Consider the following 72089-nt stretch of genomic DNA (forward strand, 5'->3'; position numbering starts at 1 on the left):
GTTTTTATAGTTTAATGTTCGTGACGCCACCTGTGGTATGCGGCTATATGGAGTCGCTGCTGCGGTGCAGATCCCCTGGAGCTGATGGTGACGCAGCAGAGTTGGTTCAGCTCTCCACAGGTAGAGCTTAGCTCCAGGGCAGCGCTGTGATGGTTAATAATGAGGTAGATGTTGCTGTGCAGTGTAGTGCAGGGGATGGCGCCGATAATAATGCTAGGACACAGTGGGGGAGCAGTCTTCAAGGTTTACTCACAGTTGTTGAACTCCAGGTTACCAGGACTAGAGTAACCTCTCATGTCGTTCACCAAGGAAGGAGTTCAGCCATCTCTCAAGTAACTCAGGAGTACTTAAACGGGACCCCGTTCTATGTGCCTTCCTCGGTCGTCTTCCTGCGCTGGCTCACACCCTCCTGCCCTGAGCCTCACAATCAGTGTCCCAAGCCGGTAGCCTTGGATCTTGTCGGGTGACCTGCAGTCCCCTGGACCCTCTGTGGCCACCTTTTCGGCGATGTAATTGTGGTGGTTGGCAGCTGTACCCTGAAAGTAAAACAGCCTCCGGTTTCTAGCTGAGCCTTGTAGTTCTCCACTAGTTTAGGGGCCGGCAATCTCGCCCTGCCCTCTGAAGTGGAGTGTAATGTATGTAAGTGGTTGGGTCCCGGGCAGTACTCCATCCTTACCTGAGAGTGAGATACCACACCTCTGGGTGAGATGCAGTACCTCTGTGGCGACTGAACCTTCAGGGGCGCCACATATACTTGGGACAAGCAACCGGCAGCCACCGATCCAATTGTAGAGGTACAGCCAAAGCAGGAGAGCAAGAAGAGCGATGGAGGCAGCTTACTTGGAAATGGTCAAGATGTGCTGCAACCTATGAATCTCCTGTTCGGCATATTTTCAAAAGTTGTCAGGTTCAGTTATGGAATGAGCCATTTCTTAATTATTTGACCTCCAGAATTCAAATCTGACAAAATTTTTTAGTTGTCTGTAGTAGGATGAAGTAGGTGCTGGTAAAAAATCCGCGCTCCTCCGTAGTGAAGAAATATGACGAGAGATTGTATAATTAAACAATCTTGTAGTTTATTGTTAAAAGCTACGATTACTACGCGTTTCGTGGACGTCCAGTCCACTTCCTCAGGTACATAGCTATCCTACTACAGACTACCTACAAGATCCCTAGGGATTCTGTGCTGTCTGCAGCCCTTCGTCACTAATTCTTACATGAGTTGTGCATTTCACAACTCATTAAGGTGAGCACATTTTCTTTTTACCCACTTGGTTGTTGTTGGATAACAGCGCTATTGCGCCCCTATCTTTCTACTTATTTAAAATTTTTTAGTTGGCTCTTGTTTCCATAATATCAAAGAGTTTTTCTTTTACTTATACAGTACATATAATTAATGCATAAAGGTTTCAGTACTTTGAAACATTATTACTTTTGCAAATATAAAGATGTAGAATATTTTTATTCCAATTTTCTGATATATACAGTATTTAAAGGAAATTTAGCAACAATTCAAACAGCTAAAACCTGTCTAAACACTATTGCGAATTATAAACAGTTACAGACATTGCACTACAAAATTTGGTTCTCATTCAGTCAACTTTTTTTTGCTTGTCTCTTGTACTTGAGACACAGGTACTTTAGATGCAGTGACACAGAAACACAGAGTAGCCAGTACAAGGTTAATAAACAGGGGGGATTTATTGTAACAGGGTCAATCTCCATGCAGGGAGTAACAGGGGAAATATGGAGACAACAAGGGGAGTAGCAGGTAACAGACTATAACCGACAATCCACAGTTTGGCTGGATGTAGCAGGGTCGACACGGTTGTAATTGGCAGTTTTACACTTAGCTGACTCTTGTTCCCCACAAGGCAGTTGCCGGCTGATGCCGGTGTTGTTTTCTTCTGGCTTCCCCGCCTAAACAATGCTCCGTCCGCTGAGCCCCTGGTCCATAACACTGCACCTCACTTGCTCGGCTCCACATCTTCTGGCGGCAGCGGGCGGTCTCCGGTTTGACCCCCTGAGCCCCTAGTCCATAACACTGCACCTCACTTGCTCGGCTCCATGGACCCTGCGTCTCTTCTCCGGCTAGTGGGGCTTGATCCCAACTGACAACTCTCCGCTTTCCCGCGCAAAACTCCTTTTTCTCCCTCTTCCTAGACATTTCTCCAGCTCCCCGGTCACCTGAGCTCTGGCTCTGGACACGCCCCCAGCTTCCCGGTCACCTGACTCCTGTGCTCCCAGTCTGTCTTCCCCCTGCAACCAGAGGCACGGCCCCGGCAGTTCCGGATCCCTTGTTCTGAAAGTACTTACACCCCGGTCTTCCCCCTTACACTCCCGCTCTCCTTTAACTCGCCATTCCACGGGCGAGAGTTCCTTCACCAAACGTTCACATTCTTGGACTTCCTGGACGATACGTTGCCATATAAACTGATCTTGTTCGTAACGGTGAGGAGGCACTCCTGCTGCAGTCCTTTCTGACCGGCTTAACTCAGTTTGACCAATGGGGGGATGCAGGGACACTTGGATTCCCAATCTCCGCCTGCCCGGTGGCTTCGACCGATGATGTTCCCTCGCCGCCTGCACTGGGGACTGCAGGTAATCGAGTGCTGGGGCTCGGAGGTAGAATCAACAATTCTTCTTCATCCACATCGTGGCTTGGGGCAACTGTGACAGGACCCTCTCTAGAAGCAGGTGATCCTTCTTCATCTTTGTCATCTTTAGACAGACAGGGCCGCAGCATACTACGATGAACCACTCTGGTAGGGGCTCCTTCAGCCCCCTCGGGTTGAACTTCATACACAGGTCCTTCAGCGCCAACCCTGCGCTTCACTCTGTGCAGAGTACGTTCTCACCGCCTACTCAATTTGCCTCGGGGCTGCCTGTCGCGAACCAACACCCGCTCCCCGGGCCTCAGAGCTGTCCCTCAAAGAAGCAATGTCTCATGATGTTTGAGCTCCCGAAACTTTTGTTGTACCAACTGTCGGAGGATCTGCAGTCGATGCCGGTGTTCCCGGACCCAGGAGGACATCCCCATCCGTGGGTAGTCCTCCTCGGGGTCCAGCTCTAACTCAGTAATCTCTCACCCCTTTCGCCCAAACAGTAATGTATAAGGAGTGAACCCCGTCGTACTATTCACTCGGTTGTTGTAGACCCACACCAGCTCGGACACAAACTCAGGCCATCATACCTTCCGATCTTCCTCCAACGTGCGGAGCATTTGGATCAGTGTCCGATTAAAGCGTTCACAGGCCCCATTTCCTTGAGGGTGGGAAGAAGTAGTCCATGACTTCTCAATCCTGGCGCCTTGGTCAAAATGGATCCTCTTTGGGCAGCCATACACCCAAATAAAGTCTCGGCAGATGGCCTGCGCAGCTGATTCAGCGGTCTGGTCTCTAGTTGGGGTCACCACCGCAAACTTTGAAGTGGTCCGTCATCACCAGGCAATGTTCATACCTGAGATGCGCCGATCCAATAGTCAAATAGTCGATCATCAGAACCTCCAAGGGGGCAGAAGTCACAATGGTTTGTATGGGGACCCGCTGCTCCGGGGGCTTAACCAGCTCACAGCTCTGATATATTCGACAAGTGTCTTCTATTGTTGTTCGCAGTCTGGGGTGATACACCAGCCTCTGCAACCACTGAAATGTCTTCTCTGGTCCGAAGTGAGCCCCTCGTTCATGAGCCTCCTTAGCCACTACTCCGACCAACTTCTCTGGGATCGCAACTTGCCAAGTGATCCCAAACTCTCGCGGTAGCTGTACCCGTCGGTACAGCAGTCCGTCTCGCAAAAAAAGTCTCTCCCATTGTCCCAGCATTTTCAGAGCCCCCGGGGACAGGGTACTCCTCTCCTTTCGACTGGGAACCTGTCTCAAAGCCACCCATTGACGTAATTGGGCAACTTCTTTGTCAGTCTGTTGAAGTCTGACCCAGTCATCTCTTGGCTGCCCTAGCACTTTTTCTTCCGACCACTCTCCGATCTGTCTCTGCGCCGCGACTAGCGGTCCCACGAAACTTCGGAAGCTAGGGACTTCATCCGCCTCCAAATCTTCATCACGGTCATGATCAGGCCGTTCATATGTCACTCTGGAGAGGGCGTCGGCGTGAGTATTCTCTGCCTTAGACTGGTTGGCGATCTTATACCGGTACTTGGCCATGTGGGTCACCCATCACTGCTCCAGAGCCCCCAATTTTGCATTCTCCAGGTGAGCCAGCAGGTTGTTATCTGTTCTCACCAGTACTTCGGACCCGGACAAATAGTCTGCGAACTTTTCGGTCATTGCCCAAACCAGAGCCAGCAACTCTAATTTGAAAGAGCCATAACTATCTGGGTTCCTTTCAGAGTCGTGAAGGGAGCGACTGGCGTATGCAATCACCCGCTCTTTCTCCTCCTGTACTTGGGATAACACGGCTCCCAGACCATGTAGGCTCCCATCAGTGTGGAGTATGAATGGTTGGGAGAAATCCGCATAAGCAAGTATTGGGGCCTTGGTCAGGGCCATTTTTAGGGCACGGAAGGCCTCTTCCTGGCTGCTTCCCCACCGAATCACCTGATTCTTGGAGCCCGCCGGCACTCCCTTAAGTAGCTCCAGCAATGGGTTGGCTATGCGGGTGAAGTTCTTCATGAATCTTCGGTAGTACCTGGCAAGTCCCAGGAAGGCCCGAACGTCCTTCACTGTCTTCAGGGTAGGCCACTCCTGTTCGGCGGCCACCTTTTCCCCGGTGGGCCTGACTCCTTCACCGGACACAGTATGACCGAGATATTCGATCTGTTTGCGGAACAAGTGGCACTTCTGGGGCTTCACCTTTAGGCCATGACTCTGTAGGTGACTCAGTACTTGCTCCAGTTGCTGGAGGTGCTCCTCGAAGGTGGCGGCATAGACAATTATGTCGTCAAGATAAATCAGAGTCGCCTCGAAGTTCAAATTGCCCAGGCACCTCTCCATCAGATGCTGGAACGTCCCGAGGGCGTTAGTCAGGCCGAAGGGCATCCGATTGAACTCGAACAGTCCGATGGGTAATATGAACGCCGTCTTTGCACGGTCATGTTCGGCCACAGGCACTTGCCAAAACCCACTGGCTAGATCCAAGGAGGAGAAGTATCTTGCCTTCCCTAAGGCTGACAGGGACTCTTCAATTCGGGGTAGTGGGTAAGAGTCTCGTACTGTACAGGCATTCAGTCACCTATAGTCCACCCAGAACCGCAGGTTCCCATCTTTCTTCCTGACCAGGACAATCTGGGCTGCCCACGGACTCTGACTCTCCCGTATCACACCATTCTGTAACATATGGGCTAGCATTTCCTTAACCTCTTTATACATCTGGGGAGGTATCTGCCGGTATCTCTCCCGCACTGGGGCAGTGCTCCCCGTGGGAATCTCGTGGGAAATTGCTTCGGTGCAACAAAAATCATCCTCATGGCGATCAAAAACTTCCTGGTACTGCTCCAGTACCTCCTCAACCTGTTGCGCCTGCCAAAGTGAAAGTCCCGTCAATTCAGCCCGCATTTGTTCTAGGATTCTTCATCCCCCATTCGCACTAGCCCGGTAGGGTTCCGGCGGCACTGTGACCGCCAGAGTCCAGGGGTCTCCTCGTACAGCGGACAGCTGTACCACATCAGGTCGCACCAACTTCTCTGGCATTCCCAGAATCTGGGCTATTTCCGCCCTGGGAGGGAGTGTGAGATCACCTTCGCCCAGATTAACGCACCACACTATAACATTGCCACCCTGGACGGTGGCCAGTGTCCGAGCCACCAGGAGTCCGGGGGGTACTTTGTCCATCGATATTGGTTCTATCTGAACTTTGACCCCCTCAAGAGGTGTGCAGGCCCGTGCGGGTAACGTCCTTTTTATAATAATAAGTGCTGCGCTATTTTTAGATTGACACCTTTTGTGTTTTATTATTTTTTATATGTTACTTATATTCTTTTCTTTAATAATCCACTTGATTTAGGTGCGCTGTGTTATGGCGATATGGAGGTCCTAAACGGCTTGAAAGAGTCTGATATATGTATAAACTTGACAGAAGATACGAATTATTGAACATATCTCATACAACTTTGAACAGTCAACCTAGATGACAAGAATTACGTCACAAATATTATCTTTATAGTACCTGTATAAATAAGAATGTCTTTCAGATATTAATCCCTTTGTTCCCTTAAATAGTGAATTATTATATAGTTATGGGATATTGTATAACCACTATATAGGAGGATAAAGTCGTGAGTTGTTCAATGATTGTCTTATGTACTTTGATGGGTCATTAATCTATTGTGATTGTTTGTACTTTGACTTTTTTGAAACTTTACAAATTGTCATGTATTAGTCCTATAGTAGGGGGTCTCCTATTACAATATATTTCTGTATGTGGTCCTTATGATTTATAAGTCTTATACCCTTTTATAGTCCCTCAGTATTCCATCACCCCTAGATTTATATGTAGGAGATACTGCCCATAATGGACAGCCTTTTTCCTAATCCTTAGAGGAGACTTTAATAGGGCCCCCCTCTACAATATTTTTCATGAGGCTCATTATTATTGCCCTATTGCTGATGGAGGCTCAGCACCTTGGGACACAGTGAGTTGGCCACTCCGTGTGCCAGCACTGTGCAGAACCTCCCACAGCTTGCTGCCTGTTCATTCAGACCTTCTGTCATGCCTCCTGCACCTTGACATGCCTCTCACCGCATGTCTTTGCCCCTCCCGGCGGCGTCTCGGACGGGCTGCGTTGCCGTGGTTACATGGGAGGTGTTCCTCCCTGGCCACATGTCATACGTGGGCGTCCGCGTCATCGCCGGGGGTGGGACTTTACTGCGTACCTAATTCTGGCCGGCACACTCTGATTGTTCCCGTCCTGGCGGCATCTCGGACGGGCCGCGTTGCCGTGGTTTCATGGGAGGTGCTCTTGTTCCTTCCTGGCCACGTGTCATACATGGGCGTCCGCGTCATCGCAGGGGGTGGGACTTCATTACGTACCTCATTCTGATTGGTACACTTTGGTACATAAGGTGTCCCCTTTCCTCATGATAGCCACGCCTCCTGACGAAGCCACTTCCAGGCGAAACGCGCGTCGAGGCTGCCTTGCACTCCCAGCATTCTCTCCCACGCTGCCTTGGACTTTACTGACATGACCCAAGGTAATGGAAGCTCCATGTCTGTTTCTCTGACTCACTGACATGTATATCTTATTGCGCAATTATCATGATTACAGTCTATTTGACAGCGTATAACCATTCTGATACCTACCTGCATGTATTTTATATACAGGATTATTGGTTTTATGCTATACATGTTCTCAGCTTCCCCTAGAGGATTTGTAACCATTATTATCTGATATGGTCAGTATTAGGATTTATCATCCACTGGCAGCATACTGAGGGTATGTGCACACGATGCAGAAATGCTCAGGATTTTTTCCTGAGCGTTTCTGCATCTCTCTGGCAGGAAAAAACGCATGGGGATTGTACATGCGGTTTCCTGCCAGGGACATGCGGAAATGAAGCGGTCTTCACTTTCATTTCCGCATGCGGGTTGACAAGAGCTTCCCAAGCGATTTTAGCATCACTTGGAAAGTGCTTGTCAACTTCACACTATATAAATCCATGCAGCCGGCATGGATTTATATAGTGTGTGATGTCAAAAATTAAAAAATAAATCTATACTTTACCCTCTGATGGCCCCCGGTGTCCTGCTTCATCGGTCCCGGCTGCCGGCAGTGAAGACTGTAGGACCTTCCGACGTCAGCGTCACGTGACCCGTCACATGACTCTGACGTCAGCGAAGGTCCTTCATTCAACCGCGAAGTGCGCGGGAAGCCGGCAGGACGCAGCGCGGGCCGTCAGAAGGTGAGAATATATATATTTTTTATTTTATTCTTTTTTTTTTAATGGTACCTGGGTCTGGATGAGAGTCCTCTCATCCACACCCGGGTACCATCCGCACATTAGACCGCATGAAAAGCGCATCAACATATACAGTGATGCGGATTCCATGCGGTCTAATGCAAGTCAATGGCGGCAAAAGAGCAGCGTTTCCGCAAAATTAATGGACATGCTGCGGATTTTTGACCGCAGCGTTTACGCTGCGGAAAAATCCGCATCATGGGCACAGCACATGCGGATTTCCATTGGGGAACATTGCTGCCCTTCTACCATGCGTTTTTCATGCGTTTCCGCGGCGTTTACGCAACTGCAAAAACGCCGCGGAAACGCATGAAAAACGCATCGTGTGAACTCAGCCTCACACCAGTTATGTATTGAATGCTATCCTGGGGTGCTAGTCTCTCTGTTATATTACTCATCTTATTACATTACTCTTTAGCCGTCTTCTCTCCCCCTCCCCTGCTGTCCTCACTTTGTACTTTATTATTTATATATATATTGATTGTAATTTTTATGATATTTATATTTTTTCCAATAAAGAATATTTTCTCTATTTTCCCTTATATGTGTCTGTTTGGAGAATATTTATCAATAGATTTTATTATCACCTATTTCGGAGGGAAAGGTTTCTCCTCTCTCCCATTGCAACTTCTTTCTCCAGAATAGATCTTTTTGGTTTTGCCGTGTGGGTAACGTGACTACAGTTTGTCCTGGTGGTAAGGTGAGCGCCGTAGCTGCTGGTACTATTATTTTCCCCAGGACCTTCCCTTCACTCGACGTCTCCTGAGCCTGAGCGGCTCGGATTAATTGTTGAAAAACCCTCCTTTGGGGGATTCGTGGGTCCCACCGGTCTAGAGGAATCTCCTTCGGCTAACTAATCAGGATTTGCCCGATCTCTTTCAGCACATTCATTCCGAGGGTTACCGGGGGTCCACTTCCGGTTCCCCCTGCGACCAAGACAACCCCTTTTTTTCCCGCATCTTTTCCACACACTCGGATCTTCATCCATACCACCCCTGCGACCGTGATGGGTAATTGATTAGCTGCTGTGAGTCTAATTACTGGTCCCCATTCAGGCCGCGCTATCTCCGGAAATCGCTGTTGAAAGTAGGCTTCTGTCATCGTAGTCACCTGGGATCCTGTGTCAATCAGGCAGTGAACAGCCCGACCGCTTATTTCGGCCCAGACAGTCGGGCTGGTGGAAACTAGGTCCTTTGGACTTCCTCTTTCTCTTTCCCCTTCCTTAGGCTCCGGGCTGTGTCCCCCAAACAGTTTAGTTTAACGGCTGCCGCGACAGGGGTCGCCCTCGGCTAGCACAGCCCCTGGCGTAATGTCCTGCGCCTCCACACTTCCAGCAGGTAGTGTCTCTGTCTGTGTAGGGCTGCGTCACTTCTCTACGGAACTCTCCTGCAGGGCGGGGCCTGAATTAAATTCTTTCCCTAACTGGGGCAATCGATCCGAGTATCTCTGGTGTCGGTGCAGGGCTCTTCTTGAGACTGGACCATTCACCCCCCATCTCCTGTATATCCTTTCGCATCTCTCGAGCCCATTCCGGTTCAGCTGCAGGCGGGGTGGGTACCTCATTACTCTGGACCATCCCTGCCAGGGCCGTCACCCCCATCTCCTGCTCTCTCACACGTCTACAAAAGTCATACGTGGGTTAGCGCGCAGGCGCTCCCGCAAGGCCTGCTTCAGCTGCACATCCCTGAGGCCTGCCACAAATTGGTCCCTTAAGATCACGTCAGGGGGACCCATTCCCAAATTCCCCATGTCGTCTTTTCTAGTGATATAGGCATGCACCCTCTGTAATGCATTAACATACTGCATCACAGTCTCCCCCTCCTGCTGCACTTGGTATCCTCAGCTCTCCTACATTGGTGGGATCCCCATGCTTCTCCTCCAATATCCGCACCACTTTTTCTACAGTATCCCGGTCATGAGGAGGGCGGTACATCACGAAGTGCCGGGCCTCTCCGTCCAGGGCCAGTAGGGCTATTTCGGCTTGCATAGCTGGGGTCATCGGATGCATACATAACATACTCCTAACTCTCTCAACCCAGTTCCACAGCATCATATTGTCCCCGGTGAACTTTGGGAGATTGCTGAGCATGGCCCTCCAGCAGCAAGCTAGATCTAGGGGCTCCCAGGATGGATTTATCTGCAGTGTGTGTGTCTAAAGACTGCATCCTGCCGACTACGCCAAATGTGACACAGGTACTTTAGATGCAGTGACACAGAAACACAGAGTAGCCAGTACAGGGTTAATAAACGGGGGATTTATTGCAACAGGGTCAATCTCCACGCAGGGAGTAACAGGGGAAATATGGGGACAACAAGGGGAGTAGCAGGTAACAGACTATAACCGACAATCCACAGTTTGGCTGGATGTAGCAGGGTCGACACGGTTGTAATTGGCAGTTTTACACTTAGCTGACTCTTGTTCCCCACAAGGCAGTTGCCGGCTGATGCCAGTGTTGTTTTCTTCTGGCTTCCCCGCCTAAACAATGCTCCGTCTTCTGGCGGCAGCGGGCGGTCTCCGGTTTGACCCGCTGAGCCCCTAGTCCATAACACTGCACCTCACTTGCTCGGCTCCACGTCTTCTGGTGGCAGCGGGCGGTCTCCGGTTTGACCCACTGAGCCCCAAGTCCATAACACTGCACCTCACTTGCTCGGCTCCACAGACCCTGCGTCTCTGCTCCCTCTAGTGGGGCTTGACCCCAACTGACAACTCCCTGCTTTCCCGCGCAAAACTCCTTTTTCTCCCTCTTCCTAGACACGCCCCCAGCTCCCTGGTCACCTGACCCCTGAGCTCTGGATCTGGACACGCCCCCAGCTCTCCGGTCACCTGACTCCTGTGCTCTCAGTCTGTCTTCCCCCTGCAACCAGAGGCACGGCCTCGGCAGTTCCGGATCCCCTGTTCTGAAAGTACTTACACCCCGGTCTTCCCCCTTACATACTCCTGCATCGGATCATCTCTTACAATTGTCCAACAGTAATCTGCAAGCATTGATGGATTCCATTTTCCTTGATATCTTTTTTCCATAGCCGTATTATCTTGGTGAAATTTCTCTCTGTGCTCGTCGCTCACTGCTCCGCAGTTTCGTGGAAAAAGGTCTAGATGTGAATGCAAGAAATGAATCTTTAAGGACACATTACGACCAAGTCTCTTATGTGTTTTGAGGAGATTTGCCACCAACTCTAGATAGTTATCTGCTCTTGAGTTTCCCATAAATTAGTTACCACTAATGCGAATGCTACCAGCTTATTCCTTGCCCTGCAACAAACGGAGAAACTCCTCTTGATCTTGAAGAAGCTTACGAATCTGAGGTCCAATAAAGACTCCTTACTTTATCTTTGCTTCACTCAATCTTAGAAATTTAGCAATGAGATACTTGAATGCGTTTGCATTTTTATCCATTGCCTTTACAAAGTTCTTCTTTAGGCCCAATTTAATATGCAGTAGTGGTAACTATCTTATGTGGATCAACAAGTGCTGGTTGCAGGACATTTTTACTCCCTGGCTGAATTGAATGTCGGAGAGGCTAGTCTCTTTTATTGTAGTGATATTCTCTTGCACGACTATCCCACTCACACAGAAAGCAGCAGTACATTGTGTATCCACCCTGGAGGAAAAAAAAAGGGCAACTACCTTTAAGTCACCACAAGGTGACTTAATAGCCTCATTAGATGGAACAAAATGGGCCCATTCGTGCATCTGGCTACCATGTGATGTAGTGGGCTTATATCCCTCTATCCCCCGCGATTTAGCGTTGACGGCCCTATCCTACCATCTTCATTCTCACAGTAATTATACCAAAAAGATTAAAGAATTTCTTTTGATGGCAGTGAAGTTCTTACTGCACCACAACTACTTCTCCTTTAATGGGGTGTTCTACCTCCAGAAGCAAGGAGCTTCAATGGGAGCAGGCTTCTCTCCATCTATCACATACATTTTTATGGCATGGTGGGAAGAATGCTATATTTTCACTAATATCACTCCATATCCCTCCCATATTAGGCGGTTTGGTCGCTACATCGACGACATCCTCCTGATATGGGATGGCACTAGGGATACAGCTACCCAATTTGTAGAATATTTAAACAATAATCCCATGAATCTTAAATTTATGTTTAACGTAGGACCAACACGAATTAATTTTTTTTATTGTTTTTAACTTTTACGGAAGATGGCATAATTATTTCTCATTATAGAAAAAATACAGCTACCATTTCAACACTATTAGACACGTCCTGCCATGCAAAACAGACCATTAAAAATATACCTGTTGATGAGTTAATTTAAACAAAAAGGAACACTAGTTCCAGCACACAATATATCCAAGAAGCCCGTAAAGTCACTCAGAGACTGCAATCTAGAAAATATCCTCAATGGATGCTTAGGTGGGCAAATAATATAGTAGACGGAATGGACAGAAACTGTATGATAAAAGAGAAATTGGAACAAATGTTACTGCCGCTAATTTCATCACTTTTGTATCTAATTATAGCCCACAACTTTCTGCAGTTACAAATAAAATTTAAAAATATGTCCCCATGATTTCTCAAGATTCACACTTCAAATCAGCCCTATCAGATTTGTGGGGAGAAAAGCACCCATGTTGGGTAGCCTACTTTCTCCAAACGTACTGTATATCTTAACAATGACTCTGTCACCAATAGAACGTTGTTGCATAACACAGGATTTTACAGATGAGGTCACACGGTCTGTAAGTGTTGTAGATTTAATACTCCCACCTTCACATCTTTGGCAACTAATAAAACATAAAACATTTGTAACTTTATCAATTGCAATTCAACATACATTGTATATTTAATAACTTGCGATTGCTGTTGGATCCAGTATGTGGGTTGCACCACAGGTCCGCTTACGGTGCGTGTGAGGCACATTTATTGGATGCAGAGAATAAACTTCTTTCCAAATGTTCAGCAATATCCAGACAGTTCACTGAAAAACATGGGGGGATACTGGTTCTTTTACGGTTACTGGCGTGTTTCTTTCTTTTTTCACACTTTTTATGAGATTTTTTATTTAGGTTCTCCGTATTATATATTTGTTTTATTCAATTTTACGTAATCACATGGGATTGGACCAAAGTGATCATGTGAATAGACCGGATAGGGTATATAATGCGTTATGGTCATTCCCACAGACAGGCAATGATTAAAGATGTAAATCTGAAACACAATTGCTGTTAACTATATTCTGGTTTGGTTGATGACCTATGGTGATGTTTTTATATATTTTTCATAAATAAACTTACAAGATTTTAACCCTATCCTGACACTGGAACATCTTCCTTTTTAATTCCCACCTGATTGGTTTCCATCTATCTCCACCCTTCTCTGGCTCTATGAAGCCAGAGCTGTCAATCGAAGAAAAGGGGGAGTTGGATATAAAGCGAAAACAAGCAGGAGAGGTCAGTTCTCCTGACAAGGGCATTTCAGTAAATACTTGAAATCCCCATAAAATGACAATTCGTAAGCATATTTGTTACACCCCTGCATTGTGCTGTTCCACTATTATTCTTCCTGGAAATATATGAATACTTGTAATTACCATTCCCTTTGTCAATATCCCGTGCCCCTGCACACAATGTGTAATTAGTGTCTACAGTAGCGACTCCCCCTTTTGACAAAACACCACAATGCAGAGTTCAAAGAAAATTTGTGCCGTATTTATTTCATGAGAAATATAAGTATGAATCAAAACAGACCTGTCAGGAGCCACCGGGTCTTTTCATAACTGGAATCACACATGCAGGTTTATTTTGGAATAAAAGACAAAAGTACAAACCCTACTTTCATATTTCTTTTTTCCTGGCTCCAAACAGCTCCAACAAAACTGCATAATTTGTTCCAAGCTTTAATAATAACTTTTTTAGATTTCATATTAACAGGTTAATTACTTGACTCCCAGTTGATTATTGGCTGAAGAGGAATCTAAGAAAAATAGAACACATGGACTCAATAGCATTAAAGAAAACCAGTATGTACAATCAAGAGGATGATGACAAGTGATCAACCTGACACAAATTGTGTTAAGATCGTGCAAATGTGCAGAATGTCCCCAATAGCATCTAAATGAAGGAGTGTACGATGTCACAGTAAAGGCACTTAACTCTGAACAAGGAGGTTAAAAAAACCAAATGAAGTAAGCTAATAAAAGACTTGGATATCAGAATATAAACTCTTGGTTACAGCAGATTGGATATGGTGAACTGCAGCGTCACGTAAGCCAGCTTCATCTGACATCTGCCGGTGTAAGGACATCAGGACACGCTCCACACTGGAAGAAATCAGTGACAAGCGTTAGACTAGTCATCATACATCACAAACGTGAGAGATAACTGTTTGGGAAGTAACTTTTAATGTGTATTCGTTAAAATGTCATTGCCATAACAAGAAATAAAAATATGTATCAACCCAAGGACTTGAGTCACAAATTTACGGACTCACTATCCCAATAACCAAATAACCTAAAGTACTCACTCATAAATACACAAATCTAAGTTACTAAGTGAACCCATTAAATGTCCTCCCTCGTCGAGAGTGAAACTTTGGAGGTGACAAAATAAATGCAAGAATACAAGGGAAAGACCTAAACTTGATAGTCTGGCTCCAATGTGCATTAAATTTACTGTTCCTCCTAACCTTCAATATAATATTAGGAGGATTTCTTTAAATATTATCTTGCCACCTTTAATCGATTCATAAACTTCCCAATGTTGGTCTAGATCTCAATTGCATGTAACACTAATCAAGGGTACACAAAACGTAACCTACGCTCACTGGTCGCTTGCCGATACCTACGTAGAGAGTAGTGGGGACCGTATGCTCGCGGATCCCTGACGAAATCCTGACAGAGTGAAGGCAACGGTGAGATATTGCGTGATCTCTCTGGTGTCGTCTGTGTGGAATACCTGACATGTATGTATGTATGTATGTATGTATGTATGTATGTATGTATGTATATATATACACACACTGTGTTCCAAATTATTATGCAAATAATATTTTCTCAGATTTTCCCAAATTACCTATATGAATTGCAGTCATTGTAATTTTCCAGTCAAATAACTATTAGAGTACAATGCCCCGTCTCATGCTGCACATAACACATCTGCATCTCTGGCTGCTGTGGGCATAAAAGGGGACACACTTATGGTGTGGCACCCATGCTCCCCTGACCTCAACCCCATTGAGAACCTCTGGAGCATCATCAAAAGGAGTGTCTATGATGGCGGGAGGCAGTTCACATCTAAGCAACAGCTCTGGGAGGGTATTCTGTCCTCATGCAAAACAATTGAAGCAGAAACCATCAAAAACCTGACAAATTCAATGGACGAGAGAGTTCAGAAGCTCCTTTCCAACAAGGGGTCCTATGTGCAAATGTAACATCACCTAGAATAAAGTTTTGAGTTGAAAACTGTTTGATTTCAGTTTGTAATAACCTGCTAATGCTTAGAATTTCAAAAATGACCATTTTTTTGTTCTTTATTAAAATGAAAAGGTTGAAAACTCTGCTGTGCATAATAATTTGGAACATGCATTTTGAGTGCAGTTTGAGTTTTTTATTTTTTTAAAAATATACTGCTATCATAGGCAGTTTGTACAAAAACCTTTCAATTGTACTCTAATAGTTATTTGACTGGAAAATTACACTGACTGCAATTCATATAGGTAATTTGGGAAAATCTGAGAAAATATTATTTGCATAATAATTTGGAACACAGTGTATATAATACAGACCAAAAGTTTGGACACACCTTCTCATTTAAAGATTTTTCTGTAATTTCATGACTTTGAAAATTGTACATTCACACTGAAGGCATCATAACTATGAATTATGGTGCATTATACATTATGGATGACTATGGGCTGTGCATTATACTTTATGAATGACTTTGGAGGTGTATTAAACTTTATGGATGACTATGTGGTGCATTATACTTTATAGATGACTATGGGGTGCATTATTACAAAAAAGCGTGAAACAACTGAAAATATGTCTTATATTCTAGGTTCTTCAAAGTAGCCACCTTTTGCTTTGATGACTGCTTTGCACACTCTTGGCATTCTCTTGATGAGCTTCAACAGGTAGTCTCCGGAAATGGTCTCCAACAATCTTAAAGGAGTTCCCAGAGATGCTTAGCACTTGTTGGCCCTTTTGCCTTCAATCTGCGGTCCAGCTCACCCCAAACCATCTGTGGAGGCCAGGTCATCTGGTGTAGCACCCCATCACTCTACTTCTTGGTCAAATAGCCCTTACACAGCCTGGAGGTGTGTTTGGGGTCATTGTCCTGTTGAAAAATAAATGATGGTCCAACTAAACGCAAACCGGATGGAATAGCATGCTGCTGCAAGATGCTGTGGTAGCCATGCTGGTTCAGTATGCCTTCAATTTTGAATAAATCCCCAACAGTGTCACCAGCAAAGCACCCCCACACCATCACACCTCCTCCTCCATGCTTCACAGTGGGAACCAGACATGTAGAGTCCATCCGTTCACCTTTTCTGCGTCGCACAAAGACACGGTGGTTGGAACCAAAGATCTCAAATTTGGACTCATCAGACCAAAGCACAGATTTCCACTGGTCTAATGTCCATTCCTTGTGTTCTTTAGCCCAAACAAGTCTCTTTTGCTTGTTGCCTGTCCTTAGCAGTGGTTTCCTAGCAGCTATTTTACCATGAAGGCCTGCTGCACAAAGTCTCCTCTTAACAGTTGTTGTAGAGATGTGTCTGCTGCTAGAACTCTGTGTGGCATTGACCTGGTCTCTAATCTGAGCTGCTGTTAACCTGCGATTTCTGAGGCTGGTGACTCGGATAAACTTATTCTCAGAAGCAGAGGTGACTCTTGGTCTTCCTTTCCTGGGGCGGTCCTCATATGAGCCAGTTTCTTTGTAGCGCTTGATGGTTTTTGCAACTGCACTTGGAGACACTTTCAAAGTTTGCCCAATTTTTCGGACTGACTGACCTTCATTTCTTGCCATAATACATGCCATCTTGCTTTTTTCTTGCCATAATACAAATTCTAACAGTCTATGACAGGGCACAGCAGTGAAGTAAAAACCATTTCCGGTGACTACTTCTTGAAGCTCATCAAGAGAATGCCAAGAGTGTGCAAAGCAGTCATCAAAGCAAAAGGTGGCTACTTTGAAGAACCTAGGATATAAGACATATTTTCAGTTGTTTCACACTTTTTTGTAATAATGCACCCCATAGTCATCTATAAAGTATAATGCACCACATAGTCATCCATAAAGTTTAATACACCTCCAAAGTCATTCATAAAGTATAATGCACAGCCCATAGTCATCCATAATGTATAATGCACCTCATAGTCATCCATAAAGTATAATGCACAGCCCATAGTCATCCATAAAGTATAATGCACAGCCCATAGTCATCTATAAAGTATAATGCACCCCCATAGTCATCCATAAAGTATAATTCACCCCGTAGTCATCCATAAAGTATAATCCACCCCATTGTCATCCATAAAGTAAAATGCACCTCATTGTCATTCATAAAGTATAATGCACCCCATAGTCATCCATAAAGTATAATGCACCGTCAAAGTCATCCATAAAGTATAATGCACCCCATAGTCATCCATAAAGTATAATGCACCCCCAAAGTCATCCATAAAGTATAATGCACCCCCATAGTCATCCATAAAATATAATGCTCCCCGAAAGTCATCCATAAAGTATAATGCACCCCCAAAGTCATCCATAAAGTATAATGCACCCTCAAAGTCATCCATAAAGTATAATGCACCCCCAAAGTCATCCATAAACTATAATGCACCCATAGTCATCCATAAAGTATAATGCACCCTCAAAATCATCCATAAAGTATAATGTACCCCTTAGTCATCCAAAGTCATCCATAAAGTATAGTGCACCCCATAGTCATCCATAAAGTATAATACACCCCCAAAATCATTCATAAAGTATAATGCACCCCCAAAGTCATCCATAAAGTATAATGCACTCCCAAAGTCATCCATAAAGTATAATGCACCCCCATAGTCATCCATAAAGTATAATGCACCCTCAAAGTCATCCATAAAGTATAATTTACCCCTTAGTCATCCATAAAGTATAATGCACCCTCATAGTCACCCATAAAGTATAATGCACCCTCATAGTCATCCATAAAGTATAATGCACCCCCAAAGTCAACCATAAAGTATAGTGCATACTCTAAGTTATCCATAAAGAATAATGCACCCCATAGTCATCCATAAACTATAATGCATCCCATAGCCAGTCATGTACTATAATGCACACCCATAGTCATCCATGTTCTAGTATGCCCACTGATTTAAAATAAATAAATACTTCCCTTCGCTTCCGGGCTGCACAGCGTCCTCTTGCGTGCGATGGGAGGATATGACATCACTGCCATGCACCCCGTCATGTGCACGCCGACGTCAGCTCCTGATCTCTGATTGGTCGACAGCGTGTATTGTCGTGCACATACCAGATGGGTCTGTGCGCCACAATATACTTTAACTGGATGTGCGTCTGAGGACGGTCGTTACGCCCCTGCCCAGTGGCATAGATACGGGAAAGTTTGTTCACCCTCACCCACTCCATTAATATTGTGTACCTGGAAAACCCCTATAAGTGATCTATAACTGTACAAACTCATATTGCATTTATTAGATTGGTGTTTTATGGTCAGAAAATTGATCCACCACAAAATGTATTATCCCAGCACTTCACAATGTCCCAAACACAAACTTGTTTGATAAATAATCAACAGGTCATATTTATCCATCTCTCTAGATCTATCTATATCACACAGTCATGGCCAATATTTTAAGGCTGACACAACTTTTTGTTTTCCAAGTTTGCTGCTTCACTGTTCTCAAATCTTATAGTTGGATGTTTCTCTGGCTACTGAAGTACAAATATCAGCATTTCATAAGCTTTTACACTTTTATTGACAAATACAGCAAATTTATGTAAAGTTGTCACTTATTTTTCAAGACTTCTGCAATTTTCCACATCAGTTGTATATCTGGCGTGCTTGCAACTTTTCCCAGGAGCAATGTGGTGATGAACAATGCCTTTTGCCAGCCTAATGGAAACCATGCCACAAGGCAAAAGTGATAACTAAGTGAACAAAACATTGACATTTTGAGTTCATGGCAGGAAAATTTCCCAGATCTCAATCCCATTGAGAACCTGTAGTCAATCCTCAAAAGGAGGGTGGACAAATATAAACTCAGAAAATATGATAAACTCCAAACACTGATCAGACAAGAATGGGTTGCCATTAGTCAGGATTTGGTCTAGAAGCTGATATCCAGCCAACAATGAAGCAGCCAACTTTGTTAAAACCAAAATGTGTGTCAGTCTCAAAACTTTTGTCCACGAGATTATAAAATATATAATGGAAAAATAATAATGCTAAATTTATTTTATTAATATTTTTTCTATTTGATCTGAGATTGCATTGACGCGCCCCCTGGGCCATGTTGTGTAGCGTTGCGCACGCGGGGAATACCCGGAGCCGGATCCGATAGGGGTAGTAGTCCTTGTGGCGGTGACCCGGTCCGTGCCCAGGGTGTCAAACTAAGTGGCGTTATTGATATGATGGTATTAGTGTCCGACTACGCCACCCGTTGAATGCGGCTATGAAGCCGCCGCTGCAGGGCAGTCCGCTGAGGCCGGGGGTACGGATGTGCAGCGTGGATGGTATAACCCCCAACGGGAGGGGTATAGCCTCAGGGCAGCTGATGAAGCAGGAAAAGATGATAGTGGTAGTGGTGTGAAGGCATTTATAAGGCAAGAAATCCCACTTATTAAACCTGACAGGGCACACCTGTGAAGTGAAAACCATTTCCAGTGACTACCTGTTGAAGCTCATCAAGAGAATGCCAAGAGTGTGCAAAGCAGTCATCAAAGCAAAAGGTGGCTACTTTGAAGAACCTAGAATATAAGACATATTTTCAGTTGTTTCACACTTTTTTGTTAAGTATATAATTCCACATGTGTTAATTCATAGTTTTGATGCCTTCAGTGTGAATGTACAATTTTCATAGTCATGAAAATACAGAAAAATCTTCAAATGAGAAGGTGTGTCCAAACTTTTGGTCTGTACTGTATGTGTGTGTATATGCACACACACACAGTCTGTATGCGACACGAGATTTATGCATTATGTTTGACTTTCTATGTATTCTATGTTTAATGCAATTTCAGATGCCTGATATCCAGACATTTAGCATAATACAGACAAAGCATGATATACCATATCATGGATAGTGCTCAAAGTTGCACAATCGGCAACATGCAATGCTGCAGAGGCAATGTCCCTCTTTGTCAAGTGTGCCTACCTTAACAGCACACAAATACTTATACTAGGTCTTCTTAACATATAAGATATAGTATATCATCATGCAGTACATTCAATAACAGAGCATATACTATTAATCTAATCTTACAAAAATATTTAAAATTGCAATTTTTCATTTATCCCATTTGGAGCCAGAAAATTGATGTCATGCACTAGAGCCAACGCTTCACAGCAGAAAAGAAATTACACACTAAACAGATCTTGGCAACCTTCTACTGTCTAGAGTTTTATTCTCTTGCCTCTGTTACTACAAAGGCATAAAAAAAAGGAAAAAATTTCCTGCAAAACCCATCTTGAAAATTGTGAATGGGAAAATCCATAATTCAAAAATCTCCGACCTTCCACATCAATGTGATCAGCTGAATCGCAGCTTGAGGAAGTGTCAAGTAATTGGTTTCAAGAAAGGAAGAAGGGTAATTTGGAGCGACGGGATGCAAGTTTCTTTCCAGAGAAGGGGCTCGAGTGGACACGTCGCAATCCATTGACAGATAGTAAAGAAAAACATTTTTTTTTTTTTAACAAAAGACAGACAAAAATAGATGTTTGCCGGAAACCAGTTCTCTGCATGAATTATCTGACAAGCCTTTGCTTTGAATGATGCAGGATAAATAATGTGTTTGTTCAGAACTAGGTCTGTGAACACTGCCGCGGAGATACTTCCAGTGTCACGAAGCCACTACCCTCTTCATAGCGCAATCAACCGACTGAAATAATACTGATCTAAAGCGGACGTCAGGGAAATTAACCCCTCTGTGCCAGACTCCCTGCCATACGCTTTACAGTAAATTGGATAAGATGACAACATTGGACATCACCAGGCTACAAAAAAAAAAAAAAAGCTGGTGTCCTGCTGCTTGTACCCATGTGACAGATCTATATAGCAGGAGAGGGGGCAACGTATTTTTTAGCAGATACCGGGGATGCTCACCTCATTGACCTGAGCTTGTGTCTGCTGGAGGCGTCTGTTACTGCTCGCAGCATCGCCGGGCGCTGCAGAGGACGACCTGAGAGGACCAGAGGAAGGATTAGACAGGCAACTGTTTAGGATTAGCTCTCAGAAATCAATGTTATTCCAGCAATGAACAAACATCTGATTAGATCTACACAGAAGTAACATCTAATGAATGTTCTACCTGAGAACGGGGCTTTGCAGCCTGGTCTTGAATGGAGAGGACGTGCTCATTATTGGGGTTTGCTCCATTCATTTTCTATGGGACGACCGGAGAAAGTTGAGCGCTGTGCTCTATTTTCAGCAGTCCCATAGAAAATTAATGTAGCGGAGGCTGAGCATGTGCACTTCCACACCAGCGTTCTCTGGGGTTGGACCAGCAGTGATCAGCACATTGTCCTCTATTCTATGGATAAAGGAAATGTTTTTTTCCTTTTACTAACCCATTAATGCATCAAGTGAGCCACTGCTATGCATATCTGGCATCCACTTACCTGGTAATGTGTATGTACAAGTCTGCAAATATTTGTTTTTTTATCATTCCGTATTAATGAGATAAAAAAAATAAAATGTCATTTTGTGCATGCAGTGGGCAAGTATATCTATAAGCTTCCATGGTATCAGCTTGCAAACCCTGTGCACATAGTCAGACTGGGATGTTTGGCTCTATGCACTGTGTTCTTTTCTTTGTAGGCTTCATTCCATTTAATCGGTAAACAGTAGAATGATGTGATTTACCAAAAAGCTCTATCTTGGTCTCATCTGTCCACGAGATGCTTTCCCAGAAGTATTTTGGATTACTCATGTACACTTTGGCAAACTGCAGTCTAGCTTTATCATGTTTCTGTGTCAGCAGTGGGGTCCCCCTGGGTCTCCTGCCATCGCGTATCTGTCACGCTGTCTCTGTATACTGGAGGTAGGGGGCCTAAGCTGACCCTAAGCTGGGGCCCTGACTAATCCCTCAACCTGGAGGTACTGTTAAAGGTACAGAGGTCCAGGCCGCCAGCGTAACCCCTACCTCCTGAGGATCCCTGCACCTAAGTAATCTAGTCCTGAGAAGGACCCCGATCACAACAAAAGGGGACAAGTAATAATATGCCCACACACAGTACTTAGACGAACGAGACAGTACAAGGGAAAAACCAAAACCACCTTGCATACAAAAACTACACAACTACAACAGAGGGAACACCAACGGGAAAGGAGATAAATGATAAAGCGAGGAAGGGAAAAAACTCTCCGAATACACTTATCTCTGAAACTCCAAATACCACGATCCGCTCTGTTAGTCTGCATGAAATGCTTTCACCGACACTTCCCTAACAGACCGGCAGGCATTTGAAGGAGTCTCACTACAGCAGCATTGATTGCAGCTGGGCGAGGCTGGACCTCGTCTAGCACAGAGAGAGAGAGAATTAACTCCCTCACTGCCGAAAAACACAAAGCACCAAAAAGTCAGCTGCGAGAAGTCAGGCTGTGTAATCGTGACGATCTTCGTGGCGACACACCCGTGACAGTACCCCCCCTTCTACGAGGGGCCTCCGGACCCTCAGGGCCAGGTTTATCCGGGTGAGTCGTGTGGAAGGCCCGAACTAATCGGTCTGCGTTAATATCCGACGCAGGAACCCACATCCTCTCCTCAGGACCATACCCTTTCCAATGAACCAGGTACTGAAGGGACCGGCGATTAAAGCGTGAATCGATGACCCTCGATACCTGGAACTCCAAGTTACCCTTGACCACCACTGGAGGGGGAGGTAAAGGTGACGGTACCACCGGCGCCACATACCTCTTAAGCAACGATCTGTGGAACACGTTGTGAATTTTAAACGTAGGGGGGAGGTCAAGACGGAATGCCACCGGATTAATAATAGAACTGATTCTGTACGGCCCGATGAACCTGGGACCCAGTTTCCAGGAGGGAACCTTAAGTTTTATATTCCTGGTAGACAACCATACCCGATCGTTCACACTTAGGTCCGGACCAGACACTCTCCTCCTATCAGCCATACGTTTGTATAGGTTCCCCATAGTATTCAGATTCTTCAGCACCCCTCTCCATACTGAAGCGAGTGATGAGGAAAATCGTTCCTCCTCAGGAACCCCCGAAGAGCCCCCCCTACTGAAAGTACAAAACTGGGGGTGAAAACCATATGCCCCAAAAAACGGGGACTTACCAGTGGACTCGCTCCGCCTATTATTAAGAGCAAACTCTGCCAGAGGTAAGAAAGAAGCCCAGTCCTCCTGGTTCTCTGACACAAAACACCGGAGATATGTCTCCAAGCTCTGGTTCATACGTTCCGTCTGACCATTGGTCTGAGGATGAAAAGCCGATGAGAACGACAAATGCATACCCCGCCGTGCACAAAACGCCTTCCAGAACTTGGACACAAACTGAGACCCCCGATCAGACACCACCTCGGAGGGTACCCCGTGAAGCCTCACAATCTCCCCAATGAACACCTGCGCAAGAGTTTTAGCATTAGGGAGAGCCGGAAGAGCGATAAAATGTGCCATCTTGCTGAACCTGTCCACTACAACGAGTATGACCGTTTTACCCGAAGACGGAGGGAGGTCCGTAATAAAGTCCATAGACAGATGAGTCCAAGGACGCTCCAGGATCTTCAAAGGTAAGAGGGCCCCAGACGGACGGGTATGTGAGGTCTTAGAGCGCGCACAAACCCCACAGGACGCGACAAAAGTTACCACCTCCTTATGTAAGTTAGGCCACCAAAACCGACGCGAGAGGAGATCCACAGTTGCTCTACTCCCCGGGTGTCCTGCAAAAACTGAGTTATGGTGTGCCTCGATCACCTTTTGTCGCAACTGATCTGGAACAAACAGTCTCCCCGGAGGTCCAACAGGGGCGTCCCCCTGAGCCTCCAATACCTCCTCCTCCAGCTCAGAGCATACTGCCGAAACCACCACCCCCTCCTGAAGGATAGGAATCGGGTCGTCCGTATTCCTGGCCCCAGGGAAACTACGAGATAAGGCATCCGCCTTTACATTTTTTGACCCAGGACGATATGTAACGACAAAATTAAACCTGGTAAAAAACAATGACCACCTAGCTTGTCTGGGATTCAGACGTTTCGCGGACTCCAGATATAGCAGGTTCTTGTGATCGGTGATGACGGTGACCGGATGGACTGCCCCCTCCAAAAAATGGCGCCACTCCTCAAAAGCTAACTTAATGGCCAAGAGTTCCCTATTGCCGACATCGTAATTCCTCTCAGCGGACGACAATTTTTTAGAGAAAAAGGCGCACGGATGCCACTTACCAGGGGACGAACCTTGTGACAATACTGCTCCCACCCCTACCTCGGAAGCGTCTACCTCTACAATGAATGGCTGTGACGCATCCGATTGAATGAGTATGGGTGCCGAGGCAAAACATTTTTTCAAAGAGGAGAATGCTTGACAAGCCTTGTCAGACCACCTAGAAAAATCCGTCCCCTTTTTAGTCATGTCTGTGAGAGGCTTAACCATGGACGAGAAATTACGAATGAACTTCCGGTAATAATTAGCAAACCCCAGGAAACGTTGTAGTGCCTTAAGATTCTCTGGCCGATCCCACTCAAGAACTGCCCGCACTTTCCCAGGGTCCATACGAAAACCGGACGCTGAAACCAGGAAGCCTAAAAACTGGAGTTCCTGTACGGCGAACACACACTTTTCCCATTTGGCATACAGTTTATTATCCCACAAGATCTGTAACACCTGCCTAACGTGCTCCTGATGAGACACCAGATCCGGCGAGTAAATTAAGATATCATCCAGATATATGACAACAAACTGTCCCACCAGGCGGCGAAAAATGTCATTAACAAAGTGTTGGAACACCGCCGGGGCATTAGTCAGACCGAATGGCATGACAAGGTTCTCATAATGCCCCTCCGGAGTGTTAAACGCCGTCTTCCACTCATCCCCCTCCTTCATCCTAATCAGATTGTACGCCTCCCTGAGATCCAACTTAGAGAACCATTTGGCGCCCACGATCTGATTAAAGAGATCGGGAATAAGTGGGAGCGGATACGGATCTCGGACCGTAATCCGATTAAGTTCACGGAAATCCAGGCAAGGGCGTAGGCCTCCATCTTTCTTCTTAACAAAGAAGAACCCTGCAGCCACCAGTGAAGATGAAGGTCTAATATGCCCTTTAGCCAGACTTTCTGAAATATAATCCTTCATGGCCTGCCTCTCAGGACCAGAAAGGTTATACAACCTAGCTTTAGGTAACTTGGCCTCAGGGAGCAGTTTTACAGAACAGTCATACTCGCGATGAGGAGGTAGTTCCTGACACCCTTTCTCCGAGAATACATCCTCAAAGTCCGCCAGAAATGGAGGTAAGACCCAAGGAGTAACCGCACCGATGACCGTGTTCATGCAGTTTTTATTACAGAATTTACTCCATTGGCTTATCTCTCTGGTTTGCCAATTAATAACCGGGTTATGCTTAGTTAACCAAGGAAGGCCCAACACTATAGGAGTGGGAAGACCCTCCAACACGTAGCAAGACAACAGTTCTTTATGTATCGCCCCCACTTGAAGTTTTACGTCATGCACAGCTTGCAAAAAACTTCCCTGACCGAGAGGCCTGGCATCGATCGAGAATATGGGGATGGGTTTAGCCAACTCACTCAATCTCATACCTTGAACCCGGGCAAACCGAGCATCAACCAGATTAGCCCCGGCCCCACTATCCAGAAGAACAGATATCCTCTCAGTTCTCGTACCCACCACCACCTCCGCCGGTACAAGAAACTGAGACGAACCTAGGGACGAAATACCTACTCCCAGATTGCCGTCCACCACACAACCTGGGATCAACAGTTTTCCGACGACTCTTCACTCTGCAAGGGACGGGATGGACACCCCCCAATAAAATGTCCCTTTCTCCCGCAGAAGAAACACCTTCCTGTCTCATGGCGCACCACCGGTCCCCTCCCCCGAAATGATGTCCCTCCTAATTGCATAGGCTCCTCTGGACTGACCAGGGGAACCACCATATGAGGGGACCTTGTAGGAGGTGGAGTCATCACAGGGGGTAGAGTTATCCCGCACCTCTCCCGAAGCCGTCTGTCAACGTGAATAGCAAGGGCCATAGCGGCTTCCAGTGACGCGGGAGAGTCATACTGTGCCAACACATCCTGTAATTTTTCAGATAAACCTTGACAAAACTGGCTCCTAAGAGCCGGGTCATTCCACTGGGTGTCCGTGGCCCACCTACGGAACTCCGAACAGAATTCCTCCGCCGGACGATCTCCCTGCTGGATCCTACGTAACTTAGACTCAGCAAGGGAGATCCGATCTGGGTCATCATATACGAGTCCCAGAGCAGCGAAAAACCTATCCACTGACTGGAGAGCCGGGGAGCCCGGGGGAAGAGAGAACGCCCAAGATTGTGGGTCCCCTTGTAGGAGTGAGATGACAATTCCCACCCTTTGTTCTTCACTCTCCGATGACCGAGGCCGCAGCCGAAAGTACAACTTGCATGCCTCCCGGAAAACAAAAAACTTGTCCAGCCCCCCAGTGAACCTGTCAGGGAGAGCTACTTTAGGTTCTGGTCCGGCTTGCTCCTGCGGATACAAAACCTTGGACCTAACGTCCGCCAGCTCCATGGACAAACTCTGCAACTGCCGAGCTAGACCGGCTACTGGATCCATGGTAGCTGGAGAAAAACTAAGTGGTCGGTGAAAATGTCACGCTGTCTCTGTATACTGGAGGTAGGGGGCCTAAGCTGACCCTAAGCTGGGGCCCTGACTAATCCCTCAACCTGGAGGTACTGTTAAAGGTACAGAGGTCCAGGCCGCCAGCGTAACCCCTACCTCCTGAGGATCCCTGCACCTAAGTAATCTAGTCCTGAGAAGGACCCCGATCACAACAAAAGGGGACAAGTAATAATATGCCCACACACAGTACTTAGACGAACGAGACAGTACAAGGGAAAAACCAAAACCACCTTGCATACAAAAACTACACAACTACAACAGAGGGAACACCAACGGGAAAGGAGATAAATGATAAAGCGAGGAAGGGAAAAAACTCTCCGAATACACTTATCTCTGAAACTCCAAATACCACGATCCGCTCTGTTAGTCTGCATGAAATGCTTTCACCGACACTTCCCTAACAGACCGGCAGGCATTTGAAGGAGTCTCACTACAGCAGCATTGATTGCAGCTGGGCGAGGCTGGACCTCGTCTAGCACAGAGAGAGAGAGAATTAACTCCCTCACTGCCGAAAAACACAAAGCACCAAGAAGTCAGCTGCGAGAAGTCAGGCTGTGTAATCGTGACGATCTTCGTGGCGACACACCCGTGACAGTATCATGGAGATATTAAGAAAAATATTAACAATTCTTTCTCCCCCTGAAGTCCCTCTCACCCCTCCTAACTACCATTTGTCACCAGAGAAGAGCTGACAATCTAAAGAGCGATCTCTCTGCAAATTCTCACCAGCAGTAGAAGTAGCTTAAACAAATACTCATACAAAAGAGGTGGTACAACCCAATTAAAATTCGAGGGTCTTTCCCCCTGGCAGAGGCAGGAGATAATTAGACACAGGCTTGCGATAAATAAACATCTAGCTGAGAAACTTTATTCCCAGGATGTCAAAGGGAATTTAATAGAGATTTCCAGGACGTCCGGCACCGATACAAAATATGGAATATCTCAAGTTCCATAATTCTGATAACAATGGGACCCATATTTTTAGTGACAGGGTCAGCTGAGAAACAATATGGCTATTTTCCTGTCCCTCCGGGGGGCTGTGGTGCAAAAGTAACAAAATAGCAGATCGCAACTACGCCATGTGGTATTACTTTTGGGCTTCTGGGATCAACCAGCGATAAGTTATCCCAAAAACCAGATATCTTAATAAAAATGTGCAGGCTAGAGCCCACCCACGTGATGTCATCCCAGGGGGTGTGTGGGCAGGTCTCCCCTTAGGCATAAAAGAATCCACGGAGGATGGAGTAGTATTCATTGCGGGAGTATATATTTATTATATGCAATGGATCCTGTTCGCTGAATGGTTATAGGAGAACTCCCCTCCAGCTATATTGAGTCGTCACTGCGAATGTATAGTACTCTCTTTATTAGTCCTGTTTTATTTGTGTAACTGCATATGCATTGTATTGTCCCCTTTTGTAAAATCTTGTATAATTTTCCTAAACACTGCCTCCCTTTTGGATTAAATATAACATTTAATTGTTATGTTTCTTTTATCCTGTAATCGTTCCCTACCCCGAAGCCATATACGCTACCAGAACGCAGGCGTCCAACCAGGCCTGTGTTATACTTCAAAGTGGGTTGGTGGTGGCAGCAAATAATAATAATTGGGCTATTGTGAAGCTGACAGTGACCGTACAGAGACGTATACATATATTCCATGCGTTGGAATCCAGAGGTGTGACACCATACGCTCACTGGACGCTTGCCGATACCTACGTAGTGAGCAGTCGGGATCGTGTGCTCGCGAATCCCTGACGAAATCCCGACAGAGTGACGGCAGCGGTGAGATATTGTGTGATCTCCCCGTCACTATCGTCACTGTGAAACCCTGACATTGCGTTTCATTTTCAAATGTCGACGGATAGTTTGCGCTGACACTGATGAACCCTGAGCCTGCAGGACAGCTTAAATTTCTTTGGAACTTGATTGGGGCAGCTTATGCACTATCCGGACTATCCTGCATTGCAACCTTTCATCAATGTTTCCTGCTGTCCACGTTCAGGGAAATTAGCTATAGTGCGATGGGTTGCAAACTTCTTTATTATGTTGCGCAGTGTGGACAAAGGAACATCAAGATCTATGGAGATGGACTAGTAACCTTGAGATTGTTGATATTTTTCAACAATTTTGGTTCTCAAGTCCTCAGACAGTTCTCTTTTCCTCTTTCTGTTCTCCATGCTTAGTGTGGCACACACAGACACACAATGCAAAGATTGAGTCAACTTCTTTCCATTTATCTGGCTTTAGGTGTGATTTTCATATCGCCCACACCTGTTACTTGCCACAGGTGAGTTTGAACGAGCAACACATGCTTGAAACAAAGTTGTTTACCCAAAATTTTGGAAAGGTACCAACAATTTTGTCCTGCCTATTTTTAGGGTTTTGTGTGAAATTATGTCCAATTTGCCCTTTTTCTCTGTTTGTTTTGTGTTGTTCCAAATAAACGTGTAACAAAACGTGTAATTGAAATAATTTTCTGGGAGAAATACTTCATTTTCTGGAACAATTTCAAGGGTGCCAACACTTTCGGCCATGACTGTAGGTGATAATTGTGGAATCCAACCATTGGGAATCTCACCGATCGGAAGAATAGGGAACTTTTATTCCTGACAGGGCACTTTTATCCCCATTTTAAAACGGAGTGGCAGGTCAGATATCTGACTGCCGCTCCATTCATCCTCTTAGGGGCTTCCAGAAAAAGCCAAGTGCATCGCTCGGTGGCCACTTAGGGAATGAAGGGATCAGTGATCAAGTCGCACATGCCACTCCAGTCTAATAGGGATTAAAATTCCACATTCTGTCTATTGGAGCTGGTATCAGCAGTTGGACCCCCACCAATCAAGAAGTTATCACTTATCCATTGGATAAGTGATTACTTGTTTTCACCAGAGAATCTCTGTAAGTGCATTTTTGTGACTGTGTAGTAGTCACAGGACAGGGAGGGGTTTAACTTCCAAGTATTTAATTTCTAATGCAAATAAGGAATCTTTTACTTATTAATATCAGAGAGAGCAAGTTATCACCATACACAGCACAGTCCACTATACCGAGACCAATAATACACATACCGTCACACCATGATCTAACCACATATTACCACCACATACGGACTGAATAATACCACATACAGGGGACAAATACCGCCACACCATGAACATACCACATATTATTCACACTTAGTGACCGAATAATACAACATACAAGGGACAAGCACCACCACACCATGACCGGACCACATATTACCACCACATAGTGACCGAAAAATACCACATACAAGGAACACATACCGCCACACCATGACCATAAAGCTACCACACAGGGACCGAATAATAGTGCAATTATACTGATCATGAAAGTAAACTTCAATACAAATAACAGTGATATTACCACTGGTGACATTATACACAGGAGCTCTGTATATAGTATATTGGTAAAACAGTGATCAACAGTAACATTACAAACAGGAGCTCTGTATAAAGTGTATAGTGTGTGTACAGGTAATAAAGAGACTTTCCAGTGACGTCTCAAGTCGCAGTCATTCATCTTCATTTTTCTTCTTCATCAGGCGCAGGCCGCCATCACTTCTTCCAGCCAGTACTCATCTCTGCAGAAAATAAAACACAGACACCTATAGCTGATGGCTTCCAGAGCACATTCCCCACCTTTTCCTCAACTGGTACACTACGCCAGATAAAGAAAAAAAAGCAACATAGTGCCGCCCTGCACAGTAACATGTTCTCCCTTTTGTCCCCCCCCCCATGGGAAACACTGTCCTCAAAAGTAAATTATATTACAGCAGTAATAATGTCCCCTATTTGGCCCCTACAGTAATTATGTCCCCACTTGCCACCATAAATAAATAATGTACAGTACACACCAAAAGTTTGGACACACCTTCTCATTTAAAGATTTTTCTGTATTTTCATGACTATGAAAATTGTACATTCACACTGAAGGCATCAAAACTATGAATTAACACATGTGGAATTATATACTTAACAAAAAAGTGTGAAACAACTGAAAATATGTCTTATATTCTAGGTTCTTCAAAGTAGCCACCTTTTGCTTTGATGACTGCTTTGCACACTCTTGGCATTCTCTTGATGAGCTTCAAAAGGTAGTCACCGGAAATGGTCTTCCAACAATCTTGAAGGAGTTCCCAGAGATGCTTAGCACTTGTTGGCCCTTTTGCCTTCACTCTGCGGTCCAGCTCACCCCAAACCATCTCGATTGGGTTCAGGTCTGGTGACTGTGGAGGCCAGGTCATCTGGCGCAGCACCCCATCACTCTCCTTCTTGGTCAAATAGCCCTTGCACAGCCTGGAGGTGTGTTTGGGGTCATTGTCATGTTGAAAAATAAATGATGGTCCAACTAAACGCAAACTGGATGGAATAGCATGCCGCTGCAAAATGCTGTGGTAGCCATGCTGGTTCAGTATGCCTTCAATTTTGAATAAATCCCCAACAGTGTCACCAGCAAAGCACCCCCACACCATCACACCTCCTCCTCCATGCTTCACGGTGCAAACCAGGCATGTAGAGTCCATCAGTTCACCTTTTCTGCGTCGCACAAAGACACGGTGGTTGGAACCAAAGATCTCAAATTTGTACTCATCAGACCAAAGCACAGATTTCCACTGGTCTAATGTCCATTCCTTGTGTTCTTTAGCCCAAACAAGTCTCTTCTGCTTGTTGCCTGTCCTTAGCAGTGGTTTTCTAGCAGCTATTTTACCATGAAGGCCTGCTGCACAAAGTCTCCTCTTAACAGTTGTTGAAGAGATGTGTCTGCTGCTAGAACTCTGTGTGGCATTGACCTGGTCTCTAATCTGAGCTGCTGTTAACCTGGATTTCTGAGGCTGGTGACTCGGATAAACTTATCCTCAGAAGCAGAGGTGACTCTTGGTCTTCCTTTTCTGGGGCGGTGCTCATGTGAGCCAGTTTCTTTGTAGCGCTTGATGGTTTTTGCAACTGCACTTGGGGACACTTTCAAAGTTTTCCCAATTTTTCGGATTGATTGACCTTCATTTCTTAAAGTAATGATGGCCACTCGTTTTTCTTTACTTAGCTGCTTTTTTCTTGCTATAATACAAATTCTAGCAGTCTATTCAGTAGGACTATCAGCTGTGTATCCACCAGACTTCTGCACAACACAACTGATGGTCCCAACCCCATTTATAAGGCAAGAAATCCCACTTATTAAACCTGACAGGGCACACCTGTGAAGTGAAAACCATTTCCGGTGACTACCTCTTGAAGCTCATCAAGAGAATGCCAAGAGTGTGCAAAGCAGTCATCAAAGCAAAAGGTGGCTACTTTGAAGAACCTAGAATATAAGACATATTTTCAGTTGTTTCACACTTTTTTGTTAAGTATATAATTCCACATGTGTTAATTCATAGTTTTGATGCCTTCAGTGTGAATGTACAATTTTCATAGTCATGAAAATACAGAAAAATCTTTAAATGAGAAGGTGTGTCCAAACTTTTGGTCTGTACTGTATGTTCATCATTCTGGCTCCCATACAGAAATTATGTCCCCCATTCTGGCTCCTTTCCTGTAATAATGTCCCCCATCCTGGCCTTCATCTTGTAATAATATCCCCCGTCCTGGGCCCCTTTATTTAATAATCTCTCCTATCCTGTAATAATGTTTTCCATCATGGACCCCTTCCTGTAGTAATGTTAATAATGCCACCCATACTGGCCCCTTTATTGAATAATGTACCCCATCCTGGGCCCTTTATTTAAAAATGTCCTCCATCCTGGGCCTCTTTTATTAATAATGTCCCCCATTCTGGCCCCTTTATTTAATTTTGACTTCCGTTCTGAGCCTCTATATTCCCCCATCCCATTTCTGTAATAATGTCCCCCATCCTGGGCCCTTTTTTTAATAATGTCCCCTAATCTGGCCCCTTTATTTAATAATGTCCCCTCATCATGGGCCCCTATGTTCCCTGTCCTGGCCCCATATGTCCTCCATCCTGGGGCCCCTATGTCCTCCATCCTGGTTCACTATGTTCCATTATCCTGGGACCCTATGTTTCCCCATCCTGGGCCCCTATGTCCCTCATCATGGTCCTCTCTGTCCCCCATCCTGACGCATCCACAGAAAAAAAAGAAGGAAATATTCTTCTTACCTGCCTGCGCTCCGGCACCAAGTGGTTTCCTCTTGTGTTTCATATCTGGTGCGGTCATAAAATTGGCCGCCAGCCAATCAGAGGCTGGCAGCTAACGTCAGTGCGCATATCGCGGACAGCAGATGACATCACCGCCACGACGGGTGTGTGGATGTCAGCTGCCGACCTCTAATAGGCTGGGGGCCATTTTAACTATTGCAATGCAAGGAGCCGGTGACTTTCCGCACCGCAAAACATTTCAACTGAATGTGCATCGTCGGAAGCACATTCAGTTGCAGCTAGCGCAGTTACTGGTAGGCCCCCTCTAAGTCCTAATAGGGGCCCACCGAGGACCCAGGGACCACCGGAGAATCCTCCGGCCGTGCCTGTATAGTCTGGCAAACTGCCATCCATCTGTCCGCTACTTTTTGCTAACCTTCCAAAAGCATGGAATAGATAAAAGGTATAGGATTTCATGGTTTGTTTGTTGGGTGAACATAAGAGCTGTAAACACAATATTAGGAGACTTAATTAAGACTGCTTGCAAAGTTGCATCACTATTTTGGATGCTACAATGTCAAAAGAAGCAACAATTTACTAACCATAGGACAGCACAGCACAAACATACACACATAGTCCATCTGCTTCTTGGTGCCTCCACAAGGGCTGAAAATGCATCAGATCATTCTCTCATGTCGGCATCAACGCCACCATTATCAGCACCATGTTCAGAGAGGAGAGTAAAGTCCCCGCATGTCAATTATCAGCACCCCAAGCTCTAAGGACTAAGTGACCCCTCTCAGCTGCGCTATAGGACATATCCATTACATTTTGTTATGTCAGATGGACATAAGGGATTCTCCCATGAAATCTGTCAGGTTGGATATATTTGGCCACAAAGCAGTTAATTCTTGAAGGTTATTGCACAACTTTACCAAGACCTGTGGTGGTAGGGATATGCCGAATACACTTCCTACATTTTAGCCCAGAAAAGTATGGCTTAAATGGTGCACACTTCGTAATAAATTTGGCACATCTTCGACGGAGCTTCAGATATACAATCTACACCAGTTATAGGTATGCAAAAACGTGAGCCCCAAACAAAAAAAAACAAAATAAAAAAAACCACAACCCTAGCCTTTTTGCGTTTTTACTTTGCAATACTATCCACACTTCCTTTAGGTGAGAACGGCACAAAACTTGATCTTTTTGGGGCAAGAAGTGATTTGTGACTGGCATGCAATGATTAGTATCTATCAAAAATGACCCAAGGAAAGATAAATAAGACAAGGGTAATGGGTGCCAAAGGCTCATTCATGTGTGGGGAGCGATTTGTAGCCGGTCTAGTACCACAAACTGCTGCAAAAGTGAATATTAGCAGTTTACTGCATATAGGGCCACACACTGATCAGAGTGCGTACACTGACCCCTGGACAGCTCCAAAAGTGTATATAATGGCTACATGAGAATCTGTACCAGAGGTAGGTAACCTGGTCTGATGGCATCAGAAAGCTCCATCTGAAGGAGGCAAAAAGGCAGAGGCAGTGTGAGGTTCTGCCTAATGTACAGGGGGCGTCTGTCACATTGGGGCAATAAACAGCTGAAAAGACAATGGATACAAGTTCTGATCATCTAGCAGTTATTAATATCCATGTATAATAATAACCTGGTATGACACATCTGTACTTCCCACAAGCCATGCCCTGTACAGTACAGAGTGATCTGTGTACTGTACACCTCGTGTATAATGGCAGCTGCATGTGTCTACTGTACTGTGCCCAACTGCGAACCCCGAGGGAAGGGAATAGCTGGCATAGTACTGGATTTATAAATTAGATGTAAAATTCCTGCTTAACAGGTTCCATCCCAGCCGCTTATATAATCTCACTATTATTCCAGCATTACAATTATGTATAAATTAACAGTGAATAATTCAAGAATTGAAGCCAATAGGGAGAAGTATTTAAATCCCCCCCCCCCCCCCAATAAAAATTAGTACTTGGGGCATATAGTGTAATACACTGCTCAAAAAAATAAAGGGAACACTTAAATAACAGAATGTAACTCCAAGTACATCAAACTTCTGGGAAACGAAACTGTCCACTTAGGAAGCAACACTGATTGACAATTAATTTCACATGCTGTTGTGTAAATGGAATAGACAATAGATGGAAATTATTGGCAATTATCAAGACACCCTCAATAAAGGAGTGGTTCTGCAGGTGGGGACCACAGACCACATCTCAGTACCAATGCTTTCTGGCTGTTTTGGTCACTTTTGAATGTTGGTTGTGCTTTCACACTCGTGGTAGCATGAGACGGACTCTACAATCCACAGAAGTTGCTCAGGTAGTGCAGCTCATCCAGGATGGCACATCAATGCGAGCTGTGGCAAGAAGGTTTGCTGTGTCTGTCAGCGTAGTGTCCAGAGGCTGGAGGCGCTACCAGGAGACAGGCCAGTACACCAGAAGACATGAAGGGGGCCGTATGAGGGCAACAACCCAACAGCAGGACCGCTACCTCCGCCTTTGTGAAAGGAGGAACAGAAGGAGCACTGCCAGAGCCCTGCAAAATGACCTCCAGCAGGCCACAAATGTGCATGTGTCTGCACAAACGGTTAAAAACCGACTCCATGAGGGTGGTATGAGGGCCCGACGTCCACAAATGGGGGTTGTGCTCACAGCCCAACACCGTGCAGGACGCTTTCCATTTGCCACAGAACACCAGGATTGGCAAAGTCGCCAGTGGTGCCATGTGCTCTTCACAGATGAAAGCAGGATCACACTGAGCACATGTGACAGACGTGACAGAGTCTGGAGACGCCATGGAGAGTGATCTGCTGCCTGCAACATCCTTCAGCATGACCGGTTTGGCAGTGGGTCAGTAATGGTGTGGGGTGGCATTTCTTTGGAGGGCCGCACTGCCCTCCATGTGCTCGCCAGAGGTAGCCTGACTGCCATTAGGTACCGAGATGAGATCCTCAGACCCCTTGTGAGACCATATGCTGGTGCGGTTGGCCCTGGGTTCCTCCTAATGCAGGACAATGCCAGACCTCATGTGGCTAGAGTGTGTCAGCAGTTCCTGCAAGATGAAGGCATTGAAGCTATGGACTGGCCCGCCCGTTCCCCAGACCTGAATCCGATTGAGCACATCTGGGACATCATGTCTCGCTCCATCCACCAACGTCACGTTGCACCACAGGCTGTCCAGGAGTTGGCGGATGCTTTAGTCCAGGTTTGGGAGGAGATCCCACAGGAGACCATCCGCAACCTCACCAGTAGCATGTCCAGGCATTGTAGGGAGGTCATACAGGCACGTGGAGGCCACACACAATACTGAGCCTCATTTTTACTTGTTTTAAAGGACATTACATCAAAGTTGGATCAGCCTGTAGTGTGTTTTTCCACTTTAATTTTGGGGTTGACTCCAAATCCAGGCCTCCATTGGTTAATAAATTTGATTTCCATTGATGATTTTTGTGTGATTTTGTTGTCAGCACATTCAACTTTGTACAGAACAAAGTATTCATTGAGAATATTTCATTCATTCAGATCTAGGATGTGTTATTTGAGTGTTCCCTTTATTTTTTTGAGCAGTGTAATTATATCTATTGTCACTGTAAAAAACAACCACCTTAAAGACCATAAAAATGAACACATTGGGTGTACAAAATAAAAAAGTCCTTAAAATAAAACGAACAAAAAACACAGATTGGCAGCTTCCTGTGTACGCTGTGCATAGGCAGAAATCTGCCAATCAGTGGTGGGAGCGGGGTTATACAGAGCTCATAAATATGCAGGACTACATGGCAGCGGGTTTACTAGTCCTCTAGTGATAACCTCCTGCTGATAAAATAGTGATTTTATCAAAATTACAGCATGCAGCCCAGTGACACATCGCTGGAATCAGGGTCTCTGTCTCCACATTTTTTATGGGGTATATTATACAGCATAAGATTCATGTCATCATTTATAGAAAACCTTGTGCGAGTAATACAACATTAAAAGCGGATTGCTGTCATCCCAGATAAACTTTGAATTTCATCTCTTATGGTAAAATGGTTTGTGTTAAATGTATCTGTCCAGATTCTACGTTTTTTTTCTGCAACAACAACAATAAATGATTCAGGACAGATTGAGACAAAGAGGCTGTAACAAAAAAACTTTAAATAATGCTGAAAAGAAAATTTCAAAAACAACAATTGCTATGTGGAAATGTATCTATTTGCCTTTTTTTGGTTTGCTATGTGAAACATTGTTTACATTTTGGAATATTGTGTATGTTTTAAGATTTGAATTTATTGATCCATTACACAGGTGCTTTCATACAATTTATTAATTCTAGTGATTAATTCTAGTTAATGTTTTTAAATGAGGAAGCAACATAAAAGGGACATGTTTTGACTAAGACTGTTCAAGTTGAAATGTGCCAACACCAGAACACTGTCCTGTTTGTGACCTGACTTTAATGAAAATGTAAGTAAGCTGCCAAGATTCTGTAGGAGACGCCGGCTTTTTTTCCCGTTATATTGTCTCCACATTATGCTGCTCTCAGATTAGGTAGTAAAAGCACATTATAGGTTCCCTTTAATTGTATCTATGTGCATCTAGGACATTTGCGCACTGAAGTTAGGGAAAGTTGCTGTGCGGCTCCTGTGCTAAATGCAGTAGAGCGGCATAGGGCTTGACGGCGTGTAACTGTACAGGAGTATACAGATCACTGTGATATCATTATGTAATGGTGCCGAGGAGTCATTAAACCTCAGGAACAAGGCCAAGTGCAGTGCAGCCTGTTCTACATGGAAATTGCTTCATCTCCTGGCCGATCCCTCCACAATCTACGTGTTCACACCAGGAACAAACATTAAACCACAACCTGCAATGTTCTCCACTACGGACATTCCCAGGCTGGTGCCTGACTGTGAACCTGAGAATTAGGATTTATAACCGAGGGTGAATACAAATATCTGGGGCACATTGGGAGCAGGATGGAAAGGATGCCGCAAAACTGGCCCTAGCTCATCTAAGGAAATATGGAGGATTGCGAGCGCCCCAGAGGCAACCAATGGATCAGCCGGTTGAGTTGATGGCCATGGTAGCCATTCAGATGAGTGTACGAACAATGGAAAAAATGGTCTGCACTCAATATGTGAAGAGGTGCTGGGGGAGTGGGCTTTTATCCCACCAGCCTTTGCCCCAGCATTATTAGTGCCTGCTTTACTCTCCTTATCCTGCTTACTAGATTCAGGTATATTATTATAATATATTATTATTTTCGCTATTTTTCCTCACACATTCTATTAATTTTGTCTCTTGTTTTTATTTTCTCACTTACTTTACTCCCTATTTGATGCTTCTATTAACCCTTCACTCTCTATTTCGATAAGCATTTTTACTCTACCGCTATTAGTTATGATTTATTTATCTTTCACCACTTTTCCTTATCTTTCTGACAACCTTTGGGCACCTTCTTTTCTTCCATCTGGTGTACACATTTATTTCTGTATACTTATTATAATGACCTACAGGGAATTTGTCTTTTGATTTTTAGATTGGTATGATTTTTACTTGAGGGTTCATGTAATCTTTTCCTAATACTCGTTATATATCCCGGCTCTCCTAGAATATTTACTGGCCCTCACCGTTTCCCTGCTTCATCAGTGATATACAGTTGTGCTCAAAAGTTTACATACCCCATCAGAATTTTTCCTTTCTTGACCTTGTTTCAGAGAATATGAATGATAACAAAAAAACTTTTTCTCCACTCATGGTTATTGGTTGAGTGAAGCCATTTATTGTCAAACTACTGTTTTCTCTTTTTAAATCTTAATGACAACCAAAATGGCTACTAAAGGTAACATCCTCACCTGTGACCTGTTTGCTTGTAATCAGTGTGTGTGCATAAAAGCTGAGCGAAAAAATGGGCTGCATGGTTGAGTTGCCAGAAGAAAGACATTACTACGCAAATTCCACAAAGTATCTCGCCTACAATACGCAAAACAGCACAGAGACAAGCCTCAAAACTTCTGGAAAAAGGTAATTTGGCGTGATGAGACCAACATTGAACTTTTTGGCCACAGCCATAAACAATACATTTTGAGAGAGGTCAAAAAGGCCTATGATGAAAGGAACACCATTCCTACAGTAAAGCACGGAGGTGGATCGCTGATGTTTTGGGGATGTGTGAGCTACAAAGGCACCGGAAACTTGGTAAAAGTTGAAGGAAAGATGAATGCAGCACGTTATCAGCAAATACTGGAGGCAAATTTGCACTCATCAGCCCGGAAGCTGCGCATGGGACGTACTTGGACGTTCCAACATGACAACGATCCAAAACACAAGGCCAAGTCGATCTGTCATTTGCTACAGCAGAACAAAGTGAAGGTTCTGGAGTGGTCATCTCAGTCTCCTGACCTCAATATCATTGAGCCACTCTGGGGAGATCTCAAGCACGTAGTTCATGCTAGACAGCCCAGGAATTTACAGGAACTGGAGGCTTTTTGCCAAGAAAAATGGGCAGCTTTATCATCTGAGAAAATAAAGAACCTCATCCACAACTACCACAAAAGAGTTCAAGCTGTCATTGATGTCAGAGGGGGCAATACACAGCATTAAGAACTGGGGTATGTGAACTTTTGATCAGGGTCATTTGGATGTTTTTGGTTGTCATAAAGATTTAAAAAGGGAAAACACAGTAGTTTTACAATAAATGTCTTCACCCAACCAAAAACCATGAGTATCATTCATATTCTCTGAAACAAGGCCAAGAAAGCAAACATTCTGCCGGGGTATGTAAACTTTTGAGCACAACTGTATACCTATTGTATAAACATTGCAAATACGCTCTATTAACAAATGGGTTCTTATATGGAAATAATGTTTATTTGTATATTTTGTATATACATTGTATCTTCATGCTATATACTGTACAGAACACCCCTTATATACTTTTCTTTTTTCATTTTATAGCGACCCCATGATAAAGACCCAGGGCAGGTTTAAATGTCTTATTAATTTTGTCACTTCTCCATCTCAAAGCTTAATTTCACCATTTCCTTGTGTGTTTGCACTACAAAATAAAACATTTGTAACTTACCTTCTCAAAAGTGTGGTGGATTCTTCTTCCTGAATGTATGAACAGAGAGATCTTCATGAAACAACCCCTAACAATTCTTTCTACCATTTGTATTGGGGGTCCATGGGGAAATTTCCTGGAACTGCTTGTGCTGGGACGTGATTGAGCTACACCACTGTCCTACCACATTAGCTGCATTTTTGCTAACTTTTTTCCTAATGGAAACTAATTGGAAAATAAGCATGATGCTTACAGGAAAAGAACGGTGATGGGGACACAATTACAAAAATGCGGAAAAACTTTGAAACCCCAGAAACCCCCATACATTGTAAAGCATGACAGATTTTATGATGCATTTACACTTTGTATGGCTGGTTTATGTGGAAATCCTATTTCTCTTGGCAAAATCAAGATTCAAGCCAATAGGGTATACCGGAGTTACAGTTTGCTGCCAAATATGTAACAGTAGATCATGTAATTTAAAACCAATTTAGACAACCAGAAAAACTGGGGAAAAAACAATCATTCAGTGATCGGCTTACATAAAAATTTCCAGCAGTCACCTGGCGATCAAGCAAAATGCTCGCTCATCTGGTGATTGGATCGTTCATGCTGATGTTAAAGGTTTGTGCCACTACTTTTACAGTAATGAGCCATCCATAGGATGGAGCACTGCAGATCCGCTCCTATTCATTCCCATGGGGTAGATCTGAAGTACCCAGCAGCAGCCGCTACAAAGTGGGCAGAGATGTGGTGCTCAGCTCCGCAATTGTTAATAATCGGCTGCCGGATTTCAATAGGGGTGCCAGGTGTCTGACTCCCACTAACCTGATATTATTGACCTAACTTAACCCTTTAATGAACAGAGAATCAAATTTTTTTTGCACTTTGTCCCCCCCCCACCCTCATCCTCTTCAAGTAGCTATAACTTATTTTTCCATTACTGAAGGTCCGTCCATCAGGACCTGCTTATGAATGAGGTTCTATAGTGATCCATCTTTAATGGAGCAGAGCCAATCAATTCATTGTCTATTGGACTGCTGGGAAAAAGTTAACACCAACAATGTTGCAGTGGCTATGGCAGTTTTTGCAGCAAAATGTACAACAAAACTATGGATAATGTGCCACCCTTTTGTGGCAATAATTAAAAGCCACAATTCTCTTCCTGATATCTTGACTGATTGCTTTAGACTTTCCCATGATGCTACACAAAGAAGCAGTGTGTTTCAGGTGTGCATGAAAATACATCCACAGGTGTGTCTCTAATTAACTCAGATGTTGCCAAAAAAAGAGCTTCCAAACACATCATCATATGGGCAGTCCAGAATTCTTTAAAGGCATAGTAATCTTAGGGTATGTAAACTTATGACTTTGCAGTAAGTAATAAAAATGCCTTAAAACATTCTCTCTCTCTCTCATTATTCTGGCATTTGGCAAATATTAAAAATGATGGTAATCCTAATTGACCTAAAACAGGAAAGGTTTAGTCTGATTTCATGTCAGATATTGAGAAAAACATGCATATGTGTCTTTTTATATAGTGTATGGAAACTTCTGGTTACAACTGTATATACAAAGTCATTTCTTGATGTGGGTTTAGTGCGGAAACTGCTGGGAGCAACCACGTGCTGTCTCCTGTTATTTGGGCTAATGGAAGGGGTGATGCTGAGGGCTACCCTCCATCTACACAGAATAGATATGGAGGACACAATCTTATCACTATGGAATAAGTTACTCGTGAGGCATCATAATAGGGACGAATCTAGTGATAAAAGTGACAACAAATACATCTCCAAATAGGGCCGTCTTCCACCACGAGATAATCTCATAGTTCCCATGGGCCAGTTCAACCCCAGTACGAGACATATGACAATATTAACCACTAGAATGACCAAGCAGAGCTCTAACCTATCCAATCAGATTAATGCCATGACTGAGTATAAGGGGCTAACTGGTGTAAGATTCCTTCCAGGCATTTGTGTGCTCTGTGATAGAGTAAAAGAATTGAGCTATACTGCCCTCTAGTGTCAAGCAGACAAATACACGCCTGCTGGCGAGAACAGAAAACCCCACTCACACATTGCATGGGGAAGGTGGAGAGCTGGGGGGGACACAAAAATGAAATCATTCTCCATATTCGCAGGGGCAGGTTTCCTGCAACATGTGAACAAAGCCATAGACTCATCACATGTGGATGAGTTTTCCATTGTAATTCTGCAGCAAAAATGAGTTTATAACTTTAATTTAGGCGTTGCAAAGGAAGGAAAATTCAAGATAAAAACTGAGAAAATACCTTAATAAACCAAGCGAAGATCAAATGCTGTGCACACACAAACAGTTTTTACTGAGGAGCTCCCACGCGTCCTTCTCCAGGGCCACTGTTCCTATAAGAAATGTGCCCTCTTCTGGCCAGTGTATTCAGTATTTTTTATACAAATTTCCTGAAGATCTCAGGCTACAATTGAACCACAAGGTGGGGGATCTCTGTCCTAGACAAATATTTTATGGTTGCTAGGGATTATCGTTGACTGTTGCAGGGGCGATACCACCTGGTTACCCAAGTTGCCCCGTTGCAATTTAAATGCCCTATTGTAAAAAAATGGCACAAATTGGTGCATCAGTCTCTGGCTCATTCAAAGAAGGGGCATGGCTATAATGTGACATCATGCGCCAAATTGTGTCAATATTTGGGAGTAATAAAAGATGATACAGAGGTAATGTAAAGTTAGAGAAAATTAAAAAGTTGCTCCAAATGTATCATTCAGCACAAGCAACTGATACATTTAGGGTATTACAAGACTGTAGACTAAAGGTGCCCATACACATTAGACTAAAGTAAAAGGAAATGGACGATTATAACCATAACGAACATTTGTTAGGTGATATTCAATAAAGAATTATTGTATTGAGAACAGACAGTCATTATCTGAAAGTTTGAATTTTGGCTATGAATATTTTTTTTTCTAAATATTCGTCGAAAGTTCCTTTATTTTTTGCATGGTGCCATTGAACATGTCTGGTCAGTGTGAACAACTAACAGCCAACCTGGGCAAAAATGTCACCGCTGTATCACAGTCATTCAGCCATATACTGACTTCTGTCTAAGGCTGCGAGCCCATGTTGCGGATTACAAGCGTTTTTGATGCGATTTTCCGCAGCGTAAACGCTTGTAAAACGCTTGTTAATCCGCACCCCATGGTCCCCAATGAGAATCCGCAAGTTCTATGCCCATGCTGCGGATTTTTCCGCAGCGTTTAGGCTGAGTTCACACGATGCGTATTTAATGCGTTTCTGCAGCGTTTTTGCAGTTGCGTAAACGCCACGGAAACGCATTAAAAATGCATGGTAGAAGGGCAGCAATGTTCCCCAATTGAAATCCGCATGTGCTGTGCCCATGATGCGGATTTTTCCGCAGCGTAAACGCTGCGCTCAAAAGTCCGCAGCATGTCAATTAATTTTGCGTAAACGCGGCGTTTTCGCCGCCATTGACTTGCATTAGAACGCGCCAATTCCGCAAGACTGCATCTGTGCTTGCGTAATTGGTGCGTTCTAATGTGCGGATGGTACCCGGGTGTGGAGGAGAGGAGAGTCTCCTCCACACCCAGGTACCATTAAAAAAGCTGTAAAACAAGAATAACATAAAAAATATATATATATACTTACCATCTGTCGGCCCGCGCAGCGCTCCTGCTTGGTTCCCGGCACTTGCAGTGAGTTGAAGGACCTGCGCTGACGTCAGAGTCATGTGATGGGTCACGTGACGCTGACGTCGGCAGGTCTTTCAATTCAAAGTTGCCGGCAGCCGGGAGAACGGAGTGAGCAGGACAGCGCGGGCCATCAGAAGGTAAAGTATACATGTATTTTTTATTTTTACCATTCTCTCGGGTCACACTATATAAATCCATGCCGGTTGCATGGATTTATATAGTGTGACCTAGTTGTCAAGCACTTTCCAGGTGATGCTAAAATCGCCTGGAAAGCGCTTGTCAATCCACATGCGGAAACGCATGTGGAAACGCATGTGAATCCGCAGGTATTCCGCAGGAAAAACGCATGCACAATCTGCATGCGTTTTTTCTGCCAGGGAGATGCAGAAATGATGCAGAAATTTTCTGCTTCATTTCTGCATCGTGTGCACATACTCTTATGCTGCGTTCAAAAATCCGCAGCATGTTCATTAATTTTGCGTTTCCGCATGCGGAATTGCCTTATTCAATGCATGAAAAAACGCAAGGCAATTCCGCATGTCGAAAACGCGTGAAAAACGCGCGATAAACTCGTGCGGAATTCCGCATGCGTTTTTCCGGGAGAGGACATGCGGAAATGAAGCAGAAATTTTCTGCTTCATTTCCGCAACGTGGGCACATATAAGAGTATAGCTGCCTTAACCCCTTAATGACCAGGCCAAATTTTTTAAATCTGACCAGTGTCACTTTATGCAATAACAATAAGTCTAGAACGCTCAATGTATCCCAGTGATTCTGAGACTGTTTTTTGATGACACATTTCACTTTATGTTAGTGGTAAATTTAGGTTGATATGTTTTGCAGTTATTTGTGAAAATATGTGAATTTTGGTGAAAATTTTAAATAATTCACAATTTTCAAACTTTCAACCTTAGATCCTTAGATCAGTTAGTCATGATGTACAAAATAATTAATAAACAACATTTCCCATATGTCTACTTTACATCTGCATCAATTTTCAAATTTCATTTTATATTGTTAATATGTTAGAAGGATTAAAAGTTTAGTAGCAATTTCTAATTTTTTCAAATATTTAGATTTGAGAGTCCTCAGTGGTTGATACCTTTTAATGGCTAACTGAAAAGATGGTAACAGGTTGCAAGCTTTCAAGACTACGCAGATCTCTTCATCAGGCTAGTATCTGAAATCTGAAGAGTCACATATTTATACACAATATGGCACAGAAATAATGCAATAGATGAGACAGGTGATGAAAAGCAGAGCTATTACTATAGGAGAGATAAACATTTCTGGCTGTAAATATTTTAGCATTTTATAGATAAGGACTGTCAAAGATTTATTGTTTGGTGCAGTGTTGTGATGACCCCACAAGTCTGATGGGCAAATTCCTTAGTTGATGTAGAATGACATAAATCCATGCGACACATTCATTCCTGCTCTGAAGGTGTCAAAGGTCACCATTAGTTTATATTCCGAGACTCTCCTTTCTCTCTGAGATTTGAAGTTACCTTTTAATACCAGTAATTTCATGTCTTTGATGCTGTGATCAGGGGAACAAAAATGCTTGGCTTCTTTTTTCTTTTATTGTGCGGCAATGATGATTCATCCTTGTCCTAAGGTTTTACCCTGTCTCCCCTACATAAAGACCCCCAGCTGGACATTTGGTACATATAATTAAGTACACTACATTAGATGTGATACAGCTGAAAATACTGGGATCTTGTAGCCCTGATGTGAGTTGGGTCTCTTCATTTTGTGGTCATTATAAATGGACATGTTTTACATTTTTTCTGGTTGCAGAGAAAGGTACCTGTAGCTGGTGGAGAGGACAGGGAGCTTCTGACAATGATGCTTCTTAGATTTGAGGGCGGCCTGAAACACAGAAGTGGGGGTTCTGGAAATATGGATTGTAATCGGGCATCTTTTTGTAGTAAGGGTTGTAGTTTCTGTCCAGCTCTCCTTAGCGCCTCCAGATTTGGATTGTAGGTGACTACTAGAGGCACCTGGTTGCTTTCTTGTTTGGTTTTGTAATGTAGGAGATGATTCCTTGATATTCTGGTGGCTCTTGTAATCTGGTTCTCAATTGTTCTTGGAAGATAGCCCTGATTCAAAAATGTCTTTCTGAGGCCATCAAGGTGTTTGTCTCTATCCATAGGGTTTGAACATATCCGATTATATCTGATGGCTTGGCTGTAGACAATAGAGTTTTTTGTGTGTTTTGGATGGAAACTGCCCCATTTAAGGTATGTTGGACGGTTGATTGGCTTCCGGTACAAGGATGTCTCTATTTCATTGTTCTGTAGCTTGATGATGGTGTCCAAAAAGCTAATTTCAGTACAGGAGTAGTTGAGTGTTAGGTTGATGGTGGGATGAAATCGATTAAAGTGTTCATGGAACGTCTTCAGCTGTTGCTCAGACTCCATCCAGATGATTAAAATATCGTCAATGAAACGATAGTAGGCCAGAGGCCTGATGGGACATGAGGACAAAAAGTCACTTTCAAGCTTGGCCATGAAAAGATTTGCATACTGTGGAGCCATTTTACTTCTCATCGCTGTATCAGTCTCCTGTAGATATATGTTGTTATCAAATTGAAAGTAATTGTGGGTGAGGATGAATTTTGTAAGTATCACCACAGAATCAGCATCAATTCCTGTTTTTCCATGAAGATTTTGCAGGCATTTAATCCATCCTGGTGTGGGATATTAGAGTACAAAGATTCCACATCCATGGTGGCCAGGATGGTTCCTTCTGGTAGAGGACCTATTGCTGCCAGTTTATTCAGTGGGTCCGTCGTGTCCTGAATGTAGCTGGGCGTATTCTTTACCAGGGGTTTAAGAACACCCTCTACGCATCCAGAAACTTGCTCAGTAAGGGTGCCCACTAGTGATGAGCGAGCACTAAAATGCTCGGGTACTAGTTGCTCGGGTCGAGCAAAGTGGAATACTCGGGTGTTCGAGGCGAGCAACGAGCCCAATGTAAGTCTATGGGAAACGCGAGCATTTTTCAGGTGACTCCCCCCGGCGGTCTGCAGAGGGCCTAAAAATTGCCCAAATCGATGGGAACAGTACTCAAATGACATGGGAACAGCATGGGGAAGACCCGTGGAAGCATTTCTGACTCCCAGGTCACTGCTGTCAACAACGCTGTCAGAGTATTACGCCACTTTTACAGACTCACAATAAAACATACAAAAACAAAAACAAAACGGATTTTCCTGGGAAATATATTAAAGAACATCCTTTCCAGGGTAATTACTTGTATATAAGGCAAAATAAATAACCAAAACAAAAAATACTCCTCCACACCTTGGGCTATGTTCACACGTAGCGTTTTTGATGCGTTTTTGCACTTTTGCATTGCTTTCAACAAAGACAAATGCATTCACTGGGAAATGTAATTTTAACATTTTACAACCTTATCTGGCCATGTGGTGTGTGACACATCAGACACATGCATACAGTGCTGGAAAGACATGGGAACAACATGGGGAAGACCTCTGGAAGCATTTCTGACTCCCAGGTCACTGCCTAAAAGTGTGCCCATCATAAGTGATCCTTGGCGCATGCGAAGATGCCTCCCGCCATGCACCTGTCGTTGCAGACTTGCAACAATCACCGTCCACGTCCTTGTCCCAGTGCAGCGTTCAGTTGTCCCTACCCCATTCCTTGGAATGCAAGCGCAAGTATGCAGCCAGCCACCCACCCACCCACAGGCTGCAATACTATACTGCCAAATTTTTGACAGCTGCTTGCACTTGAAATGTGGCCTTCTAGGCTCGTGGAGGCGGAAGCTTTTCATAACCTCATGCCGGCGGCAGCCGGGTGTTCATACTCGGTCCCCAGCCGCCACTATTTCTCCCGGTATCGTCTCCGCCTTCCACAAGCACAGGTCCCACAACATTACCTGTGCCCTCCCCAGTGCACTTACTGGGAAGGACCGCCTAACCACAAACACGTGGACAGGTGAATGTGGCTAGGGACAGTACGGAGCCAGTCCACAACTTTTTTTGCTGACAGTTGTATTTAGCTCGGTGAAAGGACTGGCATAGAGGGAAACCTTATGTACCCTGGGTGTCATTTCTCCCAGGAAGTCCTCTAATGCAGCTTGTTGCAGAAGCAATGGCAGCCCATCCAACATCAACTCGCACTTGTCGGTGGTGCTTTGACACACAAACATCTTTCTTTGCGCTTTTAATTTCATGAATACATAGCTGGACAATGGCATGATCTGCAATGCGGTTTAAGAAATAACATGCATAAGCACGTCCGATCCACATTAAAAAAGCAGCCATAGAGTGTCCGGGAACCATCCCCCACACTTTTCTTAGCCAGGACTGCTTCTCGGCAGGGTTGGACGGTCCCACCAGAGAATCCTCTGGTGTGCCTTGGCTTCTACCTCAGGAGAGTTCATGATAGCGCTAACTTTGCAGCTGCTATCATGAAAAACATTGTGCCCACCAGAGGATTTGATTCTGAGGGCTTTTGAGCGGGGCAGAAAGGTGAGCCCTCAGAATCAAATCCTCTGGTGGGCACAATGTTTTTCAATCTGAAACAGCTTCTCAGTGGAATTCACCACAGCCATATTCTTTAGCTCGGTGAAAGGACTGGCATAGAGGAAAACCGTATCTACTCCGGCTGTCATTTCTCCGTCACCAGGTTCCGCCCATTGTCACACACGACCATGCCTGGCTGTATGTTCAGCGGTGAGAGCCACAGATCAGGCTGCTGTGTTACAGCTTTCAACAACTCTGCAGCGCTGGGCGGTTTGTCAATTAAGCATGTTATCTTAGGCACAGCCTGTTGCCGCTTGGCCAAGGCAGTGCTGCAGTGCTGTCAGCTTGTGACTGATGTGGTCATTTCGGAGATGGAGGAGGTGCAAGAGCTGAACAATGTGATTATGTAGCATCGGCGTCTCTGCCCTCTGCCAGGCAGAGACGCCGTCCCTCTCACCGCCGCGCTCCCTGCCCCACATCCTCCAGTGCTCCTCTTCCTGCTTCTGCTGCCTCTTAAAGGGGCCGCGCGCGCCGCCCTAAGGAGTCCCTGGCCAATTGCCGGAGGTCCCCCCATATATAAGGCACCTCCTCCAAAATGGAGGTGCCCGAGCAATAGTTGATGCACAGTGTACTCACCTCTGTTTCAGCCCTGAGGTCCCGCTGCTAGCCTGACTACTAGTCCTGCCCGCCAGCCTGACTATTAGTCCAGTCTGCCAGCCTGACTACTCTCCAGCCTGACAGTCTGTCTTCCGCTCAGTCCGCCAGTCTGTCTATGGGCTTCGTCCACCTGCTTACCTGGGAGCACCTGCCTGTTACCTGTCAGCCTACCTGGAGGCTCCTGCCTGTCACTTGCCGTGACCACCTGATAGCCTACCTAGAGGCTCCCGCCTGTCACTTGCCGTGACCACCTGTCTGCCTACCCGGAGGCTCCTGCCCGTCACTTGCTGTGACCACCTGACAGCCTACCTAGAGGCTCCCGCCTGTCACTTGCCGTGACCACCTGTCTGCCTACCCGGAGACTCCTGCCCGTCACTTGCCGTGACCACCTGACAGCCTACCTAGAGACTTTCGCCTGTCGCCTGTTGTCTCTGCCAGTTCATCTACCTGGACCTCTCGTCAGCCTGCCTGCTGTGCCCATCTGCAGTATCGGTCAGTCTCAGCCATCTGACCCGTGAGAGTCACCTGCTCTCTTACAAGGATGTCTCCAGAGTAGCACCTGGTCCCTCTGCTCGGTCCCTCCCTGGTCACGGAGTCGTTAGCCGCTGTACGACCAGGGTCGGTCCGAGTTGATACTTAGTTACGCCCCTCTGGGTCCCTCCTTGCACCGCAGCACAGAGGTTCCACCACCCGGATCCGTAACAGTTTGCTCGGGCCATGGAACCCGGTGGCCCCCAAGCCCCCTCGCTCTCTGACCTGTACCAGGAGGTTTCTCATCAGAGATCCCAACAGGAAACCATCCTGAACTTCCTGCGGAGTGTCAACTCCAGCCTGGACACACTGCCTGTTCCACCTGTGTCCGCCTCGAGTCGTGCGACTCCTGCTCCGGCAGTGCCGCTGCCCACCAATACCACGGCATCCAACCCAGGTCCCCGGCTTTCTGCACCTCCTCATTTTGGAGGCGACCCCGCTCTAGTTCGAGGTTTCATAAACCAGTGCACCCTGCACTTTGAACTTTTGGCACATCAGTTTCCCTCCGGCCGGGCCAAGGTGGCATTCATCATGTCTCACCTCACTGGGGAAGCACTGGCATGGCTTAATCCCCTGTGGGAGAGAGGGGACCCCCTGGTGTCCGATCTATCGTCTTTCCTCGCTGCTTTCCGGAAAGTCTTCGATGAACCAGGACGAAAATCCTCTACTGCCTCCTCTTTGCTCCGTCTCCGCCAAGGGAGTCTCACCGTGGGCCAGTATGCCATACAGTTCCGTACCCTCGCTTCTGAGCTTGCCTGGGACAACGAGGCCCTGGTGTCCATCTTCTGTGAGGGCCTTTCCGGCCGTACTAAGGATGAGTTGGCCGGCCGGGACATTCCTACCACCCTGGATGACCTGGTGTCGCTAGCTACCCGGATCGACATCTGTTTCCTGGAACGTGCTAAAGAGACCACCCGGGAGCGAAGATTTCCTCGCCTTGCTCCGACTTTCCAGAGGCATGTCTCTCAATTAGCTACTCCCCGGGCACGCTCGCCCGAACCTATGCAAGTCAACCAGACCAAGATGGTCAAATCTCGCCAAGAGTCACGCCGAGCCAAGGGGAGCTGTTTCTATTGTGGCAGTATGGAGCACTTCATCCGTTCCTGCCCGGTGAAGCCGGGAAACGCCAGTACATAGGACCGCTCGGAGAGGTAATCCTAAGCAAAAGTAAACCCTCTCCTTCCCTGACTTTGTCTGTCTCCATCTCCTGGGGAGAGAACTGCTACTTCGAAATTGCACACCTAGATTCCGGAGCTGCTGGGAACCTCATTTCCCAGTCCCTGGTAGAGAAACATCACATTCCCACCAAACCTCTGGCTGAACCATTGGCAGTCGCCTCCGTGGATGGAAGACTCTTTCCGGCGACCATCCTGCTCGTCACAGAACCTATAACCCTGCAGGTGGGAATGCTGCACAGTGAGACGATCTCCTTCCATGTGCTTTCCGGTCTCTCTCACTCCCCATTGCTAGGTCTACCCTTGCTTCAGAGACATGAACCCGTTCTGAACTGGCAATCCGGTGAAGTTCTCCATTGGGGGCAGGATTGCCATGAGACCTGCCTGGTCCCGGTCCGCCCGGTTCGTCCGCCCCTCACCCCGGCTAATCTACCCGGTTTACCGGCACCTTACTGGTCCTATGCAGATGTCTTTGACAAAAAGGAAGCAGAGACACTGCCACCTCATAGGCCATATGATTGCCCGATCGACCTGGTACCCGGTGCCACTCCACCCCGTGGGCGTATTTACCCGTTGTCGTCGGCCGAAACCCAGGCCATGTCGGAATACATTAAGGAGAATCTGGCTAGGGGATTCATCCAGAAATCTACCTCCCCGGCTGGAGCCGGATTCTTCTTCGTCAAGAAGAAGGATGGTTCACTACGCCCCTGTATAGACTATCGAGGACTTAACCAAATCACGGTCAAAAACAAATACCCCCTGCCACTCATCTCCGAGTTGTTTGACCGCCTTAAGGGCGCTAGGATCTTTCCCAAGCAGGATCTACGTGGGGCGTATAACCTGGTCCGGATCCGTCAAAGAGACGAGTGGAAGACGGCATTCAATACCCGGGACGGTCACTATAAATACCGTGTAATGCCCTTCGGTCTCTGCAATGCTCCCACCGTCTTCCAAGAATTAGTCAATGACATCTTCCATGATCTTCTATATTCCTGTGTGGTGGTGTATCTGGACGACATCTTGGTCTTCTCTCTGGACCTTTCCACACACCGGAGGGATGTTCGTCAGGTCCTGCTTAGACTCAGGCAGAATCACCTCTATGCCAAACTTGAGAAATGCCTCTTCGAGCAGACCTCTCTTCCGTTCCTGGGTTATATTATCTCCCAGACAGGTCTACGAATGGACCCCGAGAAGCTCTCTGCCGTCTTAAAATGGCCCCGTCCGGAGGGGTTGAAGGCGATTCAGCGATTCCTGGGCTTCGCCAACTATTACCGTCTCTTCATCCTGCACTTCTCTTCTCGGACTGCTCCCATCTCTGCGCTCACTCGTAAGGGAGCAAATCCCAAGGTATGGCCGCCCGAAGCCGAGGAGGCCTTCCTTTCCTTAAAGCAAGCCTTCTCCTCTGCCCCAGTGCTGCACCGTCCGGACTGCAACAAACAGTTCTTCCTGGAGGTTGATGCTTCCTCCTCCGGAGCCGGAGCGGTGCTCACCCAAAAATCTTCATCCGGGAGAATGGTAACCTGCGGCTTCTTCTCCAAACTCTTCTCCTTGTCTGAGCGCAACTACTCCATAGGAGACCGAGAACTGCTAGCCATCAAATTGGCGCTGGAGGAGTGGCGTTACCTGCTTGAAGGGGCTCTATACCCAGTGATCATCTATACTGATCACAAAAACCTGGCATATCTCCAGAATGCCCAAAGACTCAATCCGCATCAGGCCCGGTGGTCTTTGTTCTTTGCTTGCTTCGACTTTATTCTACATTTCCGCCCGGCGGACAAGAATGTTAAAGCTGACGCCCTGTCCCGATCCTTCCTGTCCTCCGATATAGAGGAGGAGCCTACGCACATCATCGACCCCTCCAAAGTAATGAGTATGGCCCCCTTAGATCTGACTCGTCTCCCACCCGGTAAGACGTTTGTAGCGGTTCCAGATCGAGAGAAGATTCTTCACTAGGGTCATGCATCTAAACTAGCCGGCCATGCCGGTCAGAAGAAGACTTTCCTCCTCATTACCCGGCATTACTGGTGGCCCACCCTGCGCAAGGATGTAGTAGACTTCGTCTCGGCCTGTTTGTCTTGTGCCCGCAACAAGGTTCCCAGACATCTTCCAGCCAGTCACCTCCTGCCTCTTCCCGTACCTGCTGCCCCTTGGCAACACATAGCTATGGACTTTATTACAGATCTCCCTGTTTCTGCCGGCTGTACAGTCATTTGGGTGGTCACCGACCGCTTTTCTAAAATGGCCCACTTCATCCCTCTGCCTGGTCTCCCGTCTGCATCAGAGCTGGCTAAGGACTTCTTCCTTCACATTTTCCGTCTCCATGGCCTACCCCTCCACATTGTGTCGGATCGAGGGGTTCAGTTCACCTCACGCTTCGGGAGAGCTACGTGCAAACTGCTGGATGTCACCCTGGATTTCTCCTCCGCTTACCATCCACAGTCCAATGGCCAAGTGGAGCGTATCAACCAGATCCTTACCAGCTACCTCCGGCACTTTGTTAATGCTCACCATACTGATTGGGTGGACCTACTACCATGGGCCGAATTCTCCTACAACAACCATGAGAGCGAATCGACTTCCAAGTCCCCGTTCTTTGTAGTCTATGGTCAACATCCCCGGATTCCGTTTCCCGTCCCCGCTTCTGTGGACAACCCTGCCGCGGAGTCTCTGGTCAGCAAATTTTCCACCATTTGGGAGAATACTAGGTCCGCACTTCTTCAGTCCTCCGAGCGGATGAAGAGATATGCTGACAAGAGGCGTCTGGATCCGCCTCAATTCCGTCCGGGAGACAAGGTTTGGCTCTCCTCCAAACATGTTCGGCTCAAAATACTCTCCTACAAGTTGGGTCCTCGGTTCATCGGTCCATTTGAAGTCCTCAAACAAATCAACCCAGTGGCCTACAAGTTAAAACTCCCGGCCACCTTACCGATTCCCAACTCCTTCCACGTATCTCTCCTCAAACCAGTTGTGTTTAATTCTTTTTCCAAAAATCCAGGTACTCCCCCTGCTCCGGTTTCCACTGAGGACGTTTTTGAGTTAGAGAACATTCTGGCCACCAAGAGGGTAAGAGGAAAAACCTTTTTTCTGGTGGATTGGAAGGGGTTTGGCCCAGAGGAGAGAACTTGGGAACCCAGGGAGAACATTCATGCCCCGCTTCTTCTTGAAATATTTCTTTCTGGCCTAAAAAAGAGGGGGCGTAAGGGGGGGGGGTACTGTAGCATTGGCGTCTCAGCGCTCCTCTTCCTGCTTCTGCTGCCGGCACGCGCAGCTTCCTGGGCACTGTGCTTAGGGCGCGCACGCTCCCTTCCTCTTAAAGGGGCCGCGTGCGCCGCCCTAAGGAGTCCCCGGCCAATTGCCGGAGGTGCTCCCATATATAAGGCACCTCCTCCAAAATGGAGGTGCCCGAGCAATAGTTGATGCACAGTGTACTCACCTCTGCTTCAGCCCTCAGGTCCCGCTGCTAGCCTGACTACTAGTCCTGCCCGCCAGCCTGGCTATCAGTCCAGTCCGCCAGCCTGACTACTCTCCACCCCGACAGTCTGTCTTCCGCTCAGTCTGCCAGTCTGTCTATGGGCTTCGCCCACCTGCTTACCTGGGAGCACCTGCCTGTTACCTGTCAGCCTAACTGGAGGCTCCCGCCTGTCACTTGCCGTGACCACCTGTCTGCCTACCCGGAGGCTCCTGCCCGTCACTTGCCGTGACCACCTGACAGCCTACCCGGAGGCTCCTGCCCGTCACTTGCCGTGACCACCTGTCTGCCTACCCGGAGGCTCCTGCCCATCACTTGCCGTGACCACCTGACAGCCTACCTAGAGACTTTCGCCTGTCGCCTGCTGTCTCTGCCAGTTCATCTACCTGGACCTCTCGTCAGCCTGCCTGCTGTGCCCATCTGCAGTATAGGTCAGTCTCAGCCATCCGACCCGTGGGAGTCACCTGCTCTCTTACAAGGTCGTCCCCAGAGTAGCACCTGGTCCCTCTGCTCGGTCCTTCCCTGGTCACCGAGTCGTTAGCCGCTGTACGATCAGGGTCGGTCCGAGTTGATACTTAGTTATGCCCCTCTGGGTCCCTCCTTGCACCGCAGCACAGAGGTTTCACCACCTGGATCCGTAACAGATTACATTGAGGTTAAATTGGTGACGCTGTTTTTTTATAATAAAGAAAGATCCTATTGTTTTGTTTTTTTTACGTTATTTTTTAAGACAAATGCATTCACCGGGAAATGTCATTTTAACATTTTACAACCTTATCTGGCAATGTGGTGTGTGACACATCATCAGACACATCCGGTTTTATTTATGATGGACGGACTCTGTAAGTCATAAAGCCTATTTTTATAGGGCCATCAGACGGCCCTTACTATTCTTAAAAGGCCACCAGTCGGCCCTCGCTATTGTTAGAGAGCCATCAGCCGGCTACGCTTTGATGTTCCCATTATTAACAAGTGGGTCTCCTATACTGTTATTGCGTTTCCAGTGACTGCAAGGACTGCCAAAAATTTGGACGCAACCCAATACCCCTTTGAAGAGACATAGAGGAGGGTCTCAGTAAAAAAAATGTTCCCATTATAAAGGAGCAGGTCTCCTATACTAGTAATGCCCATGCTGTGACTGCAAGGGCTGCCAAAATTTGGGAAAAACCCCACTAAGAATTTAAAGACACATAGAGCAGGGCCACAGTAACGACAAATTCCCATTAGAAAGAAGAGAGTCTGCTATACAGTTATAGGGTATGCAGTGAGTCCAACGGCTGACAAATTTTAGGAAAAACCCCACTAAGAATTTAAAGACACAGAGCAGGGCCACAGTAACGACAAATTCCTATTAGAAAGGAGAGAGTCTCCCATAGTGTTGGCCTATGCAGTGAATGCAAGGGCTGCCAAAAATTTGGAGGCACTTCAATGCCCCTTGGAAGAGACGTGGAGGAGGGCCTCATAAAAAAATGTTCCCATTAGAAAAGAGCGGGCCTCCTATACTTGTAATGCCCATGCACAAGTGTATGGGCTGACAAACATTTACCCCTGGGGGGTATACATGAACATACTGTATAAAAGTTTTTTTTACGGGCATCATAAACACCCTTTAAAAAATTATGTGGGTGTTGCATCACGGACCACAATAACCCTGGTGATATGGTGGTGGAGGATGAGGAGAAGGAGGAGGACAAGAGCAAATAGCCAAAATCAGGAAGCGTATACCCATGTGTGAGTGTGAAAAGGTGCATGGGAATACACCTCCCAAGAAAAGACACTGGAGTTGAGTTTATGTTACTCTGCTATCAGGTGTTGAGAAGTCTGGCCCAATCCAGCCCTTGTTCATTTTTATAAGAGTCAGCCTGCCTGAATTTTTAGTTGACAGGCGGATGCGCTTATCAGTTATAATTCCACCAGCGACACTAAAAACCCGCTCTGATAAAACGCTGGCGGCAGGGCAGGCCATGACCTCCAAGGCATAGAGAGCCAGTTCATTCCACGTATTCAGCTTGGATACCCAATAATTATGAGGCACAGAGGAATCATAGAGGACGTTGGTACCGTTGGCAAGGTACTCTCTCAGCATCTTCCAAAACTTTGCACTCCTTGTGAGAGTACCCCGCGCCTCAGAGCCTGTGCGATGGGAGGGTCTGAGAAAACTCTCCCAGAACTTTGACAGTGTTCGCCTGCCTCTGCTGGATTGAAGTTGTGTCTCTCTCGCCTGTACTCCTTGGTTGTCCAACGAAGTGTGCCCTCTGCCGCCAGCATTTTCAGATGGGAATTTTTTTAATAGTTCCGCAACAAGGGCCTTCAGCCCCATTTTTGTAGACCTGTCCACCTCAGGAATAAGAGATGTAATGTTCACCTTGTAGCGTGGGTCTAGAAGTGTCACCAACCAGTAATGACTGTCACCCAAAATTTTGAGAACGTGAGGGTCATGGGAAAGACAGCGTAACATAAACTCAGCCATGCGTGCCAGACTACTAACAGGCAAGACTTCCGTGTCCTCACCAAGAGGATGACTGACCATGCTCTCCTCCTCCGCCTCCTCTCGGTCCTCTGGCAATCCACGCTGAACAGACGGTATGACAGCTGTGCAGGTTGTACCGTCTATAGTGCATGAAAGTAGCTCCTGTCCTTCCTCCTCCTCCTGTTCCTCATTGTCACCCAATCCACGTTGGGATGAGATGAGGCTTGGCTGTGTGTAATCACCCTGTATGGTTCCTTGCTCCATCTCATCGTGCTCCACCTGCAATGCATACTCTTTGATTGTGAGCAGAGAGCGTTTCAGAAGACAGAGAAGCGGGATGGTGATGCTAATTATGGCGTCATCGCCGCTCACCATCTTGGTGGAGTCCTCAAAGTTTTAGAGGATAGTACATATGTCTGACATCCATGTCCACTCCTGAGGTCTTATGTGTGGAGTCTGAACTGAATACCGACGGCCTTGTTGATGCTGGTACTCAACAACTGCCCTCTTCTGCTCACAAATCCTTCCCAACATCTGCAGTGTAGAGTTCCAATGCGTGGGGACATCACACACCAGTCTGAGTCGGAAGCTGCAAACGCTGCTGAAACACGGCAAGGGCGGCGGAAGCTGTAGCTGACTTTCTAAAATGGGCACACAGGCGGCGTACTTTAACAAGCAGATCCAGCAGCTCCAGATAGGATTTGAGAAACCGCTGAACCACGAGGTTAAGCACATGGGTCAGGCATGCTACGTGTGTGAGCTTGCCTCGCCTCAGTGCCACCACCAGGTTCCGGCCATTGTCACACATGACCATTCCTGGCTGTAGGTTCAGCGGTGTGAGCCACAGATCTGCCTGCTCTTTCAGAGCTGTCCACAACTCTTCAGCATTGTGCGGTTTGTCACCTAAGCATATTAGCTTCAGCACAGCCTGTTGCCGCTTGGCCGAGGCAGTGCTGAAGTGCTTCCAGCTTGTGACTGATGTGGTCATTTCAGAGATGGAGGCTGTAGAGGAGGAGGCTGAGGAGGATGAGGTGCAGGAGCTGTAGACCGTGGGGGCAACCCTGATTAACCTAGGGCCTGCAATCCTTGGCATCGGGAGGACGTGTTCCGTCCCAAGGTCCGACTGGGTCCCGGCTTCCACTATGTTAACCCAATGTGCCATCAGCAAGATGTACCGTCCCTGCCCACAAGCACTTGTCCACGTGTCTGTGGTTAGGTGGACTTTCCCGGTAACTGCGTTGTTGAGGGCACGGCTAATCTTTTGGGACACGTGTTTGTGTAATGCAGGGACAGCACACCGGGAGAAATAGTGGCAGCAGGGGACCGAGTACCGAGGGACGGCCGCCGCCATCAGGTTGCGGAATGCTTTTGTCTCCAAAAGCCTAAAAGGCAACATTTTGAGCGCAAGCAGTTCCAAGGACTGGGGTATGGACAGCTGAACGCTGCGCTGGGACAAGGACATGGACGTGCTTCCTGATGCTGCTATTTGAGAGTGCGCAACGACAGGTGCAGGGAAGGAGGCATCTTCGCATGCACCATGAACACGGGATTGGCTTGCATGCACAACAGCGGAAGAAGCAATGGTGCCACCTGCAGACACTGTTCCTGGACCCTGGGGTTCGGCCCACAAAGTCGGGTGCTTTGCTGCCATGTGCCTGATCATGCTGGTGGTGGTCAGGCTGGTCGTTTTGCCACCCCTGCTGATGCTGGCCTGGCAAGTGGTGCAAATGGCATTTTTGGGGTTATCGGCAGAGTCTTTAAAAAACAAACAGACTCGGGAAAACCTAACAGTTGTACTGGCAACTGTAGCATACCTGGCGGCGTCCTTGCGTGGTGGTCCATCTCCCACTGTGCAGGGGCGCGCACTTGGTCTCCAGTCCAGGGTGTCTCTCTGGCTTCCCTCCTTGCTGTCTGTTTGTCTGTTTTGGCTGCATAGGGCGACGCCCGCTGAACTTCCTGTTTCTTGTACCTGCTGCGGACACGCCCCTGTTGCACCTTCAGCCTATTGCTGTCCATCTTTGGGTATTTATACCACCTTCTTCCTCAAGATGGCGCCTGAGCATTGTGTCCTGTCAGTCGGCTTTTTGTCTCTGACGTGCCAGGTCCTATCCTGTTTTCCTGCCTGTTCTCCAGTTCTGTGTCTGAACTGTGGTCTGTTCTTGTGAACACGCTTCTAGCCTGTTCTTTCGCCTTCTAGGGGCTGTATTCCTAGATCTGCCTGTCTGTGCCTTGCGGTATCTGTTCCCGTCTGAACAGAGTCCTGTTTGTGTCCCAGCCTTGCTGTATTTGTTCCCGTTTCTCTGTTTCCAGTTGTCTGTGCCTTGCGGTATCTGTTCCCGTCTGAACAGAGTCCTGTTTGTGTCCCAGCCTTGCTGTATTTGTTCCCGTTCCTCGGTTCCTAGTTGTCTGTGCCTCGTTTCTACTTTTGCCTTTTCTCCCTTTTCCCTCTTTGTCTGTTTTCTGCGTCTTTCTGCAGAGTCTGAACTTGCTCCTAAATTCCTTCTCGTCGTCTCTGTACCTCTGTTGTGAATTTAGTGTACGCTCGCTACTTCTTTGTAAGTACTGTGTGTGCTTCTGGTTCTGCCTTTGCTTCTCCGTCTGTTCTTTGTGAACAGAGTCCTATCCCCCTGCCTTGTCTGCCGCTCTGCGTTTTCCGCTCTGCTCCTGCCTTGTCTGCTGCTCTGCGGTTTCCGCTCTGCTCCTGCCTTGTTCGCCGCTCTGCGGTTTCCGCTCTGCTCCTGCCTTGTTTGCCGCTCTGCGGTTTCCGCTCTGCTCCTGCCTTCTTAGCCGCTCTGCGGTTTCCGCTCTGCTCCTGCTTAGCTTGCCGCTCTTGCGGTTTCTGCTCTGCTCTTGCCTTGCTTGCCGCTCCTGCGGTTTCCGCTCTGCTCCTGCCTTGTTTACCGCTCTGCGGTTTCCGCTCTGCTCCTGCCTTGTTTACCGCTCTGCGGTTTCCGCTCTGCTCCTGCCTTGTTTACCGCTCTGCGGTTTCCGCTCTGCTCCTGCCTTGTTTACCGCTCTGCGGTTTCCGCTCTGCTCCTGCCTTGTTTACCGCTCTGCGGTTTCCGCTCTGCTCCTGCCTTGTTTGCCGCTCTGCGGTTTCCGCTCTGCTGCGGCCTTCTTAGCCGCTCTGCGGTTTCCGCTCTGCTCCTGCCTTGTTTACCGCTCTGCGGTTTCCGCTCTGCTCCTGCCTTGTTTGCCGCTCTGCGGTTTCCGCTCTGCTGCGGCCTTCTTAGCCGCTCTGCGGTTTCCGCTCTGCTCCTGCCTTGTTTACCGCTCTTGCGGTTTCCACTCTGCTCTTGCTTTGCTTGCCGCTCCTGCGGTTTCTGCTCTGCATCTGCTCGCTGCTCCGGCAGTCCTGTCCTGCTCTGCTTCTGCTCGCTGCTCCGGCAGCCCCGTCCTGCTCTGCATCTGCTCGCTGCTCCGGCAGTCCTGTCCTGCTCTGCTTGTGCTCGCTGCTCCGGCAGTCCCGTCCTGCTCTGCTCTTGCCCACCGCTTCGGGCGTTCCCTCTCTGCTGTGTTTGGCTACCGCATCTGCGGTTCTGTTTCTGTGACCCAGTCTGTACTGGGCCTTGTCCTCTCTGTGCTCCAGCCCGTCCTTTCGGCCAGTACCTCCCTGCCTGCATATTCGCCTGTATCCACCCGTCTGCATACCTGCCGTGTTCGCTTATATCCACCAGTCTGTGCCAGCCTAACCTGCCTGTTCCAGTAATCCCTGTGTGGGTCAACCCCCGTGTCCGGAGTTTGACCTGGAGTAGCACCTGGTCCCTCTGCCCGGTTTCTCCCTGGTGCACTGGCGTCGTATGCCGTCGTGCCATCTTGGTCGGATCGGCCAGATACTTAGTCACGCCCCTCCAGGCACTCTCCGGTTCATGGTCCAGTGGAACCACTTCTCCCGCACACGCCAGTCAGTCCGGGCGTGTGCATAACAGCATGCTCAGGCCATGGTTCCCGTTGAGCCCCACGGCCTTCGCTCTCTGAGAAGTTTTCCAGCGAATACATGCATTAAAAATAAATAAATACATTTTTTTTTTCTCAGCTGAGTTCCAGGCGAATTACGCACCCGTCCAGATGGATCTATCTGCTCTCGTTCCTGCGGATCCGCCACGTTACTATGGGGATCCAAGACAAAGTCGTGCATTTGTGGAGCAATGCATGCTACACTTCAAGTTCTACCCTCTATGTTTTCCCACCGATCGGGTTAAGGTGGCATTCATTATGTCTTACCTGGCGGGTGATGCCTTGGAATGGATCAACCCCCTATATGAAACACAGGATCCGATCCTCCTGGACCTAATGGCCTTCCTGGTGGCCTTTCTAATGGTCTTCGATGATCCTAACCCGGAGGCTCCTGCTGAAGCTTCACCTCCCAATATCCCGGAGCAGCCCCGATGGGTAATGTGTGTGGGTAGCGCAATAGTCCTCCAGCCCAATGAGACTACTGCCCACCCAGAATCCTCACAGGGTGACTACGCTTTCCGGAATACTTCTCCCAACCTCAAGAGGCAGTCCAGACGTGCTAGACGTAGAGGCAAGCCGTCACGCCAGGGTCTGTCCTCCCTGAGACCTCCTGACCCCAACCTTGAAGTCCCTACTGAAGCTTCATCTCCCTGTATCCCGGAGAAGCCCCAACGGGTAATGTGCGTGGGTAGTGCTCCGGTTCTCCTGCCCGAAGAGACTTCTGCCCATCCAGACTCCACACAGGAGAACTTCCTGCACCCGGCATCAGATGCTTCACCCACTTTAACCGGTGTGCATGTCCAAGGATGATCCAAAGCTGTGGTTACCTCTGAGTCTGTGCACCTCTACTACCTGGTGGAGGACCCCCTGTTGCCTCCTGAATCCTCCGGGATACCACTCGATGACAAATGGAGAGAGACTTCTCTACACTCGGTACTCGATACTTTGTCCGCTTCGTCCTGTGAGCCTGACAATGGGTACCCCAAAGTGGTAGTTACCCCCGAGTCTCTACACCCCTCCGACCAGGCGGAGGACCTCCAGCTGTCTCCAGAACCCTTCGGGGTGCTACCTGGTAGCAAAAGGACAGAGACTCTCCTATACTCTGTACCTGATACCTCGCTCGCTTCGTCCAGTGAGTCCAACCTAGTGTACTCCGAAGCAGAGGTTACTCCCGAGTCTCTACACCCCTCCGACCAGGCGGAGGACCTCCAGTTGTCTCCAGAAACCTTCGGGGTGCCACCTGGTGGTGAATGGACAGAGACTTTCCTATATCCTGGATCTGATACCTCGCTTGCTTCGTCCAGTGAGTCCGACCTTGTGTACTCTGAAGCAGAGGTTACCCTTGAGTCTCTACACCCCTCTGACCAGGCGGAGGACCTCCAGTTGTCTCCAGAACCCTTTGGGGTGCCACCTGGTGGTGAATGGACAGAGACTTTCCTATACTCGGTACCCAATACCTCGCCTGCTTCCTCCAGTGAGTCCGACCTAGTGTACTCTGAAGCAGATGTTTTCTCTGAGCCTCTGCACTCTTCTGACCCGGCGGAGGACCTCCAGTTGTTTCCTGAATTCTCCGGGGTACCACCAGATAACAAAGAGACAGTGACTTTTCCTCATTATGTACCTGATAACCCGTCTATTTCTTCCTGTGAGCTTGACAAGATGTACCTCGAAGCAGAGATTACCCCCAAGTCTCTGTCCCCCTCCAACCCGGTGAAGGACTTCCAGTTGTCTCCTGTACCCTCTGGGGTGCCACCTGAAAATATGTGGAGAGAGACTTCCTTGTGTGCTGTTCCTGGTACTCCACCCGTTTCGTCTGTTGCTAAGGATGGCTGGATAGGAGGTAGCATCCTAGCTAACCAAATGAGATCAATTTTTCCTGTGGACAGTGGAAGTGATCTCCTTGAAGTGAACGACTGGTCCTCGAATTCCCTGCGGAAGATTCTGGCAGGCCTGAAGAAGAGGGGGCGTAAGGGGGGGGGGTACTGTAGCATACCTGGCGGCGTCCTTGCGTGGTGGTCCATCTCCCACTGTGCAGGGGCGCACACTTGGTCTCCAGTCCAGGGTGTCTCTCTGGCTTCCCTCCTTGCTGTCTGTTTGTCTGTTTTGGCTGCATAGGGCGACGCCCGCTGAACTTCCTGTTTCTTGTACCTGCTGCGGACACGCCCCTGTTGCACCTTCAGCCTATTGCTGTCCATCTTTGGGTATTTATACCACCTTCTTCCTCAAGATGGCGCCTGAGCATTGTGTCCTGTCAGTCGGCTTTTTGTCTCTGACGTGCCAGGTCCTATCCTGTTTTCCTGCCTGTTCTCCAGTTCTGTGTCTGAACTGTGGTCTGTTCTTGTGAACACGCTTCTAGCCTGTTCTTTCGCCTTCTAGGGGCTGTATTCCTAGATCTGCCTGTCTGTGCCTTGCGGTATCTGTTCCCGTCTGAACAGAGTCCTGTTTGTGTCCCAGCCTTGCTGTATTTGTTCCCGTTTCTCTGTTTCCAGTTGTCTGTGCCTTGCGGTATCTGTTCCCGTCTGAACAGAGTCCTGTTTGTGTCCCAGCCTTGCTGTATTTGTTCCCGTTCCTCGGTTCCTAGTTGTCTGTGCCTCGTTTCTACTTTTGCCTTTTCTCCCTTTTCCCTCTTTGTCTGTTTTCTGCGTCTTTCTGCAGAGTCTGAACTTGCTCCTAAATTCCTTCTCGTCGTCTCTGTACCTCTGTTGTGAATTTAGTGTACGCTCGCTACTTCTTTGTAAGTACTGTGTGTGCTTCTGGTTCTGCCTTTCCTTCTCCGTCTGTTCTTTGTGAACAGAGTCCTATCCCCTTGCCTTGTCTGCCGCTCTGCGGTTTCTGCTCTGCTCCTGCCTTGTCTGCTGCTCTGCGGTTTCCGCTCTGCTCCTGCCTTGTTCGCCGCTCTGCGGTTTCCGCTCTGCTCCTGCCTTGTTTGCCGCTCTGCGGTTTCCGCTCTGCTCCTGCCTTCTTAGCCGCTCTGCGGTTTCCGCTCTGCTCCTGCTTAGCTTGCCGCTCTTGCGGTTTCTGCTCTGCTCTTGCCTTGCTTGCCGCTCCTGCGGTTTCCGCTCTGCTCCTGCCTTGTTTACCGCTCTGCTCCTGCCTTGTTTACCGCTCTGCGGTTTCCGCTCTGCTCCTGCCTTGTTTACCGCTCTGCGGTTTCCGCTCTGCTCCTGCCTTGTTTACCGCTCTGCGGTTTCCGCTCTGCTCCTGCCTTGTTTGCCGCTCTGCGGTTTCCGCTCTGCTGCGGCCTTCTTAGCCGCTCTGCGGTTTCCGCTCTGCTCCTGCCTTGTTTACCGCTCTGCGGTTTCCGCTCTGCTCCTGCCTTGTTTGCCGCTCTGCGGTTTCCGCTCTGCTGCGGCCTTCTTAGCCGCTCTGCGGTTTCCGCTCTGCTCCTGCCTTGTTTACCGCTCTTGCGGTTTCCACTCTGCTCTTGCTTTGCTTGCCGCTCCTGCGGTTTCTGCTCTGCATCTGCTCGCTGCTCCGGCAGTCCTGTCCTGCTCTGCTTCTGCTCGCTGCTCCGGCAGCCCCGTCCTGCTCTGCTTCTGCTCGCTGCTCCGGCAGCCCCGTCCTGCTCTGCATCTGCTCGCTGCTCCGGCAGTCCTGTCCTGCTCTGCTTGTGCTCGCTGCTCCGGCAGTCCCGTCCTGCTCTGCTCTTGCCCACCGCTTCGGGCGTTCCCTCTCTGCTGTGTTTGGCTACCGCATCTGCGGTTCTGTTTCTGTGACCCAGTCTGTACTGGGCCTTGTCCTCTCTGTGCTCCAGCCCGTCCTTTCGGCCAGTACCTCCCTGCCTGCATATTCGCCTGTATCCACCCGTCTGCATACCTGCCGTGTTCGCTTATATCCACCAGTCTGTGCCAGCCTAACCTGCCTGTTCCAGTAATCCCTGTGTGGGTCAACCCCCGTGTCCGGAGTTTGACCTGGAGTAGCACCTGGTCCCTCTGCCCGGTTTCTCCCTGGTGCACTGGCGTTGTATGCCGTCGTGCCATCTTGGTCGGATCGGCCAGATACTTAGTCACGCCCCTCCAGGCACTCTCCGGTTCATGGTCCAGTGGAACCACTTCTCCCGCACACGCCAGTCAGTCCGGGCGTGTGCATAACAGCAACTTCCTTCGTGTTGGTGTAAATTGGGAACGGTTGCCTGCCTTCTGTCTGCGGCCACCACACTGCTTCTTCCTGCCTGTTGGGGTGCTCTGCCTCCCTCCCCCTGTGTGCTGCTGTTCTCGCTCTGCATGTCCTCCTGCCAGGTTGGGTGAGTTATTATATCATCCACCACCTCGTCTTCCACTTCCGCACCCTAGTCCTCCTCCTGACTTTCTGGCAATTGTGTCTCATCATCGTCCATCTCTTGCGACACTTTCCCACTGTCGCCTTCGTGTGACCGTGGCTGCTCAAATATTTGGGCATCGCTACACGTGATCTCCTCTTGTCCCACTTCAAGTGGACCGGGCGAGAGGCCCGAATCTATAAATAGAAAAGTGAACAGCTCTTCAGAGTGTCCAAGTGTGGGATCAGTTGTCTCCGGGCACTCGGCATGGTGGGAGGAAGGAGGATCATGGTGAGGAATATGTGGTCCAGACTCACGGCTACTGAGATTTGATCGTGTGGAAGACAGGGTGGTGGTGGTGGTGGCTAAGTGACTGGAAGCATTATCCGCTATCCAACCAATAACCTTTTGACACTGCTCTGGGTCTAATAGTGGTGTGCTGCGGTCCCCTAGGAATTGGGACAGGAAGGTCAGGCGAGAAGATGTGGGTGTTTGTTGTGGCACAATTTCAGCTTGCCCACGGCCTTGTCCTCAACCTCTGCATGCACCATCACCATCACGTCCAGTTCCCCGTCCCTTGCCATGTGCCTTGCCCATTTTAAATGGAGGACAGTATCTTCCACGCTCACAACAAATGACTGAGTTTGGAGCGAATTTATATGTGATCCGTGTGACGGAGAAAACAGAGTTTTAAATACCTGGCCTGTAGGTAACTAGTTTGAACAGCAAACTGGTGTGAATTGCGTCACTGACACACTGAAAGAAATTTTTAATGCAGGCCAGAAATGGCAGTATTTTCTGACAACGTATATGTGATCTGTGTGACGAAGAAAACAGAGTTTTAAATACCTAGCCTGTAGGTAAGTAGTTTGAACAGCAAACTGGTGTGAATTGCTTTACTGACACACTGAAAGAAATTTTTAATGGAGGCCAGAAATGGCAGTATTTTCTGACAATGTATATGCGATCCGTGTGATGGAGAAAACAGAGTTTTAAATACCTGGCCTGTAGGTAAGTAGTTTGTCGCGCCCAGGGGATGGGGATGACTCGGCGCCCGGGCCTTGTTGCCTGGTCTTGGGGATGTCATGGTAGTCGGCTCCCGGGCCCGTACCCTGTGCCTCTCTTTAAAAGGGTGGAAAATTATATAGAAGTTTGTGACGCCACCTGTGGTGTCTGGTGAGGATCACCAGCGCTGCGGCAGCCCACTGAGGCCGGTGTTAAGGCAGCTTGCGTGGTATGGCTCCCCACAGGTGGAGCTAGGCCTCAGGGCAGCGGGGATGTAAGGATGCAGGACAGATGGGACCCAGCTGGGTCAGAGCAAGAACAGGGACAGACACGATAGTCACTTCAGTACCATTTACTGGTGATATTCAAGGCACAATCCGAGCACTGTAGGGTGAAGGGTGCATATCAGGATCCTCCCCAGTGAGCGGGTGTAGGGCCTCCTGTTTCTTGCCTTTGTGTAGTAAGTTTCTGACCTGCCTGGAGCTAGGCCTAACTTTGTCTCTGTCCTGCACCGGCTGACTTTGTGGTAGGGCCTTCTCTTGGAGTACACACTCCCAGCTTGCGGGGCCTCCGTGACTCCTGGCTCTGTTACGTATCAGCTCTTGGGTGATCCTGGGACTTGAAGTCTTCCAGGGGTCTCCGGTTGTCTCTACAGGGGGGTATACGGCCTTGTAGACGCGGACCCGGTGTCCGGTATATGTTCTCTGGGGTGAGCTTGTACAGCTCCTCTGCCCCCGACGCTACTCACTCCTCTAGCCTTCGACCTCGCTCGAGGCCCTCACTAGGCTATACACACTAGCGGCAGCTTGCCGCGCTTCACCGCTCTTATGGCGTTGGCACACCTTAAGCTCACTATTCTGAGCTACAACTGAGTCTGACTAAACTGACTGAGCTTGACTCTGTATTCAGATCTGTACTTGCTGAACTCTTCAGAGGAACTGACTGCATAGCTCCACCTTCCCTTTTTATATCCCTAACGGGCTCCCTCTGGTGGTCTGAGGTGGAAGGTGGAGGTGTGTGTATGCTGTGAGGGCCTCTTGTGGAGGAATCCGTTCATGCACCCCTCTAGGATCTGTGGCACTCATGCACAGCAGGGGCACCACAATTTGAACAGCAAAATGGTGTGAATTGCCTCACTGACACACTGAAAGAAATTTTTAATGGAGGCCAGAAATGGCAGTATTTTCTGACAACATATATGTGATCCGTGTGACGGAGAAAACAGAGTTTTAAATACCTGGCCTGTAGGTAAGTAGTTTGAACAGAAAACTGGTGTGAATTGCTTCACTGACACACTAAAGGAAATTTTTAATGGAGGCCAGAAATGGCAGTATTTTCTGACAACGTATATGTGATCTGTGTGACAGAGAAAACAGAGTTTTAAGTACCTGGCCTGTAGGTAACTAGTTTGAACAGCAAACTGGTGTGAATTGCGTCACTGACACACTGAAAGAAATTTTTAATGCAGGCCAGAAATGGCAGTATTTTCTGACAACGTATATGTGATCTGTGTGACGAAGAAAACAGAGTTTTAAATACCTAGCCTGTAGGTAAGTAGTTTGAACAGCAAACTGGTGTGAATTGCTTTACTGACACACTGAAAGAAATTTTTAATGGAGGCCAGAAATGGCAGTATTTTCTGACAATGTATATGCGATCCGTGTGATGAAGAAAACAGAGTTTTAAATACCTGGCCTGTAGGTAAGTAGTTTGTCGCGCCCAGGGGATGGGGATGACTCGGCGCCCGGGCCTTGTTGCCTGGTCTTGGGGATGTCATGGTAGTCGGCTCCCGGGCCCGTACCCTGTGCCTCTCTTTAAAAGGGTGGAAAATTATATAGAAGTTTGTGACGCCACCTGTGGTGTCTGGTGAGGATCACCAGCGCTGCGGCAGCCCACTGAGGCCGGTGTTAAGGCAGCTTGCGTGGTATGGCTCCCCACAGGTGGAGCTAGGCCTCAGGGCAGCGGGGATGTAAGGATGCAGGACAGATGGGACCCAGCTGGGTCAGAGCAAGAACAGGGACAGACACGATAGTCACTTCAGTACCATTTACTGGTGATATTCAAGGCACAATCCGAGCACTGTAGGGTGAAGGGTGCATATCAGGATCCTCCCCAGTGAGCGGGTGTAGGGCCTCCTGTTTCTTGCCTTTGTGTAGTAAGTTTCTGACCTGCCTGGAGCTAGGCCTAACTTTGTCTCTGTCCTGCACCGGCTGACTTTGTGGTAGGGCCTTCTCTTGGAGTACACACTCCCAGCTTGCGGGGCCTCCGTGACTCCTGGCTCTGTTACGTATCAGCTCTTGGGTGATCCTGGGACTTGAAGTCTTCCAGGGGTCTCCGGTTGTCTCTACAGGGGGGTATACGGCCTTGTAGACGCGGACCCGGTGTCCGGTATATGTTCTCTGGGGTGAGCTTGTACAGCTCCTCTGCCCCCGACGCTACTCACTCCTCTAGCCTTCGACCTCGCTCGAGGCCCTCACTAGGCTATACACACTAGCGGCAGCTTGCCGCGCTTCACCGCTCTTATGGCGTTGGCACACCTTAAGCTCACTATTCTGAGCTACAACTGAGTCTGACTAAACTGACTGAGCTTGACTCTGTATTCAGATCTGTACTTGCTGAACTCTTCAGAGGAACTGACTGCATAGCTCCACCTTCCCTTTTTATATCCCTAACGGGCTCCCTCTGGTGGTCTGAGGTGGAAGGTGGAGGTGTGTGTATGCTGTGAGGGCCTCTTGTGGAGGAATCCGTTCATGCACCCCTCTAGGATCTGTGGCACTCATGCACAGCAGGGGCACCACAGTTTGAACAGCAAAATGGTGTGAATTGCCTCACTGACACACTGAAAGAAATTTTTAATGGAGGCCAGATGGCAGTATTTTCTGACAACATATATGTGATCCGTGTGACGGAGAAAACAGAGTTTTAAATACCTGGCCTGTAGGTAAGTAGTTTGAACAGAAAACTGGTGTGAATTGCTTCACTGACACACTAAAGGAAATTTTTAATGGAGGGAAGAAATGGCAGTATTTTCTGACAACGTATATGTGATCCGTGTGACAGAGAAAACAGAGTTTTAAGTACCTGGCCTGTAGGTAAGTAGTTTTAACAGCAAACTGCTGTGAATTGCTTCAATGACACACTGAAAGAAATTTTTAATGGAGGCCAGAAATGGCAGTATTTTCTGACAACGTATATGTGATCCGTTTGACGGAGAAAACACAGTTTTAAACAGCGGGATTTCTAGCGCTGCAATATGGAAAAGACCTGGCTGTATTCTGCAGTGCCAACAAGCAAATGGCGCAGAAAAACTGTGTTCTCTGGATTGCTTTTTAAGCAAATAATGAGGATTAAGATCCAAAAAAAAGTATTCCTGGCCCCTGAGACCTGGCCCTTTGTATAGAAATATCTAACAGCAGCAGAAAGCAGAACTGGAATGGAGCCTCTTGTGCTATATGCACTGCAGTCTGCTTTATACCCTGCCTGCCTATACACCCTGCCTGCCTGATATCTCTGCAGATGGATTAGTTAGTCCTCAAAAGGACTGTTTGTTAAGATGGATATGTGTAATGTACTTTTTTTCTCCCTACACTACCTAGTACACAAGCAAATCTCTCCCTGTCGCAGTAGCACCTCTCCCTACTCTGCCTGATTCCGGAGTGACTGTGACGAGCATGGTGGCGCCAGGTCTCATATAGACCTGATGAAACTGTGCGGCCAGCCAATCACTGTAATGCCACAACCAACATGGCTACGGCATTACAGTGAGTGGCAGGCAATCCCTGGATGTTGATTGGCACTCTAAAGAGCGCCAAACATGAAGGGAGGGGACCCGAGCTCCCGCCGAGGAACCCCGGAAATACTCAGCGAGCGCCAAGCATCTCGAGCAGTGAGATGCTTGGGAGAGCACCGAGCAGTAGCGAGCATGCTTGCTCATCACTAGTGCCCACACATTAAATAATTGATCTTCCTGGATTACCAGATTTGTGGATTTTGGGAAGCATATAGAATGGCCCTATTCTTGGACTCTCTGGTAACAGGTCATTGGCTCTTATGGATTCATCAGGCAGACAAGATACCAACTTGTTTAGTTCCTTGTAATAATCCTGTGTACGGTCAGGCTCCAGTTTTTCTAGTAGCGTGTGTCCATCAGTTGTCAGTTTGCTTCCTTCATGTAGTCTGATGTGTTCATCATGACTATTGCACCACCCTTGTCAGCAGGTTTAATGATGATTTCTTTGTTGGTTTTCAAAGATTGTATTGCCTCTCTCCTGGGCACTGATGTTGGATGCTTGTCTCCTGTTTGTGTCTAGGATGGTGGATTTTATCAAATGTCTGAAGGAGTCTATATATGTATCCAAATGAGGGTTGCGTCCAGGTGGAGGTGTCCAATCTGACCTCTTCTTGGTTGTCAAGATCCCTTTTCCTTCAGTTCAGGTCAGTTCTGAATCTTCTGCAGCACTGAAGTATTCCCTCAGGCGCAGTCTCGTGAAATAATTTTCCATATCACTGCAGAGTTCAGTTTTATCCAATGCCTTAGTAGGACAAAATGAGAGTCCTCTAGAAAGCATGGTCAGCTCCGCTTTGTTGGGTGTATAATCTGAGAGATTGATGACACAGTTAGATGCTTCTGTGTCTGGAATGGAGTGGTTGTCCAAGTTGTCAGGTTTTGGCTTTCTTTTGTACATGTTTGTATAGCGTCCTGAATTTATGCGCAATCTGTGTGGCTTCTTTTCCTTGTTATGAATCAGAAGGGTTCATTTTTTCAAGAAATTTACAAAACCTGTTTCTTTAGGGACCTAGTCAGATTTAAATGGACTTTGCAGGACCTATATATTGGAAACTTCCCCAAAATAATACCATTTTAAAAACCGCACCCCTCAAATACTTCAATACTGTTGTCAGGAAAAATTTTAACCCTTCAGATGCTATGCAGGAATTAATGCAAAGTCGAATGAATAATAAAATAAATTGTAATTTTTACTCTAAAATGTTGCTTTAGACCCAAATTTTCCACTTTTACAAGGAATAGCATAAGAAAATGGACCCCACAATTGGTTACCCAGTTTCTTCCGAGCGGGCTTATACTCCACATTTGGCCAGAAACCTCTTTTTGGACACACGGCAGGGCTTGGAAGGGAAGGAGCAGCATTTGAATTTTGGAACCCAAGTTTGACAGAAATAGCACCGTGTCGCATTTGCATGACCCTTAAGGCACCCAAACAGCAGAAAACTTCCACAAGTGACCCATTTTGGAAACTACACCCCTGAAGGATTTTATCCAGGGGTATAGTGAGCATTTTAACTCACAGTTACTACACAGAATTTGATAACATTAGGTAGTTATATAAAAAAAATTCAGTTTTTTTCACAAAAATGTTGCTTTATCCCCAAATTTTTCACTTTTTCAAAAGGTAACATGAAAAAGCGGCCCATACAGTTTGTTACCCACTTTATTCTGAGTGTGTCGATACCCCACATGTAGTCAAAAAGTTCAGTTTGGGCACACGGCAGGGCTCGGAAGGGAAGAAGTGACATTTGGTATTTGGAATTTAAATTTAGCTGGAATAGATTGCAGACACCATGTCTTATTTGCAGAGCCCCCGAGGTACCAAAACAGCAGAAACCCCCACAAGTGACCCCATTTTGGAAACTAGACCTGTCAAATAATTAATTTAGGGGTGTGTTCAGCTTGTTGAGCCCGTAGGTGCTTCACAGAACTTTTTAAAATGTAGATGTGAAAACGAAAATTATTTTTTTTCTGCTAAAATGTTGTTTTAGCCCCAAATTTGTAATTTTCACAATGGATAATAGGATAAAATAGACCCCATAATTTGTTACGTAATTTCCTTTGAACCCGAAGACACCCCATATGTGGACAAAAAGTGCTGTTTGGGCACATGGTCGGACTCGGAAGGGAAATAGTGCTATTTGTCTGGAATAGATTGTGAATACCATGCCGCATTTGCAGAGCCACGGACACGCCAAAACACCAGAAATGCCCCACAAGTGACCCCATTTTGGAAACTAGAGCCTCATGGATTTCATCTAGGGGTGTATTGAGCATTTTTAACCTACAGGCGATTCACAAAACATCATAACATTTAGATGTGAAAACAAAAAATTATCTTTTTTTCCATTAAAATACTGTTTTAGCACCAAATTTATAATTTCCATGAGGGGTAATAGGAGAAAATGGACCCTATAATTTATT

The 72089-nt window shown here is 46.9% G+C and overlaps 1 long non-coding RNA gene across 1 annotated transcript; it reads right to left on the minus strand.

Annotated features, from left to right (window-relative positions):
- Positions 1 to 13725: 13725 nt before the first annotated feature.
- Positions 13726 to 58597, minus strand: LOC141173191 (uncharacterized). The gene is made up of 3 exons (XR_012252605.1): positions 58473 to 58597; positions 21211 to 21286; positions 13726 to 14196 (listed from the first exon to the last, which is right to left on the minus strand). It is a non-coding gene; the product is annotated as an uncharacterized lncRNA (long non-coding RNA).
- Positions 58598 to 72089: the final 13492 nt, after the last annotated feature.

Source organism: Phyllobates terribilis, unplaced genomic scaffold (genome assembly GCF_046119375.1).
Source record: "Phyllobates terribilis strain yellow unplaced genomic scaffold, ASM4611937v1 Scaffold_12__6_contigs__length_324123572, whole genome shotgun sequence".
Lineage (NCBI taxonomy): Eukaryota > Metazoa > Chordata > Amphibia > Anura > Dendrobatidae > Phyllobates > Phyllobates terribilis.